The sequence below is a fragment of the Antechinus flavipes genome, chromosome 4, assembly GCF_016432865.1.
Source record: "Antechinus flavipes isolate AdamAnt ecotype Samford, QLD, Australia chromosome 4, AdamAnt_v2, whole genome shotgun sequence".
NCBI classification, from domain to species: Eukaryota; Metazoa; Chordata; class Mammalia; order Dasyuromorphia; family Dasyuridae; genus Antechinus; species Antechinus flavipes.
The window spans coordinates 393,011,603-393,083,691 of NC_067401.1; positions in this window are offsets into that span (position 1 = coordinate 393,011,603).

The window sequence follows — 72,089 nt, forward strand, 5'->3', positions numbered from 1 at the left end:
ATAGAGGGGCCATAAAGGCAGAGGCAGTCATGCAATCAAAGTCTAGAGAATGAAGGATAACTAGTTTTACCCCTTCCTCAAAATAGAGGCATTAGCAGGAGCTCATCAATGGAATAAGGCAGCTGTCATGGAAGACGGATATTCTAGGGTGGGGAGACCCCAGGTACTAGGGGAAACTCCAGAGAGAGATTGCAGCTGAGGTATGGTGTTGAAGTCTGCAAGAGGAGCAAGTGATCATCCATCTTGGCTTGAAGATCTTCAGGGAAGTGAAATGCACTACTTAGCAAGACAAATTATTCCATCTTGGGACAATTCTATTATTAAGAGTTTTGTCCTGACACCAACTAAATTGATCTCTTTGTGATTTCTACTCATTACTTCTTCCTCTGCCTTCAGAAACTAAACAGAACAAGGATAATACCTTCCTCCACCTGATAGTCCTTTGATTACTTGAATATAGTTGTCATGTGCCCCTCTTCTACCATCCAACCCTGATGTAAATGTCAAAAAAAAAAAAACTGATTCTTAGCATTCTGTTGATTAAGTAGATAAACTAAACTTTAGAATTTGCAAAATTCAATGTAGATTTTTACATGTTGCTGTTGCTGCTAATGGGCTTGTAGCATTTAAAAACTACAATCCTTCTATAAGCTTGGTGCAAATTGTCAGTCCAATGCCTTGTTTTAAAAGTTTTTGAACAGTGTCTGACTCCAAGAAGATTATAAGAATTATTGTTGTATTCTATATCTCGTTCTTGTAATAATAGCTTTCCACATGAGCAGTAGACAAATGGTAGATAGATATGGAGGGCAATAATCTTTTTGACTTACTAATAAATACTGTTGGAAATGGAAGAGAAAATGAGACAGAGAAGGGCAGATGGCTTAATGAAATGGCCATTGAGTCAGTAAGCCATGGATTCAAATTCTATCTCTGATAGATGTTGGTTGTGACCATGCAGAAGTCACCATGCTATGATTCTCCCAGCAACTACCCAAAAATGTTACTCATCTTCATATCCAGTTATGGAGGGAGTTTCTACCATAGGCAAACTCCAAAATGGAGTTCTACTATTTCACTATACTGATAAAATCACAGGTCTAAACCATCTATAAAAATCTTTGGTGCCCTCTCAAAACTCAATAATTTTACTTATGCTCATGAAAACTTTAGATATTTAAATATGGTATGTACTGGCCTCTAAATAGTAATGTGTGGAGCACTTTTATTTCTGTCAAAAATGGCCTCCTAAATACTTGTAACTCAGACTTATCCTGTGGGTTTTGTTTAAAGTTACTTCTCTCCCCAACTCCTCCCACCCTCCTTCTAGCAGCAGCTAGTCTTACATTATATCTTTCTTCCTCAAGGTAGCATAAAATTTCTCAGAACTATTTCAAGAAGAAGGAGTTTCATTAGTGAATTGAGGAAGAATAGAGATAGGGTTGAAAGAGCAGTCAGTTCCCTTTTGATATCCAGGGGTATCTGGTATGAAAAGGGAAAAAAAATTAATCTTCAGAAAAGTCTCAGGGGCCCCAAGGGTTCATGACTTTTACTATTCTAAAGTCATGTTCTCTAAATCATTGTCTCTGTTCCAAAAAGTACAAAGAAAATCTCAAAACAAAATTAATTTGAATTTATTTGTTTTAAAAAATATAATACTTTCATATCCTAACAGTTTTATAAAATTAGATCAAGTATCAAGTGAGTAAGGCAAGTCTTACTCATAAGTGCCCAGAAAATGTGATTACAGGACTTTTGGAAAGACATTTGGGCCAAAGAAAAAATTCTAACATACTTCACAATATTTTAAATACTTGAAATTTAACAGATCCTCTTTGAAGAGAAAACATTGTAAAAGAAGATGGAACTTTATTTAAGGGACTTAATTGGACTTGCCCTCTTCCAAAAAAAAATTATTGCCAGAATAATCTTTTTAAGAAATATGTCTAACTCTGTCACTTTCCTACTCAAAGTAGTTCAATGGCTGCCCAATGCCTTTAGGATAAAACACAAACTTCTCACACTGGCATGCAAGTCTCTCCAAAATTTTACTCCAATTCTTCATCCTTACCATCGCCTCCAATCAATCAGCCAAAGAGCATTTCTACATGACAAGAACCTCCATCCTTCTCTGTTCTCCCTGTTCATCACCTCTGATTTGGCCTCTCTTTGCACTTTTGCCATCTAAAGTCTTAGCCTAATAATTAGCTAGATCAATACATCATTGTCCTCAACTTTTGAATCTTTCACCCTGGTTTCCTTTGTGTTATTCAAGCCCTGTCAACCATCTATCCTGGGTCTCCCTTTCTTTCTGGTCACATCCTAGTTAATGTCCACATAATCTCTCTCCCTGACTTTTGCAATATTTTCTAAGCTGGTCTCCATGCTTTCAGTTTCTCCTTTCCCCAGTAAATGCTCAATACAAATGCCAGGCTAATCTTCCAAAGGCATGGGTCTGGCATGTCACTTCCCTATTGAAAGATACAATAGAAACTCTTCAACTTGGCATTTAAAACCCTGTGATTCCACCTCACCTTTCTAGCCTCATTTTACAGTATTGTCTTTCACACAATCATGTCGATCATTCAGTATTATCATACTCAGCATTCAATCTCCTGTTTTCCTGTTTTTGCATAGGCTTTCTCCCATGCTTGAAATACACTTCCTCTTCATATTCACCTCTCAGAATCCTAATCTTTCACTAGGTATCACTTCTTCTATGATATCTTCTCTAATCTCCCTATTGCACCTTAGTTACTAGGACCTTCCCCTTGCTTTCACTTTCTTTCACTGTACTTATTTGTGTGTATGTTGTATTTTCCAAATAAAAAGTAAACTTTTGGAGGATAGAGCCTATTTAGTCCAGTGATTCTTATTCTTTTTTTTTTAATGCCTTGGATTCTTTTGGCAGATTTACTAATCCCTTCTCTGAACAATGTTTCTAAATAAACAAAATAAAATACATAGAATTACAAAATTGGAAGGGATAGGAAAAGAGAATGGAACAAGCATTTATTTATCAGAGGCCCAGGCATTTTAAAAATATCTCATTTGATCCTCACAACAGCCCTAAAAATAGTCCTTGTTATTGTCCTTTTCCTTTCCCAAGGTCACACAGATAGCAAGTATCTGAGATTTGAACTTAAGTCATTCTGCCCAGCTCTCTAATCACTGGGTCACTTACTAGGTAAAGTTGTCAGAATATACATATGAATATATGTATTTATATGCATGCATATTCATATGTATATGTGTATTTACACACATGTACACACAAGAACACTGTGTTTGTGTTTGTACCACTATGTTTGGCTCCTCCTGGCTCCAAACAAAGACAGATATGTGATACAGTGGATAAAGCACTTGGTTGAATTAGGAATACCTGAGTTATCTTGACCTGAATAAGGTACTTAAGCCTCTATTTGTTTGAGTTTTGTCAACTGTAAAATGAGAATAGCAATAGCAGCAATCTCCCAGGAATAAATTAGGTAATATTTATAAATTACCTGACACATAATAGGCACTTAATAAATGTTTGTTTCCTTCCTTCATAATGAACATAGTAGAAACATATATTTAGAGCTAGAGGAGGCCCTAGAAGTCATGTAATCCAAGGCTTTCATTTCACAGGAAAGGAAACTGAAACCTGGAGAAGGTGAGCACCCCAGGTTCTCCCAATGAATAGCATACACTCCTGAATCCAAATTCGGTATCTTTCCAGTGTACCATGCTTCTTTTACTTAACAATTTTTCTTTTTTAACTAAACAATTAAGCAGATTTAATTGAATTTAAGCTATTATCACACTCTTTAAAAAAATCTTCCCTAGTTGCCTAAGAAGGGAAGGGAAGAAGCACTAGAGATTGAAGGAAAGGGGTATTTAACTGGGAGGCTAAATGCTTATTTTCTCAATTTTGCTTAAGCTCTATTCTACACATAACTAAATGCTTTTGGTAACTAAGATACGCGCACACACACACACATACACACACAAAATATTCCATCCTGGACACTTCCTTTCTTAATAGTAGCAGCCCCAGGATTTGTCTCCTGTAGACATGAGTTGCTTTCACTAGAAGCTTTTGAGAAGAGGCAGAGCATTAAAGGAGATATGATTAGAGAGTAGTTGAGAAGGATTCTTTCATTGGAGAAGAGGTCAGAGTAAAAAGTCTCTAAGTTCTCTTATAACAATGGAATTCTGTTATTTTATGATTTTGTAATAGATGCAATTTTTGTCTATTCCCATTTACAGCTATATTTTAGCTTAGAAGGTTTTTTTTTTTAATTGGGCATATGTTATCATGTGGTTTCTAGCCAAGGAAATTTTGAAAAGATATTATAAAGGTGAAAAGCAATTCCTCTGAGATGGTGATAAAGTGTTCCTATACTACCAATGTAAATTATTATCAATATCTTTAATTTTATGAGAACAATGAAAGTATAATTAATGCATACAATTTCTAGTGGTACCTGCTAAAATTGCTATAATAAAGATCACAAAATCATGATTGGCAGAGATCTCTGAGTTCACTCAATTCAAACTTTTCATTATATAAATGAGGAAACTGAGCTCTAGAGAGGTTATAAGATATACATATTTGTATATACACTCTTCTTGTCCCTATATCCAGCACTCCATTCGTTATATCACACTGGCTTTCCAGGAAGCTATAAATGAATTTTTAATGGAAAAATCTTGTACATATAATAGAATCTTTGGAACCTGTAAAGTCTATTAATTTCTTTTCTTTCCTCATTCTCTACATTTGTAAATGTAATATAAAATGTTTGTTAGAGTTTGAATAAAAGATTTTAATATGTGTAATGAGTACCATAAGTGAAGATTAAGCTTCTAGATAGCTGATAATTAGAAATGGAAAAAGTACAGAATGTTATCCTAAATACAAGCTCCAGTCAAACCTTTCCCTGAATGAATACTTTTCATTACATAATAAGTATTGCTAATTTTTCATTTCTCTTCTTCTTATGGATCTTTTAGATCTCTATGACAATGTTTCTCATTTTCTCTCATTCTATCTTTCTCAGTTTTAAGTGTATTATCAATATCTGCCCCAGTTCTATGACCATGAATGCAAAACCAAGGTTTTTGAAAGAGTCTTTTGCTAGGAAATTTATGGCAAAGGGTAAGGTAGTTTTAAAAATGTAAAAAGTCAGTTAGCTCAATCTCTGTGGAAATATGCTCATCAATTCTCAGTAAGAAGTAATATAATGAATTTGGGTGTGGTCTGGATTAAGGTTTAAGGGAAGGGAAGAAAAGTCTGTAAGAGTTTCATTCTCAGTTCATGAGCACCTGTTTTAGCTTTCAACCCCATCATTTTACACATAAGGAAATTGAGACTCAGAAAGAAGTTAATTACATGAATACACAGTCAGTTAATGAAAGACTTCCTCATTTCAAATTCCACATCCCAAGGTTCTGGATTGCCTCTTCTCTCCATTAGCAATTCCCTCAAATTTCTATAGTTCATCCCTTAATCCACTGATATAATTTCACTCTCTTGAATCATGTGTTTCAGAATCAAACCTGAGGTTTCTGCATCCTACTTATAGAAAACCTCAGAATATACTTTAGAGTATTTAGGAACCACCAGCTCTTTGTTATGGAATGACTATGGAACCTCACCCAAGAATTTGGAAATAAAATTGTTCCCTCCAGCCCTTTAAAATAAAATTTCCTGGGACTGAAATGTTATGAGTGTGGATCAGCATCCATGAAAATCATAGCTTGCCACTCTCCTCGGACATGTTTATTTTATCATTTGTAATCATTTTATTATTTACCAACCAGAAGACCCATTAGCTTAAAACAAAAGACATTTTAATTAAAAAGCATAGCAAGATAAGGAACATGAAAAAATTTGCCCTATGTGCGTAGGATTTCACTCGCATACCAGCAGTGAAGAAAAAGTAGGTATATAGAAGCATAAATAGTGTGAGATCCTTATAACTTTGATGATATAGATATAGAACTTAGATGATATAGAAACAGTATGTTTGGGGGTGATATAACTGAGCTAGTTGCTTTTTGTGTACGGCTGGTGATGTTTCTTATTCTATTCTCTTCACTAGATGCTTCTACCACTGACCCATTCCATTTCTATTGGACATCTTTGCTGTTCCTGCTGCTCTCTGCTACCATCTGCTGATCTTGAGTTATGATAAAGCTTCAGAGGAGGATCTCTGTCAGCTTTTTAGCTTGATAGTGTCACAGATTATCCATTATCCTTGGTTTTTTTGTGATGCAAATAGCTTCTCTTCCCAATCCTTTTACCATCTGTATCTAAGCAGCCAGCTAGAGAAGCTCTTGACTTTGAAAAGCCTTCCCTTTGTAATGAGTATTCTCACCTATTCTTTCATTATGGTTGGAAAACTACTTTTCCTTCTCATCAATCTGATCTATGTAATAATTACCAAGGATTCTGCTTAGGAAATCTATTGAGAAGCTAGATTCCTATAATAATTATAGTTGCCATACAAATCAAGTTGAGACAAATCCAAAAAAGCCCTATGAAACTATTGCTTCAGGTGACCAGAGATGTCTTCTCTAAATCCTTTTTGCTACATTCCTGTCTTTGATACACGTTCCTGAGAGTATCAAAATTGTTGGTCTCCCTAGACTTACTCATTGGTTCTTGCTGAATTTTATTTTAATACATCAATCTCTTCCCAAAGGCAAACACCATTCTCTCAATCATTGATATTTCTTATAAAAGAAGATTTAGGCAAAACCATCACATGTAGAAACTTGTATGGGACAAAACATAAGACTTTAAACTTTTGTGGTTTATCACATCCTGAAAGGCTCAACAATGGCCATTAATTTGACCTGAATTCTGTTGTTTTTTATTTCTGTCTTCACTTACATGTAATCATAGAGCATATAGTTCTTTTGGTTCTGATTTCTTTGTTCTACATTAATTCACGTGAATTCCCTTGTGTATCTCAGATTTCTTCATATTCATATTCATTATACTACAATAATATTCCTGGAAATCCATATCTCCTAATATGTGCAACCATTTCCCAATGCTTGGACATATAATTTGTTCATATTTTTGCTACTACAAACAGTATTACTATGAAGATTTTGGTACATATCTAGTCTTTTTGTCATTGTCTTTATTGTTATAACTCTACTAGTGAGATCAAAAGGAATGAAAAATTAACTTTTCTTGCATTATTTTAAATTGTTTCCACAATAGCTAGACAAAATGTTAGCTCCAACTCTGGATTATTGTACCCTTATTATCAATGTCTCTTTTACATTGATTAATTCCACTTTTAAAATTATCTGCCAATTTGATGTGTAAGATATATTTCTCTTGTTATTTGAGATTTAAAATTTTTATATGGTTATTGAAATTCACATATCCTTTTGAAAATTGCTAATGTCTTTTGGTCAGTTATCTATTGGGGAATGACTTAAAAATTTAGTCAAAGACCTAGATGCAAATGTTAAATTTCTAATTGAGATATTATATACAAAGATTTTTTTTCACCAAATACATTACTGTTTTTCTATTCTTAATATACTGAATTTGTTAATCAAGCTTTTATATAATCAAATGATCTATTTCTTCTTTTTATGTTTTCTTTTTTGTATGATTGTGATGACCACATATTTAAAATCAGCCAGAGTCAGGAATTCAGGTTAAGGGAAACATCTTCAATCTTTATTCTCAGTAGAGTGTGGGGGATTGTGATAGCAATATGGGCAAGAAAGATTGCGATAGCAATATGGGCAGTTGCAACAGGAAGCCAGATAGCAGAGGGGGATTGGAGGTGAAGGGCCGTGGCAATGGCAATACGAGCAGCTGTGTCAAGATGCCACCCAGCAGTCTCTCCTTCCACTTCCTTTCCCACTCCCTTGCCTCCACCCACCAAAAATGTCATTTCCTATACAACACATCAGGACTTACACAAAGAGTTCGTGAGGGCCATTCTTTCTCCAAGCATATATATTAATAGAGTATGGTCCAATTACTATTTAGCCTCACGTGCTTGGGACCTCAGTGCATCAACTCAAGCCTTAGCCCATTATGATTCTCTGAGACATGATAAGATTGTTGTAGGACTTGAAAGCCCTCAGGAATCATTGGATTTTCTGAGAAATGATAAGACTGTTACAGGACTTCAAAATCTGCTGGAATCATTGGATTCCCTAAGACATAAAAAGATTTTTGCAGGACTTCAAAAACTTGGGGGGATGATTGGATTCCCTGATATGTGAAGCAATGGACAATAAATTGGTTTTGGACTATCTCTTGGCTGCTGAAGAAGATGTGTGAGTGCTGTTTACGTACTCTCCTTCTAGGACTTCTGGCAATCTTTTACAACACTGTGTTGATTTATATTGTTTGTTATACCGTTACTTGTGTGTACAATTCATGTTTGTTGCACTACATCAAGCCTGCACTGACTGTGGGGAGAGTCATCACTAATAACCTCTACATTATTGCTATGTGCTTGTGTAATACCTCCCATGCTGATTGGTTTGTGCATAATAAGACCCTTCAGCCCAGAGACCCACTAGCAACCCCCACTTCCAGTTGGTGCTTTTTATCTCCCTTCCTGAGATGTCAGGGAGGGCATGATTATCTCCTTTTTAGTGCTTTCACCTCCCTTCCTGAGAAGTCAGGGGGGTCGCGATCACCTCCTTTTGGTGCTTTTACCTCCTTTCCTGAGAAGTCAGGGAGAGTGTAATCACCTCCCCTTGGGGGCTCTGACCTCCCTGAGGAGTCAGGGATGGCATGACCACCTGTGTTCTAAAACAAAAGAAAGCAGGAGATGTAATGGGCTGAAGCTGGAGTTGATGCACTGAGGTCCCAAGCACATGAGGCTAAATAGTAATTGGACCATACTCTATTAATATATAAGCTTGGAGAAAGAATGGCCCTCACCCACTCTTTGTGCAAGTCCTGATGTGTTGTATAGGAAATGACATTTTTGTGGGTGGAGGCAAGGGAGTGGAAAGGGAAGTGGAAGGAGAGACTTCTGGCTGGCATCTTGACACAGCTGCTCGAATTGCTATCGCGACAGCCCTTCATCTCCAATCCCCCTCTGCTATCTGGATTCCTGTCGCAACTGCCCATATTGCTATCGCAATCCTTCTTACCCATATTGCTATCGCAATCCCCCCTCACCTCTACTGAGAATAAAGATTGAACATTTTTCCCTTAACCTGAATTCCTGACTCTGGCTGATTTTAAATAAGCGGTCATAATATATGATGATTTTTTTTTTCACTGCTTATAGCTACAAAAGATACAGTATTTTTTCTTGATTCAATTTTACCAATAAAACTTTTAATATTTAGATCACTTTTCCATTTGGAACTTATTGTTGTATGATATAAGTTTTAGAACTCAATTATTTTCCATCAAACTGCTATGCAATTTTCTCAGCAATACTTGAATTGAATCTCTCCCCTAGCAGGTTTTATTTGTGGATTCATCATTTACTTTTAACACTTGACTATCTAGTTTATAATTGGACATATGTTTCTGAAAATCCCTTTTATGCCCTCTCTATTTATTTTGAATTTATCTTGACCTTTTAAAAATTATTTTGGCAATTTGTTTTCTTCTCTGTTTAAAAAGAAACTCAAATTAGGTAGGTGTTTATTAATCTTGTTAGTCTTTTAAAAAACCTTTTTGCTTATCAGTTCAGTATTCTTTTTTTCATTCATTTGCTCTTTTTAGGTTTTTTTAATTGCTTGCTTAATTTGTTGATTCTTTTTTTTTCTATCTTGTCGATATGCATTTTTAGACATTTACATTTTCCTCTGAGCATTACATTAGTTGACTTCCATAGATTTTAATGTTAATCTGTTTTCAATTATTTTGTTTAAAATAGTTTTTATCTTGGATTTTTTTTTGAATCACTCATTATTTAGAATGCCACTTTAGTTTACATTTAAGTCTATATTCCTATTTACTTTGTGTTATGTGTTCTTTGAAATATGTAGTTAATATTTCTATCTTTTTACATTTGTTTGTGGTTTATGTCCAAGCACAGCATTTTTTTCTAAATGTACTTTGTGATGCTGTAAAATCAGTATATTTTAATATAATTAGGTAGCAATTAATACAAACAATGAATCTCATGAAGTGGTCACATTATTTGAATTTGCACTATTTAAACATAATTATATGTGAAATATGATCCCTGATTTTACCCTAATGGAAATATAAAATGCAAATATTTAAAAACAAGTTTTTAAACCTATTAATTAACATAAGATAACAACAAAGTATAAAAAGATATTTCTGATTCAAGTTTACTATAAAGTAATAGAACACTTATAAATAGCAAAATTTTAAAAATAAAAAATTACCAAATAGCATATCTAAAGATTAGCCCATACAGACAATATGATGAAAATGTCATTAATGTTATCTAATTTTTTAAATTTAAATTAAGCATTTTTTAAATTTTTCTTTCTCTAATTTTTCATAATAAGCTAATAGGTGAAAAGAATTTTTTCCACATCTTAGTTGGTTTGCCTGTTCACATTCTCACACAATGAAAAAGAGAAGCTGGGAAACTAGGGTATTATTTGAAATCAGTAATGCTTTAAATGTGATATTGTTGTCTTGGCAATATTTTTAAAGAGCTGGCTAAGATAACTTGAAAATCTGGCTTTGAAAACAGCTTTAATCATCCATGCTTCTTTATTTGACCTCCAAAGAATTAGAAGTGATAGATGGTTGTAGCTTCTCACTGCATGAAGATTTTGTTTTAATTTTGAATTCATTTCTGTATTACCTCCCAATAAAAGTTTTAGAATATCCTTTGAGACTTTAAATCTACCGTGTTTCCCCGATAATAAGACCTATCCCGAAAATAAGCCCTCCCCTTACTGTGTAAGATTCCTCTAAAATAAGCCCTCCCTGAAAATAAGCCCTATTGAGATTGCTACTGTAGTGAAGGTGATCCCCTGCCCTACATGCTATATTACGGTACCCTGTGTATGCACCGTTCCCTGCTCCCCACTCCTCTCCCCCTCCCCCTCTCCCCCCCCCCCTGTGCAACACACACCGAGCTCCGAGCTGCATCCAATCAGAGCTGCAGCAGTGAGCATGCCATCCTGTTCTTCCTTTTTTTTTTTTTTTTTTTTTTTTTTAATAACTTTTTATTGATAGAACCCATACCAGGGTAATTTTTTGCAGCATTATCCCTTGCATTCACTTCTGTTCCGATTTTTCCCCTCCCTCCCTCCACCCCCTCCCCCAGAAGGCAAGCGGTCCTTTACATGTTGAATAGGTTACAATATATCCTAGATACAATATGTGTGTGCAGAACCGAACAGTTTTCTTGTTGCACAGGGAGAATTGGATTCAGACGGTATAAATAACCTGGGAAGAAAAACAAAATGCAAACAGTTTATATTCATTTCCCAGTGTTCTTTCTTTGGGTGTAGCTGCTTCTGTCCATCTTTGATCTGTTGAAACTTAATTAGCTCTCTTTATCAAAGAGATCCACTTCCATCAGAATACATCCTCAAACAGTATCATTGTTGAGGTATATAATGATCTCCTGGTTCTGCTCATTTCACGCAGCATCAGTTCATGTATGTCTCCCCAAGCCTCTCTGTATTCATCCCGCTGGTCATTCCTTACAGAACAATAATATTCCATAACGTTCATATACCACAATTTACTCAACCATTCTCCAATTGATGGGCGTCCATTCATTTTCCAGTTTCTAGCCACTACAAACAGGGCTGCCACAAACATTTTGGCACATACAGGTCCCTTTCCCTTCTTTAGTATCTCTTTGGTGTATAAGCCCAGTAGAAACACTGCTGGATCAAAGCATCCTGTTCTTCCCCAGTGATTTGCTTGCTGGCGCCATTGAGAGCAGTGCCGCGGAGGAGAGCTGAGGCAGGACAACATAAAAACCCAGTATATAAGCAGGCGTGAGGGGGCATAATGGAGGATAAAAGGGGCATGATGGAGGATAAAAAAAGAACTCAGGGGGCATGATGGAGGATAAAAGAAGAACTCAGCCAGCACTCACCACGCTAAAGAAATGAAGAACTTCCTTGCAGAGAGAAGAATAGATCAGGTAACGATTCCTGCAGGAATGTCTCCAGACCCTTGATATTGCAATAAACAAGCCATTCAAGGACCATTTGCGCATGGAAGTCAATGACTACATTGAAAATAGAATGGAAAGAAATCAGCATGGAAACTTTGTGAAGCCCTGTCTGCAAGAAGTCGTGACTTGGGTGAAGAAGTCATGGGATAAAATTACTGACAGCTGTATCGCCAAGGCACTATGAGCAGGTTACCTGGAGAAGACATGTTCATTTAAAGAGAGATATATTGCTGGACATGACAGATTGGGTCCACTTCTTCTGAAGGAAATAGAGGCGCAAGACATCCAGGATGGAATTCAGGGTATGGACACTTATGACGATGTTGTTGAAGAAGATGACATGATCATTACTGAATAAAGGTACTTTTTTTTGTTCACATTTACCTGTTTATTAAAATTGCTGTCAATGTTCATTAAAATAAGCCCTCCCCTGAAAATAATCCCTCCCCTGAAAATAAGCCCTCTGGTGTTTTTCTATCCAAAAAAATAATAAGTGTCTTATTATTGGGGAAACACGGTAGATTGAGGGTTTTTAAAAATTTCCTAGAAATGGGGCAGCTAGTTGGTGCAGTGGATAGACCATCAGCCCTGATGTCAGGAGGACCTGAGTTCAAATCTGACCTGAGAAACTCAGTACTTCCTAGCTGTGTGGTCCTAAGCAAGTCACTTAAGCCCAATATTGCCTCAGGGGAAAAAAAATTCTTAGAAATAGGAGTTCTGGAAGGTATCCTTTCCAGAATAAGCCTTAAATATTTGTTTATCACTGTCTCTACCTTCTTTAATTATTTTCCTCAACATGCAGCTGCTGTAACCTTATCTTTACTGGCCACATTTCCATTAATTTTAGTATTATGCATTTAACTTGATTTTTAAAGTGATCAAACCAACTGCTATTTGCAGTAAAAGTTTCCACTATTCACTTCATTTTCATTTTCTTTAACTGACTTAAAGCTTTTGTTGGCTAAAGATAATACTTTTTTTGGGTAAAATTTCAATCTTCAACCCAGTGGTGCCATTACTGGGTCTGTATCCCAAGGAAACCATAAAGGAGGGGAAAGGACCCACTTGCAAAAATGTTTGTAGTAATTATTTGTGGTAGCAAAGAATTGGAAAATGAGTAGATGCCCATAAATTGGGGAATGGCTGAACAAGTTGTGAGATATGAAAATAATGGAATATCATTGTTCTACAAAAAAATGATGAACAAGTTTATTTTAGAAAGACCTGGAAAGATTTACATGAACTGATGCTGAGCGAAACAAGCAGAACAGGAAATACATTATACACAATAACAGCAAGAGTGTGTAATGATCAACTATGAAAGACTTGGTTCTTCTCAGTGGTACAGTGATCCAAAGTAATCCCAGTTTACTTTGGACAAAAAATGCCATTTGCACCCAGAAAAAGAACTAAAGAAACTGAATGTAAATCAAGACATGCTATGTTCACTTCTTTTTTCTGTTTTTGTTTTTTTATCTCTCTCATGTTTTTTCCTTTTTGTTCTGATTTTTCTCTCCCAACATGATTCATAAAGCAATGTGTATTTAAAATAAATTTACTAGAAAAAATTGCAATTTTCAACTCTAAAAGTAAAAGACCTTCCATTTATAGCAATGTAACTTTTCTCTTTTTTCTAGTGTTTTGCAAACCACAAATACCTGATGCAACTTTGCCTTTTATTTTACCTTAATGTTTTTGTAATATTCTGTACCATAGATTCAGGTGTTCTGACATCTCATCCTATTTTAGAGTTACTATGCTCATATTCACATTGTTCAGTTACATCAAATTTTTGCAAAATATAAAAAGTCTCTTCTTTTTTAAGCTTCTAGTATTTCTAAATGAAGCATTCTCCCTTTTGTTCATTTTTATGGGTTCTTAAAGAAATCAATACAACTGAGGGTAATATGGTATGCAACAACATATAATATTCACATGTGAAGAAAGACAAATATAGATTGATAATAAAGTGGCATGTCATAATCCTTGATTAGCTCATGGGCATTGTATTAATTGAATTCTGACACATTAAACTAGATCTAGTATCATTTTATAATTCACACAAAATCTATTTTTGTATTATTTGAATCATACTAATCAGGATCTAACTTTATTCCTATTAAAATTCAGTTCAATTTAATGAATATTCCATCACAAGGTGCCCACAATGTGCAAGACACTATAGCACAGGATATCCAAAGAAAAAATGAAATGGTCCTTACCTTCAAAGAGCTTTCTAGTGGATCTCTTCGATAAAGAGAGCTAACTCAGTTTCAATTGATCAAGGATGGACAGAAGCAGCTACACCCAAAGAAAGAACACTGGGAAATGAATATAAACTGCTTGCATTTTTGTTTTTCTTCCCAGGTTATCTATGCCTTCTGAATCCAATTCTCCCTGTGCAACAAAAGAACTGTTTGGTTCTGCACACATATATTGGATCTAAGATAAACTGTAACCTATTTAGCATGTAAAGGACTGCTTGCCATCTGGGGGAAGGGGTGGAGAGAGGGAGGGGAAAAATCGGAACAGAAGTGAGTGCAAGAGATAATGCTGTAAAAAATTATCCTGGCATGGGTTCTGTCAATAAAAAGTTATTAAAAAAAAAAAGACAAAGAGCATTCTATAGGAGATACATGTTCAGAATCAGTAAATCAGTAAAGATTTATTAAATATCCACTATGTACTGGGTACTATGCTAAGAACTGGGGATACAAAAGAAACTAATTGATAGTGCCTGTTCTCAAGTAGGATACATCTAATGGAAAAAGACAACAATACATCAAAAGAAATAGAAAAAGGAAAGGTTGGGACCCAGCACTTAATATAATGAAATCCTGAAGAGTTTGGCTAGATAGAAAGGAAGAAACAGTTGTCCTGTTCCTTAAGTGGAAGCTCTGACAAGAGCTCTCCTCTGTTCATTGTCCACTTTTTACCCAAGATTCTCCAATCAGAGGGTGAAAGGAATACCAGGAGTAAGGGCACTGGAGTTATATAAATTACAGAGTTGATGTGATTTTATTGGATGATGAAATTCCAATGATGTCCAAGAATATAGCAGCTGGATGAGAAATACTAAGCATAAAGTATATAAAAATCAATACTAATAATTTAAAGAGAAAATACTAACAATTTAGAAGAAAACAATAAAGGTCTATCCCTTCAAATCCTTCTAATTTATATTTCTATTATATTTAACAAGAACTAAAAATTAATAATAAAGTCACCTACAGTTATTACCTTATTAATGTATTTTGCATCAAGACTAACTTGTTGGGGCAGCTAGGTGGCACAGTGGGTAGAGCAGTATCCCTGAAGTCAGGAGTATCTGAGTTCAAATCTAGCCTCAGACATGTGTGTTTGTATGACCCTCGGCAAGTCACTTAACCCCAATTGCCTCAGGGGAAAAAAAAGACTAACTTTTTACAGTACTCTAAGAGTACTTGATTTATATATAGTTAATGCTATTGCTTTATCAGCTTAAATCTCTTTAAACATCATATATCTGGAAAGAGGTAATCCCTGGAATAAGATATATATTCTGGCTTTTGTGCTAAGCAATGCACCACTTATTGCCATGACATAGCAACTCCTTATTAGTAGTTCCAGTATCAAGGGAGTTATGAAGTCAGTTGACCACAGAGCCATGAGAAGTCATCTACTCAGCACACTGTAAAAGGAGCTATGGGAATATGATATTCTTTTTTGGGACATATCCAGCATTTTCTCCTCTTTGGACTTCCAGAAAATGAATTTGACATATTTCTTGTGGTAATAATGGCTATCAGCACATAGCTATAAAAATATGTACTTGTCTAGGCAAGCCTGAGACTCAAATCTAGACCTGCTACTTTTGCTTTCTCTTTAACAGAGATCAGTAAATGCTGATTCTATAAATAACAATACTTTGCATTTATATTAGGTGTTCAAGGTTATAAAGTGTTTTCTATGTGTAATGAATATTTTCTGGTCTCACTGTCCCAGAGCCAAGTTTCTTAATCATTCCCCTCAAGGTACTCGGGATATCCTTGAGGATTTGGGGTATCTCTTCTCTAATTCCATTAACCCACGTTCCTGTTTTAGACATTTCCTGCTATCTCTCATTCACAGAGAGACATGAACATACACACCAACATCCCAATTCCAATTAACTAATTAGCATCAATTGCCCTTTTACAAAGGAATATTTACTTGATAAAGAATCAGCGAAAGTACAAACATTTTACCGCAACATTTCCAAGGTATACTATTCCTTATATAAACTTAGTCTTTGGAGAGAATTAGTTTCTACATAACACTGATTTTGTTCTCCCATCCTGTCTTCTCACTCTATCTCTTTGCCTACATTGAGCTTTCAGATGCCCTACTTTACTGCACTGAAAGCATACACAAATCTCTCTGGAAGTCCCTTGCCAAGAGGGACCCTGTCTTCCCATGTTCTGCATCATAGCCTGGGTATAAAAGGCATTGATGCCCACTGTGGCACAGAGTCTTATGATCTCTTCTAAAGGAGCATCTTTGTGTTGTCCTAGAATAATTCTTTTACAAACCTCATTAGCATTTTCCTTAGCCAGTTGTCTTATTATAATTCCTGTAGCTGCATTTTCTTCAATCATTTGTATTACAGCTATTTGCAGATGTCCCACAAAATCAGCAGAGGGTTCATTTGGACTTTGCTCTATTTTTATGAAGGCTTTTCTTCTATCTTTTTGTCCTGGCAGGGATCCCCATGCTTTTATAGCAGCAGCAGCAATTTGCTCATATGCTATAAAAGGTCATTAATCTATATTGAAGTGTCTGCATACTGATCTTTAACAGCTAGTTGGTCAGAAGTGATTTGTATATTAACTCCAGTTTGCCTATTTCGTTGGGCTTGTATTCACTATACTTCAAAAGCCACAACAAGTTTTGTACAGGTTCTAAACATGTTCTTGCTATAGATTTCCAATTGCTAGGGGTTAAAATTTCATAAGCCAAGTTCTCTCTAACACATCTCTCATGTTCACATAAGATGATGTAGCCCCTATATCCCAAAGAAATACTAAAGAAGGGAAAGGGACCTGTATGTGCCAAAATGTTTGTAGCAGCCCTATTTGTAGTGGCTAGAAGCTGGAAAATGAATGGATGCCCATCAATTGGAGAATGGCTGGGTAAATTGTGGTATATGAATGTTATGGAATATTATTGTTCTGTAAGAAATGACCAGCAGGATGAATACAGAGAGGACTGGCGAGATTTACATGAACTGATGCTAAGTGAAACGAGCAGAACCAGGAGATCATTATACACTTTGACAACGATATTGTATGAGGACATATTTTGATGGAAGTGGATTTCTTTGACAAAGAGACCTAACTGAGTTTCAATTGATAAATGACAGACAAAAGCAGCTACACCCAAAGAACGAACACTGGGAAACGAATGTGAACTATCTGCATTTTTGTTTTTCTTCCCGGGTTATTTATACCTTCTGAATCCAATTCTCCCTATGCAACAAGAGAACTGTTCAGTTCTGCAAACATATATTGTATCTAGGATATACTGCAACATATCCAACATATAAAGGACTGCTTGCCATCTAGGGGAGGGGGTGGAGGGAGGGAGGGGAAAAAAATCGGAAAAGAAACGAGTGCAAGGGATAATGTTGTCAATATAAAGTAATCATTAAATAAAAATTTAAAAAAAAAGCTTTAAAAAAAAAAAAGATGATGTAGCCCCATAAAGAGTGCAACCCTTTTTCAAATCCTTGATTTTTTCCAGATCAAAAAGAGTGTATCTTCTCCTTTGTTGACCTGAAGAGTCAAACTCTTCAATAACAGCATATGCATTTATTAAATCAGATATATCCTGTCCTTCTTTTTTAGCTTTAACTAGCTAATTAATTTTGTGATCTTGTCATAGGGAGTGGACAAAGCTCCTGCTCCTGCATGGGTGGTGCTGATGGTGTCATTGCCCCTCCCCCTCCCTCTTCTTCTTCCATCCATGAAGAGTTAATTGAGGGGGGTAGGTCAGGGGTTGGGGAATGCCCTAATGGCTCCTGCTGTGAAGCACCACACTCCTTAATTTTATCAGAATTGTACTTAACTCCATTCTTGTCTAATTCTTCATGCTTTTCACCTAGTTTGTTAGTATCTTCCCCCTCATGTTCTTTCTTCTTTTTTCTTATTCTAATACTTATATAATTCCTTAAAGACAGTTTCATTAAGTTAATGAGTATAAAGTGTTTCTTTAGGAATCAAATTAGGATCATTATCATTATAATATTCACATAGTTGCTCTCCTACTAATTTCCATTCATCTGGATCTAATTCTTTTTCCTTAGAGAACCAAAGGGATTGTGTATTTTAATATTTCGAAGAGTTCAATGATCTGCATCCAAGTTACCATCAAATCTTGGTTTTTTATGAGTTTAACTAAGCTTTTGATACGTTCTCCTTGAAGTGGAAAAAGCTCCTTTCTAAACATTTGTCCCATTTTAGCTGAAACACGACTTTAGCCCTTAACAAAGTTTCCTTCTTGTCTGTTTTTGTGCTCACCCTAATTTCTGGGTCACAGATGTAGGACCTTAGTTCCACATTCAGGCACCAAAATGTAATGTTCTCGGTGGTCTTGGGAGCAGTCTTTGTTTTAGTAGATTAATCTCCAGGCGTTAAAGTCCAAATCCTTTATTATCTCCTTCACAATCTAGTTTCCTTGCCTGGGCCAGGGTTAGCTTTTAGAGCCTTTCAGACCAGCCTTGGTCTCAGTGGGGGAAGTGCAGGAGGCCAGCCACCAAGAGCTTGACCAAAGATGGAATGAATCTGTCTCAGTGTCCCTCCTGGATTATATGCTCTATTCTAAGTATAAATCAAGCATTATATCACTAGGAAACCATTATTTGTTGTAAGAGTAAATCAATCATACTGAACTTAGACAACATAACACTGATTTTGTTCTCCCATCTTGTCTTCTCACTCTATCTCTTTGCCTGCACCATGCTAACCTAGATAAGCATTGTATCATCAATCCCACTGACTTAACACCTTTTAGGAATCCTTGTTTCAGAGTTCTGGCCCATAACAACAATGGATCTCTTAAGTCTGGGAGAACAGTATGGGTGTGAGGTGAACATAGAACAATAATATCAGCTATTTTATGCATCCCACAATTTATCTCTACCATTTAGGGAAAGCTTAATGTATATAATCACTATTTGAGATATTTTGTATTTGTCTGACTTCATTCTTTGATTTTTAAAGTGTTTCTGGTGGTGGAAGAAACAGTTCTATATTTGATACCTATATTGTTTATTAAATCTCTTTTCTAGAAAACATCCTGTTACTTAGTTTTGGGGAACTCCTACACCAGTCAGTCCTACACTCTAGGTGAAAAATTTCCTTAAAGTTATTCTCTAGGATAGTTGTTCTCTGAGCCATAAATCAAGAGAAACATGACTTCTTTTTTGAGATCAAGACCCAAGAATTTAACCCAGTTTGTGAGTCCATAGTCAGAGTGTTTTTTTTTTGTTAAGGAAGAAGGGAAGAGTACTTAGGCCAAAAGCTCATAATACTTACCTAATTTGTCTCTCTTAACAATTTACCTAGTATCTTAATTGTAACTCCTACTTTTTTTTTTGAATTAGCAAAAACATGATACATTTTCTTTAGTTCTTCGCTTTAACTCCACATTTATCTTTATTCTTTAAATGCTGTTCTCATATGTTGGACCTATCTAATTTATTTTTAGAAGGAAACAGCAAGCCACTAGTGTATCTTTGTCAAGAAAACCCTATGGACAGAGGTCCAGGGGTTTCTAAAGAATCAGTCATGACTGAAAGAAGTGAACAACAATCCTTCCTGTTTTTCTCTTCTAATTTTTTTATAAATGTAGTCTATTCCTGTTAAAGGGCATAATAATAAAGTTTCTGTTTTTCTGCATTAACTTTAATCAGTTTTTTTCTAACCAACAATGAGATCTTGTGATTTGGTTTATTTACATTATCCTCAACTTCCTAGTCTCCCCCTACTCACTCAAAAAACATTTATAAATCACTTAATATGTGCCAATTTCTGCCTTAAAGGAACATATATTCTAATGAAATACATGACAAGTAAATAGTTTCATATGAGTCACATACAGAGTAGGATGCCTAACAATTGGGGAATGGCTAAACAAGTTATGGTATCTGATTATGATGAAAAATTACTGTGCTATACAAAATGACAAGCAGGATGATTTCAGAAATACATGAAGTGAAGCACATGAAGTAAACAGAACCAAGGAAATATTGTACATAGAAATAGCAGTATTATATGAAAAAGAATAGTATTGTCCAATAAAGAACTGTGAATGGCTTAGTTATTCTTAGCAATACAATGATCTAAGACAATCCCAAAGAACTAACAATGAAGCATACTGCCTCCAAAAAAGAACTGATATTATTTGAATTCAGATTGAAGGATGCTATTATCATTTTCTCTTTCATTATTTTTTTATTTGAGTTTTCTTGTACAAAATGTCTATTACAGAAATGTTTTACATGATTGCACATGTGTAACTTATACCTGATTGCTTACCATCTCAAGATGGTGAGAGGAGAGGCAAGAAATGAAGGATAGAATTTGGAGCCCAAACCTTAAAAAATATTTTAAAATTATTTTAACATGTAATTAATTGGGGGAAGATATTTTATATTAAATTACAAAAAAACATATCCAAAGTAAAATGATCTGAAAGAGAAAGGCACTGGTTATTGTGGGGACTGAGAAAAGATTTATGACATATTTAACATGTATTGGTCATCCTGCCATCTAGGGGAGGGGGTGGAGAGGAGACAAAAAATTGGAACAAGAGGTTTGGCAATTGTCAATGCTATAAAATTACCCATGCATATAACTTGTAAATAAAAAGCTATTAAAAATTAAAAAAAGATTTATGACAAAAAGTGGAATTTTCTCTGAAACCTGGATGAAGTCAAGGAAACTAAGGAGAGATGAGAAGGCAGATCATGTGAGGCATGAAGGACAGGCAGTATAAAAAAATATAGCTGAGAGATGGTATGCTGTGCTCTAAGAATTGCAGTCCAATGTAGCTGAATCACAGAGTGGGTGGAAGGGAATAAGACTGAACATTGAAAATACCATCTAAATGGCAAAGCTTTAAATGCCAAACAGAAGAGTTTATATCTGATCTTGGAGATAATTGGAATGTGTTGGAGCTCATTGAGTAGAAAGATGATATGGTTATATCTGTGCTTTAGAAAAATTACATGGTATATGGATTGATTTGAGGAGAGGCTTGAGACAGGGAAACCAGTAGAAAGTCTATTACAGTCATCTAGGCAAGAGCTGATATGGACATGAACTAGGATTGTAGTTATATAAGTGGGGACAAGGAGAGCAAAGTCCCAGTATCAAATCCAAATTCTATTTTGATTTTGAGTCCCAGGCACGCTGGTTTCTCATGGTTTTCTTGCTGTGTTGACTGACTGTATTACCCTGTATGCAATCCTGGTTCCAAAATTACAATAGCTCAGTCTTCCAGGCTGGTTCATAAGGATCACCTCTGACACCTGAAACTGAGGACAAACATCATGGATCAGAAACAAACACTCCTTAACCCAATTCTCAGAACTGCAGTAAAAGAAGGGACCAGGAAAAAGGAGTTTTTAAATCTCTCACCAGTTCAGTTCATGGCATCCATGATGGGCTTAATAGATAGGTACAGCTCAAAAGAATACATCCAAAAGGATGGTAGAAAAAGAGTGAATGACTAAAATTCACTTGATTTAAAGGTGTAAGCAGCCAATCAAAGGAGGCTACCCCAACCCATATGGTAAGGAACACAGCAGGCTTCATGTTGAATAAAGTGGGCATATTCAAAAGTCCTTCAAGCCAATTTCCATGTTAAAACTGGACATGCTCAGAGAGGTTCCCTATATATCAAAGACCCATAAAAGATGAGGCCCCCAAATAATTATAATAGCAACATCAGAGATCTGATCACAGGTCACTATAACAGATATAATAATAATGAAAAAGTTTGAAATATTGCAATTACTAAAATTTGACACAAAGATACAATGTGAATATATGCAAGTGAAATAATGCCCTAGATAGACTTACTTGATCCAGGATTGTCACAAACCTTCGATTTGTAAAACAAACAAACAAACCATCAAAATAAAACAAAACAAAAAATGAAAATATGAAAAAAATGAAGTAAGTTTAATAAAGCAAGTTCAGTAAAATAAGGTATGCCTGTATATAATACAAGCAACTTGGACCAAAAAATAACTGGATAAAGAATTTGGCAAACAGATTGCAAGCCTGGCCTGGAGGCATGAAATGTCAGAGGTAGCTTGGGTGGCAAAATGGATAGGGTTTAGAAGATATGAGTCTTGCTTATTAGTTATGTGACAATGAGGAAATCATATTATCCCTCTTAGCCTCAGCTCCCTCGTCTATAAAATGATAATAATGCCTACCTTCCAGAGTTCTTGCAAATATAAAATGAAATAATATATGTAAATTACTTTTCAAACCTTAGAGTGTTGTATAACTACTAACTAGGTAGCTAATAGTTGTATTATTTCTTGTTGTAGTGGGGTATTGTTATAGTAACTTCAATTATTTCTACATTTGCTGGAGCTATCTTACTTCCAAAAGTAGAGCAGCTAACAATTCCTTGGCTTTCCTTAATAATTTCAACCATTGGAAGGTAAAGAAATCAAAAAAGTGAAAGTCGATTCTGGATCAGATTGTTACTTACAGAAAATAATTGGTTGATGATGTGGAAATGAAGGGAACACTTGGGGAAAGTGATGTTTCATTCTTAGAGAAGAAAGGAAAACCTAGACAGTTTGTATCTAGACTCTGGGAAAGCAGATTACAAAAAGAATAGGTAGAATTCTACTGAGTGAAATGCTACAGGGAAAGTTAGTTGGGATAAGATGTGCTCAACAGTGAAATTTAAAGGTATAAAGAAAGAAATTTCAAATGAGGAAGGAAAATGGGGGTTGTTTGGAAAAAAAATTTTGGATTCACAGAGTATTCAACAATTCCTGAGATTTGTAGACAAAAAAAATACTAAAGATGGAAGCCCAGTCTCTTAATAGAAAATTAATATGAGTATGACAAAGTCCTATACAAATAGTGTCAAGAATACTAAAAGCTAAAAGCTAAAAATGTACTGAGGTTGACAAGTGAAACAAAGAAAAAAATTTTTTTAAAGTAATAGTAAAAGTAATAAGAAAGTCAGAGAAGAAATAGGAAAAAATTATCTCTTTTAAAGTAGACAGGACTATGTTAACTGCAACAGATGGGAAAAAGTAACACCATATTTTGTTTGTTTTCTCTGCAGAGGAGAATGACAGGAATTGATGGCACAAAAACAGCTAATAAGAGTTGATACTCAACATAATTTTTGGAAACAATGAGAGAGCATATATAGTTCTCCTAGATAAATTCAAGTCAATTGCCTAATATAATCTTCATCCTCAGATATTGATAGAACCAGCAAATATGAGTAATGGGTCATTATCAGAAATATTTGGAAAATCAAGAGAAGTTTTAAAAAGATATTACAATATTCAAGATGGGAAAAATATCCAAAAATTTTTAAAGGAGTATGAGAAATAGAGGTACTGGAATGTTTAGTCTGAAATAGGAAAGATTTGGGAATGATATAATATCTGTATTCTAGTACTTGAAGAGCTGTCTCTAAAGAAGAGAGATTAAATTTGTTTTTTTCAACCCCAGAAGGCCAAAGTCGGGGAAATAGACAGAAGTTACAGAGAGGCAAATTTAAGCTTGATGTCAAATGGAAAAAAAGTTAAAAAGTTCTAAAGTAGAACAGGCTGCCTTGAAAGATGATCAATTCTTCCTCTTTGGAAGTCCTCAAGCAAAAATTGACTGATTACCTGCTGGAGGAGTTATAGTGGAGATTCCTTTCAGGTATGAATTAAATTAGATGGTTTGAGATCCCTTAAAACTAAAAATTTCTATTATATGATCTTTGCATTTTTGAGTTCTAAATCTGTATTTTCCCCCAAAGAATCTGCTCTTTTAAAGAACCTCATTTGTTATATTATTTATTCTCATCCATCTTTTTAAGTCTCAAAGTCTGAGTTCTAATTTCCATATTAATTTCTTTCCTTACTTATTCTTGTAATACTTTAAATTACCTAGCCCACTCTAGTAGTTCTTATTATTTGTTCTATTATAATTTCTGAGGATTTTGTTATTGTAGTAGTACTTTCCATCTTACCTAGGCTTTTTACATAAATGTCTTTACCCCATAGTATTTGGCCATTAACACTTAGTGTCTCTTTTTATTTGTTTACTGCCTCTTTTTTTCAGTTTCTCCATTGTTTTTAGTGTGCAGCTTCCCTCATGGAGTGTCCTTTCCCATCTTTTACTTTATTTGGAACACTTATTGCTATTCTGAGATTTTGAACATGAACTGGATTTAAACAAAATCTCTTATTCAGTCTCATTGATGGGAATCTAAAAACATTTTAAAAGACTAACAATACAATATGCCAATAATAACTAAGGATAGTAAGAATTCTGAATTACATAGCATAGAGGAACAGCTGAAGTAATTGGTTTAGGTAGAAAAGAATAGACTGAAATGAAAACTTCCTTTCTCCTTTTAGAAATATAAATAAAGCATTTAAAAAGTATACTATTTTCTTGGCTTTCATTTGAAGAAAATGTGAACTGAAAATTAAATTATTTTTTTAAAAGAAAGAAGTATACTAAATAAAGCTTTTGGACTAATTTGAAATATAAGTTGTTATAAGTCTTTCTCTATTTCAGAATTTTAAGAAAAGTCTTTTCTCCCTGAACAATGCAAGAAGGTCTCTCTCATTGAAGACAAAGTGATAACTGAACAGAAGCAAGGAGCCATTAATTAATCTACCAACAAGAAATATTCTTTCCCAATGTCATAAAGGAAGTAAACTCATGATCCACCTAAGAAAGAAATCTGAGGCCATCTGGAAAGACTTCTTAAAGGTAATGATCAGAAGAATTAGAGGATTTAAGGAAAATTATTCTCCCAAAACTAAGCAACTATTGTTCTGGAATTGATGAAACAAAATGCTAACTTTTACCTTACTCTGAGATGTATAACTAAGTTTTATCATATTGAGAAATTCCCTTGTTCGAGAATGCTAAAAATGTTACTTTGAAATCTTTTGTTAGATCCATATCTAATTCTGTCAATTTGGATATATCTCTAAGCAAAACAATGCATGGATTGGAACGTGATAAATTAATTTTAAAATTGTTTTTGTCAGACTGCCTAAAATGCAGTGTGCTATATTTATTCTCTCCAACAATGGAAAAATCAGATATCAAGTATTTTGATTTCAGCAACTTTTATTTTTGTTGTTGTTTCACCAATGCCTAGCATTGTGCCTTGAATATAGTAAGTACTTAATAAATACATGTTTAGCTGAAATCTTGAGATTTAATATTTCTCACATTCATTCTCCAAGGATCTTTTTCATTCCTGACTACTTTCTGTGCATCAGTCCAAATAAAAGTCCTTTACATCTTCTTATTCTGTGCAATTTTCTGAAAATAAAACAAAAACAAAAACATACTTAGACCTTTAGGAATGAATAGATACTCCCTGTAACCTATCACTGCTTCATTTGAATTTCTATTTCCTACTTTAGACAACACTGGCATCAGATGATATCATCTGGAAATGATTCCAAATAATATCTTACTAATTTGAATACACACACACACACACACACACACACACACACATATATGACGTTCCCAAAAGTTGATGAGCACATAGAATTGCATAGGAGTAACTTAAGGTGCCATGCAAGATACAGTGATACAAATTGTGGAAAGACAGAGTTTGTGGCCATATAATGTTGGCATCTGGAAGTACCATGCATGCAAATGCCTTATAAAGGTTTTGTAATCACCTCATTTAGTCCCTGTGCTCATTATCCTTCATATGATTTCTTTAAACCAACACCTTCATGCTATACTTTAATATCTTTTACCTAAGGGCTCCCTCACAGGTTTGATTGCTCCTCTCTTGATTGCAGTAGTTTTGTTCTCTCCAGTCCATTGATTTCTTCTAGGTGAATATAATATACATATACATACATACATATATATATATATATATATATATATATATATATATATATATATATATATATATATATATATTACCTCTGCCAGATGATAAATTTCACATCAATATCTTAAAACCCATTTACCTCTCAGGATAAGAGCTACCTTTTTGCTTTTGTGCAGTCATTGAATATTATTTCTTTCCTACACAGCTTGTTGTTTTCTGCTTGCTTATCGTAATCATTTATAAGACTAACCATTTTTCATTAGTGCTTCCTTGGTGCAAATATCATTTCATCAGCTCTGTGTTTCATTTCAGGCTCAGTGAAATGGTAAAGCATAAAACTAGAAAAAGGGAAGCCTACATTTCTCTTTTTTTAGTTCAATTTTATTTTGTTTTCAGTTCTGTATTCTTTTACTCGCATATCTCACTACTCATTGAGAAAACCAGAGAAAAAGAAAACATATTACAAACATCTATAGTCAAACAAAACAAATATCCACATTAGACATGCCAATGTTTCTCTCTGCATCTCTCTCTCTATATATATATATATTTCTGAACGTCTCTCTGTCTGTCTGTCTCTCTCTGTCTTTCTGTCCCTGTCTCTCTATCTCTGTCTCTCTCTCTTTCTCTCCTTCCTTTTCCCATCCTCCCTTCTCCCTCTTTCCTCCTCTCTCTGTCTCTTTCACTATCTCTCTGTCTCTATTTCTCTGTCTTTCTGTCTTTTCATAGACAGACAGACAAAGAGGTAAATAGACAGATAGATACTCCAAGCCCATCATCACATTTCTATCTAGAGGTGAGTAGCATGTTTTATTTTGAGTTCTCTGAAATTTCTCTGAAATTGGTCATTGTGTCAGTTGGAATTCCCAAGGACTACATTTCTTCATTGGATTAAAATTTCACATGCATTTTTATAGTTTACTAATTAAAAACAAGCATTAAAAATGACTTGAGAGACTTAGCAAAATCTCTATTTGGAAATTCTTGTTACTTAGAAATTTTTTTCAGAGTAACAGGAGAACTAGGATATTCTACTAATCATTCAATTTATCAATGATTTCCTATTATTTCAGTGTATTTAAGCCAGATACTCTCCTAATTGAAGGCTTTCTCTTTATTTCTCTGGAGCTTTTGTCTTATCTTAGAGGCAACAGGAAGCTGCTGGTGCTTTATGAGCAAAAGGGGAATAAGTTATACCTATGCTTTAGGAATATCACTTTGGCAGCTGTGTGAAGGATGTTTTTTAAGAGAAGAGATACTGTGAGATAAAACAGACTGAAAGCCGGAGAATGATGACAGTGACAGCTGATGTTGCCTTCAGACAACTCTGCAGGACTACAATAAGAGGTATGGTATGGCACAATGCCTAATGTCACCTGCTGAGAGCTATGCAGAGCTATGGGAAGAGATACCTGCTGAGAACTCTGTCTGGTAGTGATGGGAAACTACTGAGAACTGGTGGAGATATTTTTTTAAACTTACATTCCAATATTCTTTGCTATGAGGATTTGCAGCACATTGAATGTTTCAGCAGGCAATACTACAGGAGAGTTACTAAACTTTTCCACATAGTTTTCCCCTCAATGAAAGTTACTATCTTTGTTTTAAGTTTAAGGTATGATTGGCTAAATCTCTTTGGCAAGTTTTTTTTTTAATTTTTAAATTATGCTTACTACACAATATATATGCTTGGTAAAAAAAAAACATGTTTAAAAATTAATCATAAATTATTTTATTTGCAATAATATAATATACAAAATGTTATAGTACACCAAGAGAAACATCCAATATATTTGTGTCCCAAGGTACCCTTTGAGAATTACTATTCTATGCAAATCTTTGGGGAAAGCTTTCGAGATTCTTAGAACATAGCTGGCCATCTTAGAGAGAACAACTTGGGGAGAGGGTAAGAATGTAATCAAAAACTAAATTGCAAGAAACGGAAAAGTAATGAGGTGAGGAGACAATGTAGCTAACAAGCATAGATTAGCCATACCAGGAGTTTTGACAATGAAAGAAAACAAAAATATAGACTGGCAGGTTAAGGGAAACTTAGTCAAATTAAGGTTTTCAAAAGATGAGGAAAACTTTAAGATGTTTGTAGGAGGCCAAGAATGAATGAAAAGATACTGAAAGATTGCAGATGAAAGAGAAGCAATGATTAAGAAAACAAATGAAAGGTCTCAGACTCATAGCTATGTGTGGCTCTAGTTCTAAGACATAGTCTCCCAACTCCATTTGGAATAGAAGCCTGAAAAGACTCAAAGACTGACTAATTATTTCTTCCCTCAGGTTTCAGGGATAACCCTGAAGTGCTGGGGTTCTAATACTTTTACTTTTAAGCACCCAGTTCTGTGTTCCTCCTTTGAATATGAGTAATTATCAATTAACCAGTCAGAATTACTTCACTTCTAGAAATAGTTATATGATAAGGCAGTTTAGTAGGAAAAGCTAATATAAACAAAATAAATAAATAAAAATAATAACGTTTATTATTATACTGTGCAATTCTTATAAAAATATATTTAAATCAAACTGGAGACATGGGGATAAATGGAGGGTGCATCACCCACAAGTATATATATGGCCAAGGGGTAAGTGGGTTCAAACTAATATGACAAAGGAGTAACTCACAAGGCCTGGCTGAATGGAGGCTCTCCCAAATATATTTTTGATATTTTAAGTAGCACTTTCAAACATGGGCTAATTAGGTAGACATATTTTTTATGCAAATCATTTGCAGCTTGTATCATAAAAACATCTATAACCATCTGCCACCAACTCCTTTATTCACAGAAAAGAAAACAGAGGAAGTAAGTTGTCCAACATCACAGAGAAAGGTCCAATAAATTCTTCTTGAAGTTGAGGCTAAAAAGAAGCATCATCCATTGGAGTCTACATATCTAAGACTAAGCAATTTCTAGAACTAGAAAGGGATTTCAAAATTGCCTTGTCCAACCCCTCATTTTTCAAAAGAAGAAGCAAAATTCCTGTTTTGATGCCCAAGTCTCCTGACTTCCAAGCTATTTGCAAAAGAGCTGAAATTTGGCTTTTTTTTAGGTATGTCCAAGATTCCTTCAGAGGCACTGCCCCTGCCCCAAAACTGGAACATTGTCTTATGACACAGATTGAGCATATGACTGGGAAGGAGAATTCTTTGGAACAACAGTGGTGCCCTTTTGACTTTAAATTCACAGTCCCATTGAGGGAAAATAAGGTCTCTTCTAGGGGAAACATGTCTCCAGAGGAAACAAACAGAAGACAGTGTTCATCTTCAATTGACTTTCTTCTTACTGCAGTCCTGATACTCTGAAGAGGTTCTGTTTCCTAGTGCATATTGTTGGTATAGAGGAGGCTGGATTTGGGCCTTGAACTGAATCTAAGTCCCCTTTCTATCTTTAGTTTAGAACTCACACTGGTATATATCTCTCTGTCTTCTTAGAGGCATAGACATAAGTTTGTTAGTTCTCCTAGTGCGATCTTGGTTCTGGCTAAAGTTTCCATCTTCACCTTAATATGAATACTATTGGTGCCTTATTAATTCCATGCCCTCTGACAAAGCCCCAGTTGTTCCACTCTAGTTATGGGCATGAGGGAAAGAAGGGAAATGATCTAAAGAACAATGTATCAGAAGAAATGAAAAGCAATGGAATCAGAATTACAAGTAGAGAAGAAAAAGGAGAAAGAACTAATGGGAAAGAGAGGAAAAAAACAAGAAAGACATCATTTAACTTCTCCTAGAATTGCTGCTCTGGACAAGCACTTTCCCCAGGAAGCTCTTATAGGAAGTATATTCAGTATAGTATAGTTGTCCCTGAGACTGTGATGAAAATGATCTCTTCCTTCCCAATTCTTTTTTTGTTGTTGTTTTTGGTAGATTCCTCTTTGAATTTGTTCATCTCCCCCTCATTTGTATCACAGTTATTTTTACATGTCTTTGGTTTTATTATTGTGTAGATGGTGTGACCAAGGAGAAAAGTGTTTGGGTTTTCTTTTCTCAAGAGAATATAGCACTGCAAGAAATTCCTTGTATTCTTTTTGAAGAGACTATACAACTACTTATAGCATATTAATATTACCCATCAAGAATTCTGATTGGTGAAAGAATAATGAGAAGGGATCTGATAAGAATGAACTGTTTACATTCTATAGCAAGTGAAAGTAAAAAGAGTTCTAGTCACAGGGTAATCATTTGAGAGAAAATATCAATAAATAATTTTCTTGTGTTTTGAAGATGTCATAAAAAAAAGAAAGGTTTGACATTAAGGAAAATAGGAGAAAAGATGATGGAATATGTTAAGATATATAATTAGATTACATAAATAGAAGTATATACAAAGGTGAAAAGAATGAAATGAGCAAACTTCACTTGAATTTCACTTTTATTTAAATTGGTCAAAAGAGGACAGAAAACACACATCCACACATACACACAAAGTGATTGATAGAAAAATACTGAATAATTTATTTAATGTGACAGGAAGGAATCCCTTTTCTCCCTAAACCCTTACTATTGCTTTAACTAAAGCTTATACAACTACATATGGCTAATTTTGTAGTTAAATAAAGATTTGCCCTTTCATTGAAAAAAAAAAAAGAAAAATACATTCAACTCAATAGTGATATTTATAAGAACAGAAAGAGGGGAAAGGGGAACATAGGAGGGAGAATAAATTCATGAAGAGATTAGCTATGAACAAAATAAATATTAAACTTGGAAAGAAGATAGTGAAGAAAAACTCAAGGGAAATAAGGATAATAATTTTAAATAAACATAGAGAAAAGTATAAAGAAGGAAAAAAAAGAATAGAATGGAAGAAAATAATTAATTTACTATAATAACTTTGAAAGTGAATAAGGTGAATTCACTCATTAAAAGAAGAGATTTGAAGAATGTATTAGAAAGCACAATCTAACCGTATGTTATTTACAAGACATATTTTTGAAATAAAAAGACTCAGAAAGTGTTTAATAAGATGGAGAAAAATATATCATGATTCAGCTAAACACACACACAAAAATCAAGAGTAATAATTATGATTTCAGATAAGGAAAAAGCAAAAATAGACAATTGAGAAAGATAAAAGGGGAAATTATATTTCATTGAAAGATAATATCATGAATTTATTTCCTTTTTTCTCAATAGTATTTTATTTTTCCAAATATATATATATATATAAATAATTTTCAACATTCATTTTTGCAAGACTTTGTATTGCAAATTTTTCTCCCTCACTCCTTATCTCTCTCCTCCCCAAGGTAGCAAACAATATGATATAGGTTATACACATACAGTCCTTTTAAACATATTTCCATATTTGTCATGTTGTGTGAGAAAAATAAGACCAAAAATGAAAAAAAAAGAAAAAGAAAAGCAGACAAAGAAACAAACAAAAAGGTGAAAATATGATGCTTTGATCCTCATTCAGTCTCCACAGTTCTTTCTATGGATACAGATGGCATTTTTCACCCAAAATCTATTGGAATCATCTTGAATCACCACATTGCTAAGAAGAGCCAAGTCCATCAGAGATGATCATCACATAATCTTGTTGTTACTGTATACAATATTCTCCTAGTTCTGTTCATTTCACTCAGAATCAGTTCATGTAAAGCTTTCCAGGTTTTTCTGAAATTAGGATATTCATATTTCTTATAGAACAATAAAATCCCATTATTTTCATGTATTACAACTTACTCAGTCATTCCCCAACTGATGTTCATCTACTCAGTTTCCAGTTTCTTGCCATTGCAAAAAGAGCTCTTACAAGCATTTTTGCACAGGTGGGTCCTTTTTTTTTTTTTTTTTTTAGATCTCTTTGGATTATAGAACTAGTAGAAACACTGCTGGATCAAAGACCATGAACAGTTTTTTTTTTTTTTAGTCCTTTGGGCATAGTAAGGAATTTATTTCAATATTTATCATCTATGCACCCAATGGCATAGTTTCTAAAAACTTAGAAAAAAATTACAAGGAGAAATAAATAATGAACTATAATAATGGAGGAGGCCCAATTTACTGCTATTAAACCTGGATAAATTTAACCAAAAAATAAACAAGAAAGAAGATAAAGATTTGAATAGAATTTTAGAAAAATTAGATGCAGTAGACTTCTAGTGATTATTAAATAGAAATAGAAAAGAGTATGTATGTATGTATGTGAATATACACATATATAAAAATATAACATATTTCTCACCTGTGCATTGAACTCTTATAAAAATTAACCATGGACTTAAAGAAGTAACTATCAAAAATTGAAAAGCAGAAACACATAATATACTCTCTTTACTGATCATAATTCAATAAAAATTTTAAAGGGAATAAATTAAATAACAACCCTAAAATTTTTTGAATTAAAAAACAAATCATTCAACACTAGATAATTTCACTAAAGATAATGACAATAAGGAGACAACATTCCAAAATGTTGGAGTTTGGGTCAAAAAAGTCTTCAAGAGGAAAAATATGAACATTTCATATGACATCAGCAGATATAGAAAAAGCTTTTGAACACGTTTAGCAATGTTTGTGGTATATAAAATAAACCCACATAAATCAAACAGTAAGAGACAGAGAAATTCCATTTAAAATAACTTTAGATAATATAAAATTTTTAGGCATCTACTTGCCAACTTTAGATAATATAAAATTTTTAGGAGTTTACCTGCCAATGAAACTATATGAACACAGAGAACACTTTTCACACAAATAAAGTCAACTAAACAACTAGAAAAATATCAATTGTTCATGGGTGAGGTATGCTTCAGAGAACAGAAATGACTGTCCCACTTTGCTTGTGGTGGGCTCAGACATGGGGACTAGATCAATGGATAGGGGAGAAATTCATGACAAATAAAAAGGAATAGAGAGGACTATAGAAAATAAAAATGGGTAATTTTATTGCCCAGAAGTTTAAAAGTTCTTATACAATCAAATGCAATAAAGATAGGATCATAAGAAAAACTACTGGAAAAAAATCTTTGCAGCAAAATTCTCTGATGAAGGTCCCGTTTCCAAGATACACAAGGAACTGATTCAAATAAAATTTATAGGAAAAATATCCATTCCCTAATTTGGTCAATGGTCTAAGGACATAAACAAGCTGTACTCAAGAGAAGAAACCCAAGTCATCCAGAGCAATATGGAAAAAATGCCTTCTCCCTATAACTGAGAGAAATGAAAATTAGAAGCAATTTTGAGATTCCAGCCCATAGTCATCAGAGTGGCAAAGAAACAAAAAATGAAATCATAAATGCTGAAAGAACTATAGAAAATGAGGCATAGTGTTCTACTGTTAGTGGACTCATGTGGGTCCACAACAATTCTGGAAAGCCAATTTGGAATTATACATAAAAAATTACTAAACTTTTTCTTAAAAATACCACTTCTAGACCTATATCTAAGAAAAAATGAAGCTTTTAAAAAGGAAAATTCCCATTTTGTACAAAAATATTGATAACAGCTCTTTTGGTGATAGCCTCAAACAAGGAACTAATAGAATGCCCATCCATTAAGGAATGTCTAAATAAGTGGCAGTTATCATATAAATCTAATAAATATAAATAAATAAATATATTCTATTAGAAATAAGGAAATTGAGTATTTTTAAAAGACATGCAAGATTTTTATGAACTGATGCAAAGTAAGAACAAGAACAATTTATTCTATAACATTAAAACAAAACTGAACTATTTTGAAGACTTTTATAAACCAATAAAGAATGAAACAAACATAAACAGGCAAACAATTAATATCGATCTTTAAAAGATATAAGAACCATGATTAATATGACCATCCACAATTCCAGGAGATTGGAAATGTAACATGCTATGCTATACAAAGAGGTGATGAATCTAATGGGTAAAATAAAAACATACGTTTTGTGATGTAGCAAACAAGGGAATTTGTTTTACTTTGTGCCTAAGTATTTGTTTTAAAAAATTATCTTTTTCTTTAAAAAAGTAAGATAAATGAGAAAGAAAATATATTTTTAAATAAAGAGGTGGTGAATACTACAGATGTGAAACATTATATGCACTTTCATATAATATCACAGTTTTATTAGTTTTACTTAACTGTCTTACTGTGTTACAAGAAATCTCAAGTTATTTATAGAAATAATCTGTAAAGGTAATGTCAAAATGCATAAATTTAAGAATTAATATATAATAATATGTAAAAATGAGTGATTTAAAATAGTCCCATAAACAAGGAATATTAAAAACTTCACAGTCAGTAGAATGAAGAGATTGGGCTCAGCTTTCAGCATGTACTGGGAATTTCTGAACAGAAATGAACTTGTTAATCAAAAGAAGAAAAGCTGGGAGTAAGCCTGGAGGAAGAGTAATCCAGGAAGAATTTTTTTCTATTCCAGTAAACTCCAAGAGCTATCATTGAAAATCTAGGGAAAGTTTAATTGTTTTGAAATTTTATTTCTCTTGTCCATCTGGGAGGTTAGTTTCACAATGCCTTCTTTACTATTCCCCCTGTGGCTTCTCATAGGGATATATCCTCCCCCAACTTCTCTTAAACCTGAGGAGGTTTATGAGACTACATCTATTTGTGTGTAGGTACAGAGAATGTGTTTTTATTTTTCCCTTATTATGTGTTTTCAAGTCCAAAATAAAATGTCTGGGTTTTGGATTTAAATAAAGGGGTGATAGAGCCAGTTTGAACCAGTTCAAGAGAAGCATTTATTAAATTTTAAATGTTCTGTGTGAGCATTTACAAGTCCACAAATCTGTGTTTGATTTATATTTGTTGATTGACTTAAGAAAGTGATTGAGAAAGTGTTGATTATGCTGATTAAAGTGAGGTGTATATGTGTGTATATGTTTTTCTTCCTGAAAGGCAGTTTTTAAACATTTACAAGTACTCTCCTAGATTTACATGTTACTTAGATGGTCCAATATTAGTTTATTTGCTAGGAGCTTAGAGTTTAAGATTAGATTGATTATCCAAGATACCTCCTACTGGATCTGAGAAAAGTAGCAAGAGATCCCAGAATATAGTATAAAGATAACCCTGTGCTACAATTGTAAACTACTTGAGGGTGGGGCCTGTAGTACATAAATCTTTGTATTTCTTTTGTATCACATATATGAGTGCATCAAATACTTAATAAATATCTGTGAAATAGATGAATTAAAAAATGAATGAGAAGTTTATCTTGCAAAAGAGAGCTAACTTACCTGATATAGGAAAGATACTGGATATTTTACATGTATGAAATAGGAGAGATGAGAAAGCTCAAGTTGGATGACTTTAATATCAATAAAACAGACAAGGACATCTGTTAAGAGCAGCTAAGGCTGAGAAAGAAGAAAGGAGTTAAAGGCTTGAGGAGAGAGGAAAAGATGGTTTAAAACAGCTGCTGTGGAAATTGTGATAGGGAGTCATAGATGAATGAAAGTATTACTCTGATGCAGCAGAGCTTAATTAATATTAGATTAAATGAATATGTAATGTATATAGGTAACAGTGATTCATAACTTAGCTCTATCAGGACTTGGAAATAGGAGCAAAGATGTTAGCAGAGGTTATTCAGGGTTGAAAATGATTTTGGCAGGAATAGGATAACAATTAGGCAAAGAATTGTAGGATAAAACCTTATTCTCTCTCATCATCTGTCTCCATCTCTTTTTTGCTCTTTATCTGATAATTCCCACCACCAACATCCTCCCTCCTCCCTACCCATTCTCTCTTCTTTCTTTGTTAAAATGACAGATTACAGTCAGGACTGTGAAAAAAAAGGCAATGAAACTACAACAGAGGTGATGGACTAGAAGAATTGGGGCAAGGAAAAGGACAGAAGGTCATAATGAGGGTTGAGAGCAGGTTCAGAGGAAATGAGATAGTGAGGAAGATGGAACACAAAAGATTAGCAGAAGATCTGGGATCTAGTTTTGGCCCTGACACTTTCTAGTTTTGTGACTAAGTCAAGTTAACAAGCATTTATTAAGTGCTTAATATGTACCAGACACTGCTAAACAATGAGTGATTTAATCTCACTATCTTTAATTTTCTTTCAGATTATGGTTGTGAGGAAGACTTATAAAAACTTAAAAGGGAAGAGAAACTAGACATGAGTAATGCAATGCAGTTTTTAGTCTTAAGAAAGTTTTCTGGAATATGGGTTGAGTAAGTTGCCCAGAGTTGTGCTACTATGTGTCAGCAGCAAGACTTAAATCTAAATTTTCATGGCTTCAAGGCTATTATTAAATGTCTTTATCTTTATCTTTAAAATGTAATGTAAATTTGAACTTTATAGTAAAATCTAAGGTTTTATCACCCTATAAATTGCTCAAATAGAATGGAGAGGAAAAAAACAGAATTAGAATAAATCCCAGCAGCTATCTAATCTAACCCAAAACTGAAAAAGAAGTTCCAGTTGCAACAGACTTAACAAGTGGTCATTTGGCTCTTCCTTAAAGACTTCAAGTAAGGAATCAGAAAACCAATATCATGCAAATCAACCCCACTTTTAGATAGCTCTACTAATAAGCTCAACTTGTTTTTCTTTAAATTAAATTTCAACTTGCCTTTCTGCTATTTCTATCAGTTACTCTTACTTCTGCCCTCTGAAACCAAAAAGAAAAAAAAAAATTAATCCAAATATCAGATTTTCAACGAATTAAAGACTGTAATCGTGTCCTTCCTATAAGACATCTATTCTTACTACACATAGAATAGTAAGATCATAGATTTACAGCTAAAAAGAAAATCATAGATTTACAGTTAAAAGCTACTAAAGCTTAGAAGTCATTATTTTAACCCTTTTACTTTACATATGAGGAAACTGAGGCAAAGAAAACTGTAGACAGCCACAGACAGAAGCACAATGCTCTGTGAGGGATAAGAACTTCAGCCCAGAGGGAACCTGCTGGTTCAGCAGGTCTGGTTCAGCTTCCATCTCTCCTTGGGGGTATCTCAATCTTCCTGAGAAATGTGTGTGTGTGTGTGTGTGTGTGTGTGTGTGTGTGTGTGTGTGACAATCTGTGTTCAGTTTGAAGCAGAGTTACTTACAATAAGAGAGGCATTTACATATTAATATCAGGGTGCTTATAGTTAGCACATGCTCAGTGTGCTGTGGTTTATATAATGATACTATAGTTAGCACTTGCTCTGTGTGCTGTGGTGATGTAATAATATTATAGTTAGTGCATGCTCTTTGTACTGTAGTGATGTAATTGTACTAAGGTATTTTAGGGGCTGAGAGGACTTAAGATAAATAGGACTCCATCTTTGACTATCCCTGTGAGTCCCTGCTTCATCACCTCTCCACTAAGACCAAGGACTCAGACTGGTCCCTGAGATCCTTCAGAAAGCTAATCTGAAGGATATATTTTCATACCCAAGTGTGGCAGCTCTAGAAAGCATAATACATTTTGGCACCCCAACTTGGGGGTTCTAGAAAGCACACTACAGAAAACTTACATGACTTGCTAGGAGTCATATAGCCAGTGAGGGTTTGCAGCAGGATTTGAAATTTGGACATCCCACCATATGACCTATCCATCTTTTTCATGGAACTTGAGCCCCACTTCTCTGATTTCTAGAAATATCCTCTTTAATTCAGGAAAATTATGCCATATGAGGATAATTTGAAGGAACTGGGGATTCCAACATCTAAGTAAGAGAAGACTTAGAGAATACTTGATGGCTATCTTCAAGTATTTTTAAAACTGACTCATAAAAGAATTATTTAACTGTTCTTCTTGGCTCTTAGAAGTCAGGGCCAGTGGGGGAAGGTAAAAGTTGCTAAGAAACAAACTAGAAATAATATCTTCCTAATTAGATCTAATCAAAAATAAAATTAATTGGCTCATGACAAAAAAAGATTGTCTCTTACTGGAGGTCTGCAAGCAAAGGTTTGATGAATGACCTCTAGGTGGGGAATCTTATACAATAGACTTTTTTTGAGTTGTAGGTTGTATCAGATATCTCTTGGATCCCTTAAAAATACGAGATTCTGTTATTCTTTAACTAACAATTTTATTATTCTTAATACATAAAAGGTTTACTCATTTGTGAATGAGTCAACATGTAGGTATTCATTTATTTTGTCCAAAATTCCTTCAGAAATATATTTAAAGAGCCCATTTGGATTAGAATATAGATAATTTTGCATTACCCAGATGATCTATAAATTCAAAATTAGTTTTTATTTATAACATGATAAATATCTATAAATATAACCCACATAAACAAAAACTCTTTGGACAGATCCTCAATAATTTTTAATCATATAAAGATACTGAAAACAAAAATTTGAGAGGAACTACTTTACAATAACTATTTCCTCCAGTCAACAGACTCCATACTATTTTCTAAAAAAGATCTTCAAACTCTCACCACTCTGAACTCATGCTATTGCCCCCCACTTAGACTGTTCTCTGATCCTTATCTACTCTAGCCATAATCTTACTCATCCTTCAAAATCTATGCCCCAAAATTTTTTTCATGGAATTTTCCCATAGCTTCTAATTGAAATCTCCCCCTCCAATGAAATCTCACGATATTTTGTATCTTTCATAGTACTTATCAAATATGGTTAAAATTCACTCCAGATGAATCCATACCTGAATAATCAAATAAAATAATATATGTAAAAGCTTTTTTGTAAATCTTTAAAATACTATTAAAATGCCAAGTATTGTTGTTATTATCCTTCTGTAATAGTTATTTAGGTTCTGTTTTATCACTTATTCTAGAATGTAAGTTCCTTGAGGGCAGTAGTCATGGCTTATTTTAATATTCCCCAAAGTGATTACATGCCACATATAGTAAGTACTCAGTAAATTTGTTGAACTAGATTATAGTGTCATTAGTATCTTTCAAATGATTAAATTCAATCTCAAATGTAAGTCATATGACAAGACATATGCACATAAGATTCCAAATAGAAAAAGTAAAAACCTGGGGTGGGGTTGTTGCAACCTTGTCCCAAATATGTTTATATAGAAACATTTGCATTATTTTTAAATTGAGGAATAATGTGGACATAGCCCATCTATGTTTTGACATAAAATGAAGTAAGTTAAGATTGTGTTATATCCTCCAGAAAGGAAAAAACAAACAATAAATAAACAAAAAAAACCATACACTGAATCTGTGAGTAATGTTTCTAATAGATTAAAAACATTTTCTTATCTCTCCAGTTGTAAAAGAGTGGATAAAGGTATATTGTGGTTAAAAAAAAAGATAAAGGGAATTGTAAATGACTTGTATTATAGAGGGATGAAAAACATCATGAAACTCCTGAGGGAACATGCCAACTTTAAATGAATTCTACACACATAAAACAGAAAGGCAGCTATAGAAATGAAAATAATGGTATCTACATTTTATATTTATATTTCTCAAAATGCAAGTTCTTTTTATTTTTTCAGATGACTGCCTCAATTAAAAAATAGAGATTGTGTGATAAGTTGTTCCATCTTTTTCATATTCCTCAATTCAAAAATTAAAGTTCTACTCTTCTATGGAAAAATGGAAATCACTACTGCTTCATTTACTTAGGAAAACAAAATGAACTTAACTCTTCAGGACTCTAGTGGCGATGCCACACTCTCTGTAAAATAAAGAGAATTTGTTTTCATTCCACTAAGAGCAGTATGGAAAGAAAAATAATGGATTGAATGTCAGAGATCTGGACTCAAGTACTGATCTTATCATTTGCTAGATATGTGATCTTAAATCACAACTCCTTAGAGTCTCCAATTTTTTCATCTTCAAAATAGGAATAACCTTCTTCCACCTTTATATTATGCATGGATGTTATAAGAATCTAAGCCAAATCAACAAGTATCTATTTTTAGATGCCAGCCATAATACTAAGTACTAGCAATAATTAGAGAGGCAAATAGGGACTATTAAATCCCTATCTTCAAGAAACTCAAATTTAATGGGGGACACAACATACAAATAACCAGGTTATATATAACTACATAATATATATAGGATAAATTGGAGATAATCTCAGCAGGAAGACACTACCATTGAGGTAGATGTTTAAAAAAACAGGATTTCAGTTGAGAATTGAAGGAAGTCAATGAACACAGGAGGCAGAGATGTGGAGGGGAACAATAAAGACATGTAAAACAATCAGACATGGTGCACATTATGAAAGTACTTTGTAACCATAAAAAATTGTTGTAAATATTAAGTTACTTCATCTAAATTCCCCTTAGAAGTCACCTCAGTTTCTTTAATTATAAGCTCCTTTGGAGCAGGGATTATATCTTTCTCACCTTTATATTATTCTCGGCTTTATGCTTATAGTAGGCATTCAGCACATTTGCTGAATTGAATTATAGCAATATTACATGAGAGGCTGGTTATTCCATCTGGTTCATATTCCTCGATTCAAAAGTTAAAAATGTATTCTTATGTGGAAAACTGGTTACTATTGATTCATTTATTTAGTAAAACAAATGAACTTGACTCCAAGTATTAAAATATACCTTTTCAAATCATAAAGCACTACATGAATGTTCAGTATCATCTTTATCATTCTCATCAATATCATTATTATCTTTCATCATTATCATTATTTTTATCATTATGGTCAAAAAAGGGAAAAAGGAAAAAATGGGAACCAAATATTATAAGGTTATCATGTGTGAAGCTCAGTGTGTATAGCCTGACGTGTTTTATTTAAATGAGCACAACTGGAATAAGGGTTACTTTGTAGGAAAATGACTATATGATTTGTCATTGTATAACCTAAGACTCTGCTTTCTTTGTATTCTAGTCCTATTCTTTTAAGGATAGACTATTCTGTTTAATATTAGCTCTGACTATAGTATTCATGCCATGCTCATCTTTGTCTTTCCCCACAGGGGCTAGAATTGAATAAATGGTGGCCACCTCATGATCTAGACCTGCATTGTAGAATCCCATATTTTATAAAATACAGGTTATTCCAGAGGGGGGAAAAAGCTAGAAACTCTGATGGAAGGACTTGATCTTTTTTGCAATTCAGAATTTAATTCTTTTGCATTGTTCCACCAGGTTTTACTAAGTCAACAGGCTTCTAAACACCCTACAAGATTTCTTCTTCCAGTAGAGGCTTTCTATTTAGACCCTCTATATACTAATAACCTCCCTATAGTGTCATTTTTATGTCCTAAACTCCTATGAGTAAAACTGTCTATTACCCTTTCATCATTAAATTTAGATGTTGAGTGCTTAATGGATATATCTACTCTTTTCTTTTAGGTATTAATGGGAACCTGTCTCTATTATAGGGGAATATCTTCTTGATGGCTAAGAGCTGGGTTTCTTTCTTGTGGAAGGAAGGAATTAAGAACTTATTATGTGCCAATGACTTTGCTGAGCACTTTACAAAAAAATTTTTTTATTTGAATCTCACAATGACATGAGGCAGGTGTTAATATGATTTTCATTTTATAGTTGAGAAAACTGATGCAGACAGGTTAAGTGACTTGCCTAGGAGCATATTGCTAGTAAGTATTTGAGGATGGATTTAAATTCAGTTCTTTCTTATTCCCAGACTGACACTAACCACTGTACCATAGCTGCCAATGTAAAGATATTCTTTTACAAATGCAGATCTTTATTATGTCTAGCCAGGATATAGATACATAACTATCTGAAATGAGAACTGAAGTATTTAACACCAAAATCTGTTAAGGGAAAATACCTATGTTTAGTGTCAACATAGGCTGGATTGTAGTCCAGGCCCCAGGGTGAAAAATTTTCATTTCATTAAGAATACTGCATCAAACAATTGCCTCCACAAATTCATTTTTTTCTGGCTAGTTCCTGGAAATCTCATGGGCATAAAGGTCACTGGGATATAAAAGGATTTAATCACCACCCTGACCAGTGCCTTGCTCTAAGCGAGTCTTTAATAAATGCTTGTTGGATTGAATTGAGCGCTATGACCTTCTCAGTCTGCCTTCTGGTGTGTGTGTGTGTGTGTGTGTGTGTGTGTGTGTGTGTGTGTGTGAAGGGACATAAAATAGCATTTTGAGATATTTTAACTCTGTTTACTAGTATTGTTGAACATCAAAAATGAATAAGGATAGGATCTTTCCCAGAATGAATCTAGAACAAAATCATACTGAATTACAGTGTTCACCGAAGGAGGAATCTGGAAAGCAGGAATAGACCTGCTTGATTCAAACAATACCAGTGATGACTTTTAGAAGCTATTATAATTTAATTCATTTTATAAAAAAAGACCATAAAGATTCCTTCTTTAGACCTGAATCATAAAGGCTCAGGTGGCAGTCCTGGTTCTGGTTAATTTATATCCCTAGACAGAAATTAAAGCAGATGAGGCTTTCTTCTCTCCCTCCTTATTTCAATTATCACTACTACAGAAAAGTGGCAATTGCAAGAGAGCCTGAGAATCAAGTAGGAGAGACAATGTGAGGAGAAAATCTGTTCCCTTCATGAATCTTTTTGACAGCCTTAAGAAATGAACACGAACAATTCTGAGCAGTTGTCACCAATGACATCAATATTAATATCTAAAAATCATAGTGGACAGAAACAAAAACCTCCCTGTGCACACACACACATGTTATATACAGAGGTACACATACATATATATATATTACTAATATCCTGCTGTAAATAATAATGACATAAGATTTTTTTGTGTGTATATATCTCTCAGAATGAGGGAGGACAACACAGCCTACAGGGAGTCATGTATTTATCCTCTAACTTGAGTGTCTCTGGTTGAAATCCCAAGTGAACACACAGGATACTCTGAGTCTACAGAATAACAAGAACATTTTTCATCAAATCACATATTGTGGTTGCTTTTCTTTGTGAAATAGGCTAACTGTTAAAATTAATAAATTCTACTCAGCTTCCACCAACAAAGTCAGGGATGAAAAAGATTGAAGTGGCAAGATATCCAGAGAGGGAGGGAGATAAAGGACCAGGCTTCAGATAAAATAGCTGCCCAAGGGTTAGCTGCTCTACGTATTCAAAGTCCTAGGATTGCTCTACCACACAACAGTGATTGCTTCAGAAGGATTTCTCTGCATCTCAAGAGTTAGTATTTTTTTTCTCATAGGGTTCAATGACAAAAGCAAGGAAAATGTATCTATAGCCATAAGAGTGGAGATCGGTTTTGTTTTTGTTTTCCTATAAAAATTTAATCTTTTGGCAATATTAACTAAGACTATTAAGCAAATGCAAATATAAATTGTGGAAATTACCCACCAAAAAGGTAAATTATTTACTTTAGAATAGATTATTCACCTCTCATAAGGATTTACCACAAGATTCTTTTCATTAGAATTTGCTTAAAGCACTTATTGATTTATATATTGATGATTTGTGGATTTTGCTACTATGTGTAACTCATGTAAGTTCAGCTCAGAGCATGCAGAGACCAAGTTTAATTCAGGAATCTCTTTCTTAATAATTCTTAAGATTCAATCCTACCCAGGATGAATCACTGGGAATATACAAACTGGGCTTGCATCTTTTTTTTTGTGATCACTGAGAAGATTATAAATCAATCAGTCCTTACCCTCAAGGAGTTTATAATCATTTTGCAATTAAACCTTTATGATCTGAAAACATTTGAAACTTCAGGTTCAAAAGATTGCATAGAACAAAGGTCTTAAAAATTATATATATATAATATATATATATGTGTGTGTGTGTGTGTGTGTATACATATATATATATATATATATATATATCATATATATATATATATATATATATATATATATATATATGTATATATATATATATATGTAGCAGATATATTTCATTTAAACCAGTTGCTGGTAGCTGTCTCTCCATAGTGGTATGATTGACAGAACTGGAAATACTTGTTATTTTGATTCTATGCTTTGTTAACCAACTGTGGCCAATTAGTTCAACTAGGAGTAAAATTCAGAATGGTTCTGCTGCTATGAGTATAAATTAAATGGAAATTATTTGAAAGCATGTTAATTCAAGCAGCTTTTTATTTTGGTTGAACTAATGAAATCTGGTAATAAAACATTACTAAATGTATTAAAATATATTTTCAATATATTCTTCTGTTTGACATATTCTTTTAAAGAAAGTTCATTTCATTCTTAACATTTAGGTAAAGTCTACTAACAAAGGACTAAATCTGACATATATGGTCTATCCTTTCCTACTATTCAAAACATTTTGCACTGTAGAAAATAACAGGAATATATTCACTTTGATATTAGAAAATTACTGGCGAGAACCACATCTTTAACTAAAGCAAATTAATGTGATTCTTTAATCCAAATTTTTATAAAACAAAAGCTGCTTCTGTCAGATCTTCTGCCAATGCAATCAGCAACAGCTACATTTTTTTAGTTTTTAAGGTTCCTTCCCAGTAAGTGGGCTTTTCTCTCCTTTTTTTTCATTAACTACAGTGTTTCTTTTCTCAGAAAAAGCTCTCTGCTTGCTTTCGATTGGGTCTCTTGCTTTTTCAAGCTCACAGCACTGAAAATTGCAAGAACATTGTGTTCCTGAAAATTGGGCAGTATACAGGCTTTATAACCCTGTCAGATTTGCTTCTAATAAATAAGCACGTGGAATAGAAAGACTAGTTTGGAAAATTCATGGGCATTTTTCAATGTCTGCCAAGCTTTCCAATATGCAAAATGTTTTCTTTGAGAAACCATGACACCTAAATCCATACAATGCACTTAAAAATTTATTGAGTATTTACTTGTTCATTTAAGACCTAAGTACTGTACTAACACAATGTCTTGTATATAGAAGATGCTAGGCACAGCAGCCATAGAAATCATCCTCGTTCTCAAGAAGCTTATACTCTACTAGAAAGAATGACATGTATACTGATAGTAAATAAAAAACATGCACTAAATAATATAAATTGTAACATCCTATTAAAATAATTAGTTTATTTTCAGCTCTGGGACAAATAATGGTCCCTAAAAATCCAATAGCCTCCTTTCCTTTGACTATGGGGAATTTATTTTCAATGAAAAGTTCCAAGTTTAGTCACAATTGCTCGAACCCCCAGTTACAAAAATTTTCTAATTCCTAGACAATGATTGATTTTTCCAACACACACACACACAGAGAAATGTATAAAACTATAAATATGCAACTATATATAAAACTATTTTTATGTGTACATATGTGTATATGTATGTGTATGCAAACATATACACACATGGTCTATATATACATATGTGAGGCTATATATATATATATATATAGTATTATGTATGATACCAATAACCATATAGTTATTTATAACTAGGTTTATAACTACCTATTACATACATTCATGTGTGCTATTATGCACATATATAGTTAACCCCTGACCTCTTTGGGGGTTCTATCTATATCTATACGTATATCTTATACGTATGTATAAGGGTATATATGTGTGTATTATAATGTAGCTATAAACATAGATGATTACATAGTATTGGTACTATATATATTACTCTCTCTATATATATACATACATACATATGCATTTGTAGCTTCTTTATAGTTGAGGAAATATTCAGTGTACTGAAAACATTTGAATAATGAAATAGTGTATTATATCATAGTATCAATGGATAGAATAATATCAGGAAGAAAGGTTGGGGAGGAGCTGACCTTTCTTTAAATATTCTCCTATCCTGGATCTTTCTTTTTGCTATTTCCACAGAAGCAAAGATTCTCTCATATTTCCTTTTTTTAGTTCTCCTTTTATGCCATGTTTACTCCAACCTCTAGAATCTAAACACTCATATTTTCTCTCTCCTTTCCAAATTCTGAGATAGTGTTTTCCTTTTACACAAAATATATAGGTCTGAAACAATTTTTTACACAATGGTTTTGATGCTTGCTTGACTCAGTCTTTTACAGAACAATGTGGATTGATTCAAACAGGCCCTGTTAACATTCAGTTTTTAAATTCATTAAAAAAAAAAAAAGTTTTCACTTTTTTGCATTCTAAGGTCAAAGCAACCTAGCCAAATTGGGAAAGCAAATGCTTCAACTCCAGTCTTACAAAGTAATTTCACTGAAAGTAGGGAATATTAAAAGGAAATCAGAAAAGTCTATAAAGCACAATGACATCTTTTAGTAAAAATAATGATAATAATTAAAGTTTATATAATACCTATTTTATGCGAGATCCTGTACTAAGTCCTTTACAAATAGTATCTCATTTGATCTTCACAAGAATCCTAGAAGATAGGTGCTATTATTATCCTCATTGTGTAGGAAGTAGCCTTTGAGATGAAACTTGGAAGAAGGTTAAAAAAAAAAAAGTGAGTAAGTTACCTAGATTCAAAGTTGGAAGGGACTTTAGAGGTCATGGGATTATAGGATGATAGAACTACAGCTGGAAGAGAACTCGGCCCCAATTTGGGTCAAGCTATAAGTCTCCAATAGATAGAAAGAAAGAAAGAAAGAAAGAAAGAAAGAAAGAAAGAAAGAAAGAAAGAAAGAAAGAAAGAAAGAAAGAAAGAAAGAAAGAAAGAAAGAAAGAAAGAAAATCCAGATATAGGCCTGACAATAAACTGTACCTTCTCTCTGAGAACCAAACTAGCTAAAGGTAAGGAGCTAAGCTGGCCAGGAGGTAACACATTTTACTTTAGCCATAATATATATGGCAGCTTTCTACCATTGTATTAAGAGGCTGGAATCTGCAGAAGTAGGCAAGGAGTCATGATTTAAGTAAGTACAAAAGAGAGACCTAGAGTATTATGAAAGATCTATTGTTTACAGCTAAATTTGCAAATAAAGGAGATAAGTAGTACAGTTTGGTTAATCTACAACAAAATCCAGAATAGATTTTTTTTTTAAGATGAAGTTCTCCAAATGTTCCTTATAATATAATCCATATCCATATTCAGAAAGAATATGAGTTCATCTAACAAACATTTATGGAAGAAACACCTTCTACTAATAGCAGTAAAAACATTATTATGAACTAGTAAGTTCTATGTACTTGCCTGAGGAAATGGGAAGTTAAGTAACTCATTCAGTGTCACACATCTTGCAAGTTTCAGGAGCAAGATTTGAATCCAGGTTTTCCTAACTCCCAAGTCAGCTCTCTAATAAACATACTGCCTCTACTCTATTCTAATTTATAGGGATAAGGATAAGGACTTGGTTTAAGATATCTTTTATATATGAAATCCATCTTTCAGTGCAAATCAGTATCATCTCTGCAACTTTAGTCTTAGAAAGTTGTCTATAAATGTAAAAGTTCAGTGACTTGGCCAGACTCAGGCAGTATGTATCCATGGCAGAATTTGAACTCAATCTTCCGAGCTCCAATGTCAGCTCTCTCTATCTACTGTGCATTACTACCTATTTATATTTAGTGAAATTATAAATAATATCATTTCCTTCCAATTCAATGCGACTTGAAATCTATTTCTAGCAGTTGCTATACCTTTAATGGGAGCATCAGATTTTATACATCATATTATAGAAAGCCCAAGTGCACTGATGAGAAAGACATCATTGCTAAGTTCAAAAGTTTTGTGCAAAACTCAACCAATGGGAATATGGCAGATGTCAGCTCTATAGACACAGGCTTTAGCCAGAAATATAGAGGGGAACAAGGTGCTTAGCTTTCATTTTCTCTCCTATCTCCCCAGGAGACAAGCGTTAAATCCTGTCTGAAATGAAAATAACTTTTGGTGGTCTTATTTTAGTCTCTGTTGGTACACAATGCAAACTCACTGCAGAATTGACCTGGATGATTCTCTCTGAAAAAAGGTGGCAGATTGCAATAGCAGAGGTCTTAGAGAGATCAGGATGGGAAAGCCTTTGTAAAGCTCTGTAAAGAAAAAATCAATCAAAGCACCTGTCACAATGCCATTTTCCCAGAGAGGTACAAATAATAGGGGAGTAATACAGCACCATTAATTCATTTTTACAAATCAAAGAATATCTTTAAGACGCCAGGCAAAAAAAAAATTATTTGTGGAGTGTTGGTAGTGAAATCCTGTGTATTTGTTTGCTTTGTCTTGTCCAACATTCAATAGCTAGCAATTTCTATTCTCCTGAATAACAAATGGGTCCTGAGAATATTATGAAAGTCATTGAATGACAGGTTATAAAATGTAACACTGTTAAATCACTGCTAACTATAGCTGGAGATACAACTGGGTCATGGATTTTTGTTTTGCCAAATGAATTGATTTTCATTAATTCAACAAATATTTATTCAGAGCTCACTATGAATAATGCATTGCATTAAGCTCAATCATAAAAATAAAAATGAAGAAAATACAAATCCTTCCCTCACTGAGAATACAATCTAGGGAGAAGAAAGGACATATGAAATTAACTATGCTGTTTTGCACCATAATGCTATATAAAGTGGTAGTTGGCATAGTAGGAGCAATATTGGAATGGGAATCAAGAATCCTGGGTTCTGATCTTCATGTGATCACTAAAATTCACTTGCTACAAGTATCTCCTCAAATTATTATCCTCTATATTTTCTTATATTCACAGCAATTCTTAGGAAAAAGGTCTTTACTTTCATTGTCTTCTCTTTTTCTCTCATTCATTTTTCAACATTTTGTGGTTCAGCTTTCCATTTCATCACTCAGCCGAAACTGAGAATTACTTTAAAGAAGATGGCATTGTTTCAGTTCTCATTCTACTTAAAGTCTCTGTAATATTAACTTTGCTGATGACTACTTGCTCTGCCCCCATACTCTATATTCTCTTTTGCATAGGTTTAATAATCACTTTTGTACTTTTATGAAAATGATTCCCAATTCTACAAATTATAAAGAAAGTTGCTTCTTTCTCTCCTGTCTTCCAATCCTATTCCATAAATTGCCTACCTGACATTTCCAACTTTCTCTAAGCATCACAACCTAAATAAAATGACAGGTCATAAGCTAGATAGGGAGGCTAAATTCAGAGAATGTCACAGCAATGAGTTTGGAATAACTTGTTTTCCCAAAGTCTCAAATTTCTAATATTAACTCCTAGTCTCAGAACATATCACTCTCAATGATTCTCTTCCCTCCTTGACTCTGAACTTTGTTCCTCCATCCCTTAACTAACTACTCCATGTTTGTCCTTCACTATTTTACATATCCTTTATGTTTAATTAATTCTGGTCATACTCAGACAGACATGGATTGAAGCTACTCATACCCCCTAGCAAGATAGGGAATAAGGCCTCATATTCTGGACATATTTTTCTCCTTACAAAGTAATTTCCCTGTTAAAAATTCCCTACCCTATCTTCTAGAATTTCAAAATAAACTTCTATATGAATATACCATAGCTAAGGCTTTCTTTTTCTTCACTGATCTGCTATACTCAATTCAATATAATTCAACAAATATTTATTAAGTGTCTACTATGGGCAAGGCACTATGTTAGGCAATAGCCATTGAAGACAAAATGAAAAATAGTTCCTGTTCTCAAAGAGCTTAGGTTCTTAATGTATCCTCTGCTTTAGTTGGACTAATCTTTTTATTGTCATGTAATATTACAGCCTCCTTATCATCTCCTTGCTACCGTTTTAATGTTCCTTGATCTGAAATGTTCTTTCAGAAATAACAATGCAGCCTGCAGGCAGGGCAGTAATAGTCTTGCACAATGTAAAAAGAGAGACAGTAACACAAAGACAACGAGAAATATTAAACTCTGGTGTGAGAATTTATTAGGATTAAACTTTAGAGACAACAATAATTGAATTTCAGCAAGAACAGTTAGTGACTTCAATCAACTGTTTTCTGTCAGTCAGATTTTGGAACACATATTGTACGTATAGTAAGTATGCTCATGGGTCAATACACCAAGATCAGTCTCCTACATCTCCCTTCTCATGAATTTAAAGGATACATACTGAGGGATTGCGATATCTCTTTCTCTGCTGTCATAAATTTAGTTCCCATAGGATGTGTTTTACTGTTTATCTATTGTTTTGTTTTGTTAGTCACAAGTAACAAATGCTTGTTTCATTTAACCTATTAACATCAATTAATTTTACAAAGGAACATTTACTTTAAAGATATAAGAAAATCGGAAGTGTAAAAATTCCCCCCAACACTTTAGGTTCTCTGGGTCTCTGAGGAGAGTGGGCCCAGACTGAACATAGTCCACAGAGCAGTGGTGCCACCAAGTCCAAATATGGCATTGCTATAACTGGGCTAAGATTCAAAGATCCCTTTCTTAGGGCATTGTTAACTAGGCTGGTTACAAAATTCAGCATGAACTTCCAGACTCCTGGATTTCCACACTCCCAGTCTGCCAATTCCCAACAAAACTGAAGCCTTGCTAGGAACTAACTCTTTCTGCATTCTTCACACTCAGCTTCTGCTGGCTTCTATTTTTAATGATTCAAATTTGTCTCCTGTTGATCAGTGATTCATCTTTCCTTATGAGGTAAAACTCACAAACTACAGCTCTCTACCTGTTAGGAAACCAACAGCTGTAATTTATCCTTTCCAGAGTCTCCAAAGTTATTTGATTTATCAGGTTCTAAAAACATTCACACTTTAACAAGAGGAAGAATATTCATGCTCTACAGTCTTAGTCATTTCCTTGCCCTCTAGGAGCACTTCTTAATACATCTATCAAAGGAACAATTCTTAACCCCATCCTCCTTGCAACCTATGCCTTTCCTCACATTTTAATGAAAAAGCTAAAGATCTTTCTCTGCCTTACTTGGCAATCAACTGTTCACATGTGCATGGGGTCTTACCCGACAAGTTCTGTAAATTAATTCCACCCTTTTCTCTAAAATAAGTTCATTTTCTGTTGTGTTCAATGACTTACCTGCTCACATACAAAAGGACAGTTCCTTACACAAAGATAAAAACAAATAATAGGTTTTTGTCCTCAAGGGGTTAACATTTCTACCTTGTTCCCTGCTAGATCTAACTGAATTTGAAGTTCATTAATAATGGAAAATGTCTTAGTATTCCCAACACAAATCACAAATTCATTATACCATTCATTCAATAACCCTTTATTAAGTATCTACTATGTGGTAGGAACATTGCTCATAGAATGGGCACTCAATAAACACTTGCCGAGTGATTGATTATGCCATATATCTGGAGAAAATGTGAATTTTATCAGTTAATGTTCATACAAAGTAGAGGGGACCTGTTGAAATGTGAAAATATTTTCCTCTGGCTAATGGGATACCTTGATATTTACATAGTATTTATTTTGAGGACCACAGCATTTAAAAATAAAAACATTTGCTAAATTTGACCTTTTCTAGTTCCTCTCTTTACAGCATTATTATGTATCTTGCTGGCTGCTGTATTATTGATTTGAAGACTTTCACATGGTCAATTAAATCAGCAAAGGCACAGTCTGTTGAGATCACTGCATTTCTAGCAGGAGTTTAAATTGTTTATCTTTTACATGCAAAGTGCTCCCTGGGTATTTTACACTTTACACATTAAACAAACTTTCTCTGATAAGGTATTGTTGGCCTCCCTTGGGAAGCATAGAAAGCAGTGGTGTGTGATTCAGTTAAGTTTACCTTTGATGAATTCTTCCATGAAGAACATGTTTTCCTTGCCTAGGATGTGATAGATACCACCAGGGAAGCAATTCCTCTGTCACTGATGAATGCTAGCTTGGTCAGACTTTGTCAATTCATGTGAAAATCTAGTGATTAGTATTCTATACCTTGTTACTAATGAACTGTTTAATCATGAAATTGCATTCTGGACTGATAATATTCCTGAGACTATTAAAGGCCCTTGGAAGGTTTAAACAAATAGAAATCATTTAGGAAAGAAAATGTTATATGTAATAAATACATAAATATGTATATATATATATATGTACACATGTAAAACTACATGTGGTATAGTTCACTACATGTGTATAGTTCACTATATTTTCCAGCTTTAATTTAAGGATTGCTGTTCAATTACTTAAAATTAAAAATCTATGAACTTTATGGAAGATATTTTTGAACAGTTTTCTTTTTAATAATGCAAGGGTAAACATATTGCATTTAAACATTGAAGTCGTATCTTTAAAAAGTGTAACTCAAAATTATGATTGTCAAAAATATAAAAACAATTCAGGATATTTGATTTTTGCTGTTGCTATTAACTATTGTTTAGAAGGACGACCACACACTCTTTCTAAAGCAGTGTTTTTCAGACTTCCTGGTCTCAGGATTGCTTTACACTTTTAAAAATTACCAAAGATTCCAAAGTGCTTATATTTATAAGGATTATATTTATTGATATGCATCATACTAGACAATAAGGCTAATGTATTTTAAATATTTATCAATACATTTAAAGTTATAATAACAAACACATTACATGTTAGCATAAATGACATTTTTATTAAAAACATCTGCCATTTTCAAAAAATATAGCGAAAATAATATCATCATTTAAGATCTCCCAGAAAGATCTTAGAGACCCCAGTGGTCCTCGGACCACATTTTTATAAGTCCTGCTTTAAGGATATCTATATATCTATATCTCTCTATATATATATCTATATCTCTATGTATAGAGAGAGATATAGATATATATAGGAGAAATCATCCTATCACACTGATAAGAAAAATATAATTTTCTGTGTAATATAATCATTCCTATGACATAGAATATAGTCTATATAAAAACTTCTACAAACTAAGTTATTAGGTAGGAAATATTACATAAAGGAATAAGAAGTAAAGGATTCAATAGGAGAAAAAACATCCTAATGTGAAAAAGGGGGAGACAATCTTTATCAGAATAGAGGATTAATGAATGTTACATAAAGAAAAAAAAGAAAAGAAAAGGACAACTATACAATCAGAGTTTAAAAATAGATTTGAGAATCTTCTTAAAGAAAACTCTGGATGCTTGGGGAGGAGGAAGCTTCTTGTCCTAAGAATGATATAATAGGGCACAGAACTATGAACTGTGAGATAATCAAAGTAATAACAATAGTATACAGAATCTCATGGGAACTGAGGAAGACATTTATCAACCAGATAAAAACAATAAAAAAGTCTGTTGTCTTTATAGGGTATGTGTGAAAGATATAATAGAGAATTTCCCAAGACTTATCAAAATAAATTAAAAACTATCATGTCTAGTGATTCATGAAGGAACATTCCAGAAAGAACTTTAAAAGTATTGCCAACAATCATGAAGTCTTAGACAAGAAAGAGAAGACCATCAGTTCACTTTTCCTTATCCTCAGGCAAGGGATGCAGGAAAAAATTAATTTGGGAAGTGAACAGCTGGCTAGTAGTAGTAGGTAGTGTCTGAGAATGGGATGGATTTTTGGATCATGGCTTACAATATAGGGTTGACAGATTTCTGGACAGAGATGGATGAAGCCTCACAAAGGTTGATAGGATTCCAGATGTTTTGCAAATCTAATACTAAAAAAAGTGAGGGAAGACTGCATATATATATATATATATATATATATATATATATATACACACACACACACACACACACATACACACACACACACACACACACACACACACACACACATACACATGCTCCAATTAGATATTGCAGACACAAAGAAAAGAAAAATCACAAATGAGACATTGCCAAAAACTGCAAGACACAAAATCCAAGAAAAGAACCAGTAGTAAAACTGTGACCCCAAATATCTATACATAAAATGTGAATGTTTAGATAATAAACAAGATGTTTTAGTTGAGCAGAGTGGGATTGACTTTAATAGTATCATTGAGACTTAGTAGGATTAAACCCATGTCTAGATTTTGAAATAGGCTTAGTTAAAAGTACAGGTGGGGTTTTTAGTCCCCTTAATTCCATTTGTTTCCCTCTGTTGATTATTCTCTATTTATGCAGTACATAGCTTTCTTTGTAGATATTTGATATAATTTGTTTGCACATTTCTCTCCCATTAGATTGTAAATTCCTTGAGGACAGAGGCTGTCTATTGCTTCTTTTTGTATCCCCAGCACTTGGCACAATGCCTGACACATAGTAGGTATTTGTAAAGGGCTGAAACTCAGAGTAGGTGCACTGGAATCAGACAACCGAGCACTTAAGGCTAATTCCCTATTGGATAATACTCTATTAGCATATGCTTGGAAAATGGCCCTTCCCACTATCCCGTGCTGGCTCAATCTTTTGGTGTATACAGATAATTGTAGGAGGGATAAGGGGATGGAGTGAGATAAGCCAGAGTCACTTTGGAGGAGGATGAGGAGAAGGGAGGTTGATGGAGAGCTTGTGGCAATTTTGTCCATTTCCTTCACTTCTCTCCCTAAAGACCAAAGACTTTTGCTTATCCTGACTCCAACTGATTCTGAGGCCTCCAGGAAGCTAGGGAAGAACTTACAGGTATTAATGTTTGATAATTAGGCTAAGATGACAGGAAAAAATAATGATGAATGTTGGAGGGGATGTGGGAAAACTGGGACACTGATGCATTGTTGGTGGCACTGTGAATGAATCCAACCATTCTGGAGAACAATTTGGAATTATGGCCAAAAAGTTATCAAACTGTGTATACCCTTTGATCCAGCAGTGCTACTACTACTACTGGGCTTACACCCCAAAGAGATACTAAAGAAGGGAAAGGGACCTGTATGTGCCAAAATGTTTGTGGCAGCCCTGTTTGTAGTGGCTAGAAACTAGAAAATGAGTGGATGCCCATCAATTGGAGAATGGCTGGGTAAATTGTGGTATATGAATGTTATGGAATATTATTGTTCTGTAAGAAATGACCAGCAGGATGAATACAGAGATGTTTGGAGAGACTTAACCTTATCGTCTATCAACCCTTCCCCCTTTTTCTTACCTTTCCCCCTAGTTTCTGTTCTCCTTTCTCTCTTGTCCTTCCCTTTTGTTTCCTCTTTCTCCTCCTACTTCTTTATAGAATTAGATAAATTTCTATACCAAACTGAATGATTAAGTTATTCTTTCTTAGAACCAAAACTGATAAGATTTAGCCTCAGGTAATGATTACCTCCCTCCTTTTTTCCCCTAGATTGATTATAATAAGTCTTTTGAGACTCTTGGTGAGAACTAATTGTCTCGTTATACCTCTCTTTTCCTCTTTTTCCAGTATAGACTTTTTCCCACCTCTTTATGTCTTTTTCTTTGATGTCATTCCATCAGAGTCCATTTACAACCACACCTTTTATCCACATGATGTCACATGGATGAACAGATACAAGTAACAGAAACAAGTCCTCAATATCTTACAGATATTGTTTTCCTGTCTAGGGATATAAACAGAATAACCTTTAAATATTTTCCCCCTGCTTACCATTCTGTGGTTCTCTTGAGTCCTGCATTTGTAGACTAAATTTTCTGTTTAGTTCTGTTTTTTTTTCCAATAGAAATGATTGAAACTCTCTTACTTCATTGAATCTCTATGTCCTCCCCTGAAGGATGATGCTGAATCTCACTGGGTAATTAATTCTTGGTTGTAAGTCTAGGTCCTTTGCCTATGATATTCCAGGCCTTATTATAGTTTATTATTATTTATAAGGTATTTCACATTTTCTTCCACTTTTTCATTCTTTTTAGTGTCTTCTTGTCTCACAAAGTCCTTAACTTCCATTTGTCCTGTTCTAGTTTTTAATGTGTGATTTTCTTCAATTATCTTTTGTATCTCTTTTTCTATTTAGTTAATTCTACTGTTTAAGTAGTTGTTTTCTTCAGACAATTTTTTCCTTCCTTTTCCAAACTGTTGATTTTCTCATGCATACCTCTCATTTCTTTTCTCATTTTTTCTTCCATCTTTCTTATTTGCTTTTTGAAGTCTTTTATGAACATTATCAAAAGGCTCTTTGACTTGAAACCAATTTATTTCACTCTTCAAGATTTCTTCTGTGAACATTCTGTCCTCATCTGAGTTTGTGTTTTGGTCTGCCCTGTCATAATAGTCTTTCTATGGTCAAATTTCTTTTCTGTTTCTTGCTCATCTTTTCCTTTTATTTTATTTATTTATTTATTTATTTATTTGGTATTTAGTTCTTTTTTTACTTTTAAAGTAGAACTCTGCTCCTGGGGTAAAGAGGGTACTGTCCCAAGCTTCCTATGCAGCTCTGAGTTTTGGCTTCAAGAACAGGTGCCACTTGTATTTATAGAAGGTAGTTTTATCTGCTATTTCCAGGAAACAACCTGGTTTCCCCAGTTTGCCTTCTGAGCTGCCCTACTGATTTGCTCCTTTACTGAGTCAGGCTGAAGGTTTTAATTACTGATTTGCTGTGATTAAAACCCTCTCACTGGCTTTCCTAGAGTCTATCTAACTTGAGCTGAACACCTTTTCACCCAAGTGACATTGACCTTTCTTAAAGTTTTTTTTTCAGTTTATCTTGAGCTAGAGAGTGGCTTCATTCCACCAAACTCTGTTCAGAGGCTTGGTTTCTGTAATTTTTGAGGGAAATTGGGAGAGTCTAAGCAGCTTCCTGACTTTACTCTATCTTGGCTCCATGTACTGCAACCGCTTTTCAACTAAGAAATTTTTACACAACCCCAGGTATATAGGTATATAAAGTAGGTGTACAAATCAAACATCTATTGAAAAATCATGAAGAAATTTATTTTAAAACAATTCTTTGCTACACATATAATTTTACCATTTATTAAAGGTGAAAGCAAATTTGCATACTAATGAGATGATTGTGCTTGTTTATTTTTACATAAAGAATGAAATCTTGGCAGAATATTTGATACAAATATAAACATTCCGTTACACAATCCTATATGGAGAAGATTTGGGCTAGACAACAAATTGTTGGGAATATTACAGTAGTAACTCCTTTACTATGAGGGTCAAATGAAATAGTCACTGAGGTATCTTCCTGTGATGACCGCGTATTTAAAATCAGCCAGAGTTAGGAATTCAGATTAAGGGAAAAATCTTCAATCTTTATTGAAGTGAAGAGATGAAAAAGGATTGCGACAGCAATATGGGCAGCTGCGACAGGAAGCCAGCTAACAGAGGGAGGTTGGAGATGAAGGGCCCTTGCAATAGCAATGCGTGCAGCTATGTCAAGACACCAGCCAGCAGTCTCTCTTTTTGCTTCCCTCTCCACTCCCCTGCTTCCACCCACCAAAATCATCATTTCCTATACAACACATCAGGACTTGCACAAAGAGTAGGTGGGTGCCATTCTTTCTCCAAGCATATATATTAATAGAGTATGGTCCAATTACTATTTAGCCTCATGTGCTTGGGACCTCATTGCATCAACTCAAGCCTCAGCCCATTGCACTCTCCTTTAATTTTTAGGAATTTAGGAATTCCATTTTGGTGTTTAATTGCGATTTTTAATTTTAATTTAATTTTTTCTAATTTCTTTAAAGTTGCATATCCAATTCATTGATCTATCCTTTCTCTTTTTTACTGATTTAAGAATTTGGAGAAATAAAATTTCCCCTAAGTACTGCTTTAACTGCATCCCATACATTTTGGTATGTTAGAAAGGAGAAAAAAGGAAGAAAGGATAAAGGGAAGGAAGGAAGGGAGGGAGGGAGGTTGGGAAGGAAAGAGGGAAGGAGGGAGGGAGGAAAAGGAGAGAGATTACTGTGGGGACACACAACATAGTATTTTCACTTTTGTTGTTGTTCGCTTGCATTTTGTTTTCTTTCTCATTTTTTCCTCTTTTTGATCTTATTTTTCTTGTGCAGCATGATAATTATGAACATATGTACAGAAATATTATATATTTAACATTTATTGGATTACTTGCTCTCTAGGAGAGGGGGTAGGAGGAAAAGGAGGGGAAAAATTTAGAACACAAGGTTTTACAAGGGTGAATGTCGAAAACTATACAATGTATATATTTTGAAAATAAAAAGCTTTAATAAAAAAGAATCCATCAATCACTCCCCAAAAGAGATCCCATGAAGAAAACTTCAAGAAATATTGTAGATATATTTCAGAATTATAAGGTCAAGAAACTATTACAGGCTGCCATAAACAATTCAAGTATTGAAGAGCCACAGTCAGGATTATCTAGGATTGAACAGCTTCTATAATAAAGAATCAGAAGACCTGGAATAACATATTCCAGAAGACAAAGAAGTTTTGATGACCAAGAATCAACTATTGATCAGCAAGAATGAGCATAATCTCTCAGGGTAAGAGCTAGCTCTTCAATGAAGTATGGGGCTTTCAATCATTTCTGATGAAAAGATCAGAACTAAACAGAATGTTTGATCTTTAAATACAAGACTCAAGAGAAGGAGAAAAATGTAAACAGGAAGAAAAAATAAATATTATTTAAAGGTTAAACTGTTTATATATCTATGTGGAAAGATGATATTTGTAATTCTTGAAAAGAGTATTTTTATTAGGATAGTTATTAAAAGGTATATATAAAGGTATAAGGTAACTTTGAATTGATATAAAAAATACAGTAAGAAGTGGGCAAAGGATTGTATTGGGAGAAGAGGAAAGGAGGGGTAAGTTAGATCACATGAAGAACAAAAGACCTGGTTTAGCAGAGGGAAAGAGGGGAGGAGGATGAACACTATATAAAGCTTAATCTCATCAGATTTGGCTCAGAGAGGGAATGACTTTTATGCTCAGTTCAACAAAGAAATTTATCTTACCCAATAGGAAAGTCGGAGGAGAAGGGGGAAAGAAAAGGAAGAACCTAGGTAGACTAGAGAACAGAAACAGTAGGAGAAAGGGGTAAGAAAAGGGAGGAGAGGTGATAGAAGGGAAAGTAGAATCAGGAAGGGAGTGGTCAGAAACAAAACACCAATGAGGAGGGGTATAATGAAAAGAGAAAAGAAAATAAATAAGATGGTGGGACAATTGGTAATCAAAACTGTGAATGTGAATGGGATGAACTCTCCCATAAAACAGAAGTGAATAGCAGAATGGATCAAAAATTAGGGCAGTGGTGCAATGGATAGAGCACCAGCCCTGAAGTCAGGAGAACCTGAATTCAAATCTGGTTTCAGGCACTTAATACTTTCTAGCTTCATGACCCTAGGCAAGTCACTTAACTCCAATTGCCTCATTAAAAAAAAAAAAAAAAATCAGAATCCTACAATATGTTGTTTACCAGAAACACATTTGAAACAGAGAAATATACATAGAGTAAAAAGACTGGAGCAGAATATATGTGCTTTAACTGAAGGAAAAAAAAAAAAAAAGCAGGAGTAGCAATCTTGATCTCAAAGGAAAGCATGTTATGTTATAGTTCCCTTTTAATGTCCTGACCCAATTTCTCCAATTGTCCTATTTAGTTACTCTGCCTCACATTATAACCTTTCCCTCTTAAATGTTTGATGAGATAAAGGTTTTATATCTTTAGACTATAATCATTCCTTCTTAATGTTTGACAGAATAAAGGTATATGCATTTTAGACAGCATTAGAATATCAGTAACCTCTCCAGTACCTCCCTCCATTGTGTCATCCTAGGTGCCTCCCTCCCAATTAGGTTATCCCCATCCAGGTACCTTCCCCATTGTGTCATTATTCTTGTTATCCTATAAAAATCTTGCTGTCCTGATACTCAGTGCTGGATTCTTTGAGACCATAGTCTCGCTCAGACCTGGAACCAACCATGGATCCATTTGGTCCCAGTAAATCTCTCCATTTAATAAACTATTCAATTGGTCTCTAGTCTCTGTCTTGCTCAGTTTCTCTGGCATTACAAGCAAAAGTAGATTTAATTAAAAGAGATAAAGAAACTACATCTTGCTAAAAGATATTATAGACAATGAAGTAATATCAATACAATTTCTTTGTTGAACTGAGTATAAAAGGCATTCCCTCTCTGAGCTAAATCTAATGAGATTAAGCTTTATACAATTAACAGCAATATAATACTTGAAGATGACTTCAACCTCTCCCTCTCAAAATTAGATAAATATAATCACAAATAAACAAGAAACAAGTTAAGGAGGAGAATATAATCTTAGAAAACTTAGAAATGATAGACCTCTGGAGAAAATTATAGTATATGAATGTAATGAAATGTTATTGTTCCATAAGAAATAATAAACAGGCTGATTTCAGATACTTTTGGTAAGACTTGTGCGAACTCTTGTTAAATGAATTGAGCAGAACCAGGAGAACATTGTACATAGTAACAGCAAGACTGTGTGGTGATAAACTAAGATAGACTTAGCTCTTCTCTCCAAACAGTGATCCAGGATAATTCCAACAGACTTTGGATGAAAAATGCCATCGTTATCCAGAGAAAGGAATACAGAGACTAAATGATGATTGAAACATCCTATTTTCACCTTTTCATTTGGAAATATGTTAAAAATGTGTATAACCATTTTTATATATTGCTTGCTGTCTCTGTGAGGGAAAGAGAAAGAAAAAAAATCACACTATATTTATATTTATTTTTTTTCTTGCAAGGCAATTGAGGTTAAGTAACTTGCCCAGGATCACAAAGCTAGTATTAAGTGTCTGAGGTGAGATTTGAACTCTTCCTGACTTCAAGACTGATATTCTATCCACTGTGCCATCTAGCTTCCCCTTAAGAAAAATAAAATTTGGAATTCAAAATCTTACAAAAATGAATGTTGAAATTTTTCTTTACATATAAATGGAAAAATGATATTTTATTACAATAAAATTTTTAAAAAGATACAACATACACACACAAAAAAGTATTAGAGAAAATTTCACTGAAGTTCTAGAACCAGAAGTTAAAGCAGAAATAGGAAAAAAAAAACCCATCAATCATCATTTGAAATTGATTCCAGAAGAAAAGTTAAGGCATGTCATAGGCAAGTTTCAAAGCTCCCACGTTAAGAAGAAAATATTGGAAGCATCAAAAAAATAAAAAATTTGAATATTACAGAGCTATAATCAGGAGCATACAAGACCTAGTAACATCTACATTGTAGAACAATAGACCTTGGAACACTATATTTAGTAAAATAAAAAAGTTGGGTTTGAAACCAATGGTAACTTTTCCAGAAAAGTTAAGCATAATCCTGAATGGACATTTAACAAATTGAAAGACTTTCAGGTTTTTTGCGATAAAAAGAGCAAAGCTTAATGGAAAATTTGACAAAAAAAGATTCAAGTACATAAGGTATATTCATATACACACAGGTAAAATGTACATACACACATGTAAGTACATAAACATATAAAGATATATAGAAGTAACATATATATATACACACATAAATATGTGGTATAATATAAGGTTAACATTAAAGACCAATTATAAGGAGCTCAATAAGTTCAAACTGTTTACTTATTCCATGTGAAGATGTTATCAATACCCTTATGATGTCATCATTATTTGGATAATTTAAAGGAAAGGCTTGGACTGATCTAGGTATGTTGGGGTGATTCTAAAAAAGATAAAACAGCATAGGGAGAGATTAAAAAGGAGTAATTATCTCATAAAAATGAGGCATGAAAGGAAGAATTGGTAAGAAGAAGCAAGTGGGGATGGAGGGCAGGATACTGATAAAATCTTACTCTCATCAGAAATGGGTGAAAGAGAGAATAACATATACATCTAAAAGGGAATGATAGTCTACAACATTTAGAAAGAAATAAAAGGAAGTAATTCTGGAAGAGTATATAGATTAAGGATTAGAAGGGAAGGGGGAAAGGGAGAAACTCTTAGAAGGATAGATATTTTTTTTTGAAAATAAAAAACTTTAATAACATAAAAAATCTTGCTCTTCCTGCAAAAATCAACTCAAACATTATTTTCTTCCTAAAGCCTTCACTAGTTGCCCTAGTTAGAGATATTTTGTCTCTTTTAAACCATTATTACTCACACACGATTCACAAGTTGGCTTGCACAGATGCCTTTTTTCTCTCTTGGTGCTCTTATAATCTAGTTTTATTCTCTTTTTTTAAAAATTTTTTTAAATTTTTATAATAACTTTTTATTGACAGAACCCATGCCAGGGTAATTTTTTACAACATTATCCTTGCACTCATTTCTGTTCCGATTTTTCCCCTCCCTCCCTTCACCTCTTCCCCTAGATGGCAAGCAGTTCTATATATGTTAAATATGTTGCAGTATATCCTAGATACAATATATGTATGCAGAATCGAACAATTCTCTTGTTGCATAGGGAGAATTGGATACAGAAGGTAAAAATAACCTGGGAAGAAAAACAAAAATGCAAACAGTTTACATTTATTTCCCAGTGTTCTTTCTTTGGGTGTAGCTACTTCTGTCCATCATTGATCAATTGAAACTGAGTTAGGTCTCTTTGTCAAAGAAATCCACTTCCATCAGAATACATCTTCATACAGTATCGTTGTTGAAGTATATAATGATCTCCTGGTTCTGCTCATTTGACTTAGCATCACTTCATGTAAGTCTCTCCAAGCCTCTCTGTATTCAAGGGATAGCTAGATTAAAGTGGAGGGTGCAGAGAGAGGATAAGGGTAACACTCTTAAAGAGGTAGGTAGATTAAGGAATAGGAAGGTAAGGTAATAAGTAGGAAGAAATAAATTTTTAAAATGAGAAGAAATAGGGTAAATTGGGCAAAAAAGAGGAAAATAAAGAAAAATAAGATAGAGGGAAATAGACAAGAAGTACTAATATTTTAGAAAATAAATGAGATGAATTTACCCATAAAATGGAAATGGATAGCAGAATGGACTAAAAATCAGAATTCAGTAATATATCATTTTCAGGAAACAATGAAAATGAGAGTACACACAAGAGTTAAAATAAAGGACTAGAATAGAATTTATTGTGCAGAATAGCAGGGCTAGTGCTTACTATACAAATAGTATCAGATTTAAATAATTTAAATATTCATTGTTTATAGCAGGCAAAGACAATAAAATAAAAATTACAATTTTAATAACTAATGTGTTTGTTCAATGTCATCCCAATTAAATTACTAAAGAAAAAATATTTATCAAGTTAGAAAAACAAAAACAAAATTCATGTAGAAGAACAAAAGATGAAGAATTTCAAAGACACTAAGGAGGAAAGATGTAAAGGAGTGAGATTCAACAATCTGGATCTGCCAGAGACCATGCTCTTCAAGACCATGTCCTTGAACACTGCCAGAGGCCATGTCCTTGGACGCAGGAGACAAAGAGCTAAGAAGAGCAGCAAACACCCTAAATTCCTGAGATTAGATAATGTGTGTCCCAAGAAATCGGTCATCTCCGCCCAAGATCTAGATAACAGTATACTCTAGGATTTCCGCCACACCTATGGTCCGACATTCTTCTCATTGTAACCCCCCACTCAGAAATCCTATTTAATTAAACTCTCTTCATTCATTAAACAGAGACATTCACCATCTTAAATCTTGAGTTGCCTCTCTGTCTCTCCGATTCCATTCCAAAGCACGTGGTGCTTTACAGACTGAGTGTCTTACAGAGCCTTTGCTCCCCCTCGGCCCCGGCTCCACTCGATGACCCACTGTTGATGTCCTGCCGGACAGGACAACTGGCGCCCAACGTGGGCCTCTAAGTGGACCTCGGCCCGACATCGCCCCCGAGCATTCCGGGAGAGAATTCACGGTCTCTACGGAACCCCATAAGGGTAGAGGTAAGTTTTAGCGATTGTCGGTAATATGGGATCGTATTTATCTAAAGAACAAATATTCCTTAAAGATCTTAAAGGAAATCTTAAGGAAAGAGGCATAAAAGTAAAAAAGAAGGACCTTATAAAATTCTTTATATACATAGATAAGGTCTGTCCTTGGTTTATTGTAAATGGCCCTGAAATACACCCCGGGAAATGGCAGAAGGTTGGCCGAGACCTAAAACAAGAAGGGCCAAACGTTGTAAATGTTTTCCCCCTCTGGGCATTAATTAATGAAGTCATTGAAGGAGCCTCTAACAACGGCAAGGTTCGGCAATTACCCCCGGGTCCTCAGATAATTTGGGAAGACGCTGAGGGAAATACGGGCACTGTCCGCCCTTACATAGTTCCTAATCTACCTATTAACCTATGGGGAAGAGATATTCTCTCACAAATGGGTATTATTATGTGCAGCCCCAATTCTGTAGTCACAAGACAAATGCTAAGCCAGGGTTTTCTCCCTCAACAAGGATTAGGGAAAAATAACCAAGGTATCAATCAGCCTTTACAAGTACAGCCGTACCCTGGCCGTGCTGGCCTTGGTTTTCAGAACCATTTTTTATAAGGGCCACTGGTCCGCCCAGCCTGCAGGCGGACAAGATCAAAACACTCCAGTCTGGTTTGACCAGTGGCCCCTTTCCAAAGAAAATATGTTGCGCCGTCCATAGATCCTTTTCGCTTGAAATACCCCAAACCTGCCACTAGACCTTAACCCTAATTTCATTTAGGTACCCCAAAGCTAGACCTCAACATTTGCTTCCCTGACGAAACAAACACCGGAAGCTAGATAATTTGGCGATCAAACTGGACCCCGACCTTTTCGGGGCACACTCAGAACCAATCTGGGTTTTGAGCTGTTCAAGCAGTATTCTTCCGGGAAGAATCTGCGTTCTTTCTTTGGTCTCACTCTATCTCTAAAGGTAGTGGGGAGAATATCTGTGTTCCGTCTCACTCTACTTCCATTTCAGGTGAAAAGGCTTCTTTGATCTAGACACTCCCCTGTCTCTAAAGTCTTTTCCTGGAGCAGATGCTTTGCTTGAAGAAACTCCCACTGACCAAATCCTTTAGAGAGAGAAAGGCCCTTCCTTTGCATCTCAATGCATTTCTAATCTTTTTTTCCTGTCACCAGATAGTCCTGCTGTCCAGCAGGAACTGTTGAGACACGAGAGGAAGTGTCTCTTTAACACCACCCCAGCCCAAAGAGTGGTCATGTGGCCGTTCTGGGGACCTTACCCTTCTCGGGGGTCCCAGGCCAGCGCTCTCTTTGCTCTGTTCTGGGGAGATAGCCGGAGAAACGTAAGAGGAGCTGTGTTTGAGCCCTTCTCCCACGCCACTGTTAAATGCAATAGAGTCTCTAATGGTCAGGCTGTAGCCACGAGGAGAAAGGTCACTAAATTGGGGTGAGTTTAGAGAATGTCTCTGCCCACGGCAGCTACTCCCTGGACAGGGGTAAGCAGTCTTCCCTTCAGGTTTTGCTCTCCCAGCAAGATTTAGGGACTTAGATGAGCTGCCCCGCCTTCAAGTTCCAGCGTGGAATCGCCAGAGGAGCCCTCGCCATTCAAGACGCACTGCGCTGGGTAAGATGGCATCTCTTCCTCCCCCACCCTCGTTCTGGCCTTTTCTTCCCCTTCTTCCATGGAGTGGGGAGTGTAGAACTCGAGGCCTGTTTCGGACCTCTCCCATGTGGCTTGGCAACCTGCCGTTTAAATGCTTCTATCCTGCCCCCTCCTTGGGGTTACTGTACAGTGGGGAGATTGGGGACTCAATCTAAATCTTCTCAAATCTCCGGAAAGGTTGTCACCAACTTTTAAAATAGAAATTTGCTAGCAATTTGGACAAGTGGGCCGTGCCCCTTCCAGACATTTACCTGGCTCTTAAAGCCGCAGCTTCTAGCCCTCGGGACGTGTGCTCGTCCTATACATTTAAACGGGACTCAGTTTCCCTGATTTGGTCATCAAGGCTGTCTACAAAGATGGGATTTTAAACTGCTCTCGGTTTTTTTCTTAGCTTCAGGGCACTACTTAAAACTTTCTTAGCTGCTTATGGAGAGATAATCTAGGTAAGCCAGGCTAGGTCTGTCTGTCTCACACTTTCCTACCTAACCCTACAGGTGGGAACTCTTTTTTGCTCCTAATTTTCTTAGTCCTAAAACCTTTTGCTCTTAGCACACTTGGTTTCTATTCTTTTCTGGATTGGCATTCTATGTCCCTGCCAACAAAGGATTTTTTCCTGGGCTCCAACCCTGGCCAGGTTGCAGCTTCAAGAAAGACCTTTGGAATGATGGCTGGGAATGAAATTTTAGGTCAAGGCAAATTAAATTCTTTAAAAGATGGCTTTTTATTTCCTTTCTCCCCTCATTCCTTGACTGCAGCAAGAAATGAGTAAATGAGAGAAACTGAAGCCATTCAAGAATTCGGTGAATACCCTTAGGAAAGAAGTCTGCCTTTCCTGTGTGCTTTTCTATGTTCTCTAGACTTGTTCCCTGTTTTCCCTCCTCCATTCTTTGAGACGCTGAGGGACTAAGATGGGATAGTTTACCTTCCTACTTAGATGGTGTGTTTTCTAGAGGTATTGGGTAATTTGTAACTGAGTTATGCCTTAAAATTTGTCATCTCTGTTGGGCAATAAGTTATATGAAGTTTGGTTCAGTTACTTGTGAACTTTAAGATCTGTGTAATGTTAAATTTAAAACTGTCTACTTAGATAAGAAAGATAGCTGTATAAACTGTAAACCCTTTACTGTGATTCTTGAACTAGATTTTATCTGAAGTCCTAGATTAATGATAACTGATGTAGAAGATAAAATCCTTTGGGACTGCAGCTAATATTTGCTGGGAGTTTTGAGTTCAGGTGTGATTGCATAGACCAGAAGTAGAACTGCCTTAAATAACTATTTTAATTTGTGGCCACACTATGATTGTTGCTAAGCTTTTTCCTGGGGCTAGAGTTTCTTTATCTAAAGGTTTACTTCGCCCAAGTACTTGGGGCCGCTCCCACCTTGCCTTTTGAGAAAGATGACCGCCTTTTACACTGTATGTTGATGGAAGGCAGGGCTAGGCCCCTGACTTGCGGCTCAAATGCCCGGGCTAATTTGACCTCGCTGGGAAATCCTTGCAGTCTTGGGGGGATTTGTCGCTCATAGGACTCTGTGAGGCCCTGAATCTTAAACTCTAGGTCTCTGGACAGGTAGGCTTGGCTAGGCCTTCTAGGGTGACTGGAGTCAATTGGCGACAATTGGCGTGTTTGGGTGTTTTTGGAATTTAGATTCCGTCCAAATTCAATGGGTGTGGCCCAGTCCCAGCCAGCCCTCGCGGAGAGAAATGAGAAAAATGATCAGAGAATACCGGTAGATAGTCCCTTGGGAAACAAATTAAGTAATTGGAACAAACTGCCAAAATATAAAGGAAAAAGCAAGAAAAAGATGATAAGGTATTGCTACTTTGTCTGGGGTGACAAAGACATTGGTGGAGGCACTATTTGGCCTAAATTTGGCTCCCTTGAAGATTGGGTGTGCCAAATACTGAATTTGTGTGTTAATAACAAAGAACCTGTTAATCCAGAGAAGGTTCTATATGCAGGACTATGGCTTTCCGGGGCTTCTATAATGTTGAATAAGAGTCCAAGTGTAAAGGACACGAAGGAGGAAACTTTAAAGACCCAGCAATGGGACCCATTGTTATCTCTCCCTCCTCCATACTTATCCCCACCGCCAGAAGAAGCCATGGTTTAAGGAAAGGGAAGGTGAGGACTTAATCCCATCAGCTCCTCCGGGGCCCCTCAGGGCATGGGAGGATTTAACTCGATTGACCCCACCTGGACTCCAAAAAGAGTCATTCTCCTCTTTAAGGAAGGAATTAGATCAAATTCAAAGAGATATCCGAAATTATCCTTTGCCGGGAACTAAAACCCCAAGTCCTAAATTATATCCCTTAAGAGAGGTTCCTTCGGCCCAGGGAGGTATAGGATTTGTGAACGCTCCCCTGAGCACCACAGAAGTCAGGGCCTTTAAGAAGGAAATGAGGTCCTTGATAGAAGACCCCACTGGGCTAACAGAACAGTTTGATCAATTCATTGGAATTTGTCTCCTAGGACCTAACATGCTTCCTCCCAAACAGCTTGAAGGCGTTTGCAACCACACCATACCTGTCAACCTGACGTGGCAATATGTGGCCGCTCCTGACGGCTCTTATTTTGCCTGCTCTGCTGGCCTTACTACATTTCTGGATGCCCGATCTTTTATCAAAAAACGCGATTACTGCGTTTCTGTCTTTCTCTTCCCTCATATTAATATATACCAGGCCGAGGATTTCCTTGATATCTGGGAAAGAAAAAGTACTGGCAATTTCAGGACCAGGAGGGAACCCCTTACTGCATTAACCCTGACCGTCCTCCTTGGCCTAGGAGCGGTAGGAACGGGGACGGGTATAGCCTCCCTCATACAAAATGATAAACAATATTCCCAATTGAGCGCTGCTATAGATAAGGATTTACAGGAATTGCAAGCAGGACCTAAACACCTTAAAAACTCAATAGCATCCTTAGCTGAAGTCGTCCTGCAAAACAGAAGAGGCTTAGACCTTTTCTTCTTACAACAAGGAGGTCTTTGTGCAGCCCTCAAGGAGGAATGCTGCTTTTATTCAGATAAACTTGGCCTTGTTGAAAACAGTCTACCAAAAGTTAGGGACAGTCTGGAAAAAAGAAAACAGGAAAGAGTAAAAAATGAATCCTGGCATAAGAACTGGTTCTCCACTTCCCCCTTGCTATCCACTCTTCTCCCTAGTATTCTCGGCCCTCTTGTGGGACTCCTTCTCCTTTCTTTTGGCCCTTGGGCCTTTAATAAACTAACCACTTTCGTTAAATATCAAGTAGATTCTGCGATCACAAAAAGACACATCTTTTATCATCAGTTACGAGACCAAGACACCTTGGAACCTAAAGAGAAGATCGAACCACTCAAATTCACTGAACAGCTCCTGAAACAGACAGGGTGTCAACGATTGAGAAAATTGTTGTTCTCATGTTTAATCTTGAATGTCATGGAATCTGTATAACTGTAGTCTGTCATATATGTTCCATGTTCTGTGTGGTTTGTCTGTTATGTTGTTGTTTGGAAAACAACGTTGCAACTGTACATAGTAAATTGGAGCTCCATGTTTGTTTGTGTGTGTTTGTGTTAAAAGTTAAAATAAGCTTGTAAGAGATAAGGATTCAGCCTCTGTGTTGCAGACTTAGAAAATATCAAGAAGCTTGAAAAATCTTTCTCTCTCTCTCTCTCTCTCTGTCTCTGGCTGACTGCAGCAGCCTGTGAGAAAAAGGGAGAGAAAAGAAAAAAAATATATATATATATATAGATTGAAAGGGATTTGAAAGTTTGGAAAGTTAATATACAGCAGTATGCTAACATTTAAAGGAAAGGACTGATTTGTAAGGGAAATTAAAGGTTTGCATGGTGTTAGGAAGGTGAACTTTTGGGAGTAGGTGAAGAGGTGGGGGGAGGAGCCACCAACCCCCACTGCCTTCTGCTACTTTACCAAAGGAGCATCTGGGAAGGAAAGTTCTTTAAGGAGATTGTTTAAGTATGTAGTCAGAAGGAAAGAGAAAGTTGGAAATGGGTGGATTTGGGAAGAAACCTGATATTGGGAAACTGATGGGTTAAATCTTGAAAAGGATCCCCATGTAGGAAATTGAGTGGGGAACCTGAGGGAAGTTTTTCTAGGGGGTCAGGAGTGGGGGAAGGATGGCCATATGGAATCTTCTCCGCCCCTCACCTCCCTGAGTATGTTCCTGACGCTTTTTTTCTTAACTGATTACAGCCAGTGCAGCAAACTGTGATTTTTAAGGACATGCTTACTTTAGCTTAATTGATTGAATATTTGTTTCTTCATAAAAGTTTTCTTGGTTAAGGAATATGGTCATAAATGTGATCCATACTTTGGTACGAATATTTCTAAGAGTTTAATTGCTATGTTAAAAAAACCTTCTTGAATTCTTTTATGTGGAATTGGGTCTTTTGTATAAGTTTAAATTGATTGTATTGGGTCATTCTGAGGTTATTTAAAGGGCCTCTGGACATAAGTTTTTTTTCCTTTGTCCTTTTGAAAATGTTTTTGTTATGGACAATATGCAATTGGAGATATTTTTCTATGTATTGGGTATTTTAAAAGCAAAATGATTTGTATGTATAATGTTCACTCATGTAACATCTACCTAGATATGATAATTGTTCTAAGTTGTTATTACTGTAAGGTTATGGTAACTCTTTAAGATTTATCCGAAATTTGATGACATCTGTTATTGGAGTTTTTGGGCTTAGTTAATTAGCTAATGCTATTTGGGAGTTTTAAAGCTCCACCCTCTGACAGTTACTGGGACAATTGATTGATAAGCTGTTAAAACTCAATTGCTTATGTTATATTATAGTTATGTTCTTGAATTTTTCCTTCTGTAACTGATCTCTCTGATCAGACCAATGGTCAATAGAACTGTTACTGCAATTCAATTATGTCATGCCTTGCTATTTTCAGTCTGGTTATATGTAATCATTGTATCCTAAATGCTTGGGCAACTATTTCGCCTGGTCATCTGTCTGTTACTGGATATTTGTGTTTTGTTCCTTTAAGGTTTCTACTTAAGTGGACAATTAACAGGGGTTTGTAAGACTGCAGCCGTTTGCTTGGCCTGTAAAGCAAACTCGTCTCTTCACACAGGAAACTGCTGGCCAATTTATTTTGGCCTCCTCATGTTTTGCAACAGTCTGGTGAACTGAGTCTTTCTATCTGAGACTGATCCAATCTTTATGTGTTAGATTTGTGTTTTTGTTCTAGATTTTGGTCAAATTACAGATACTGACTTGCTTCTGGAACCGGGATCAGCTTTGATCAGCTTTGATTGTCACCACGGCACACACCCACTCTGCAAGGAATGAGAGCCTCCTATCACTTCATAGCCTGAAGTAGCAGTTTTAAAAATGAGACCATGGACTGGACCCTGCATCAAGTGTACTTTGGACTGATATGAGGGACTTTGGGAATGGTTGACTGACTGTTAAACCTTGCCTGGATCATCTATTACTGTGTGTTTTAAGATTTGATAGGGATTTGTTAAAACTATGTAATTATTGCTGTTATGTTTGAGGGCTTTTTAGGAAATGCTACTGTATTAGTCTGTTATGTATAGGGATTTTGATTTGCTCTTGGGATTTATATGGGGAATGGTCATTTGAAAAGGGGAGGTAGAGATAGAACATTGGGGAAACTGGTATATTTTTTCAATATACCTGAAAGAATGGGAACTCTTAGCTCCTATTCACTTTGCCTTAAGCACTTTTGCCCCACCTCCTCCTCATATCCATACAAGGTCTGGTCTCAGGTATTGCCCCCCCTGCATTCAGTAAATAAGCTGTGGGTGAGCCAATGACGGGATTATTGTGGCCCCATATTTCAGGATCATCATACCCTCTGGCTGCAGGAACACCCAATGACGGGATTATTGTGGGCCCGTTTTCCAGAAGCACACCCTGGAAGTTTGATGCTGGGGTGCTGGGACGGATGCCGCCCACATAGCCTAAGACAGGGGTCCTGCCCTTCTCTGGCCTTTTAAGGTCGGATTACTTGGGTACTGAATATGGATGCCGGCCACATAGCCTAAGACAGGCCTCCCACCTATTTAATAATAAGGAAAGGGGGATATGCCAGAGACCATGCTCTTCAAGACCATGTCCTTGAACACTGCCAGAGGCCATGTCCTTGGACGCAGGAGACAAAGAGCTAAGAAGAGCAGCAAACACCCTAAATTCCTGAGATTAGATAATGTGTGTCCCAAGAAATCGGTCATCTCCGCCCAAGATCTAGATAACAGTATACTCTAGGATTTCCGCCACACCTATGGTCCGACATTCTTCTCATTGTAACCCCCCACTCAGAAATCCTATTTAATTAAACTCTCTTCATTCATTAAACAGAGACATTCACCATCTTAAATCTTGAGTTGCCTCTCTGTCTCTCCGATTCCATTCCAAAGCACGTGGTGCTTTACAGACTGAGTGTCTTACAGAGCCTTTGCTCCCCCTCGGCCCCGGCTCCACTCGATGACCCACTGTTGATGTCCTGCCGGACAGGACATGGATCTCAAATGTATTATAAGGCAGTGAATATCAAAGCTATATGTATGTATGTGTGTATACATACATATATATATATATATACATTTGTATATATGTACATATACATTTATATATAGATGTATACATGTTTATATATGTGTGTATATATATGTATATATTTATGTTTAATTGTAGCCTTCTCTAGGGTGGGGGAAAGAGAGAAAAACAAAATAAAAAATGCATGGTAGCAAGCAAAAGAAAATCTAGAAGGAAGCACAGAAAAGC